Here is a 56,735-nt window from a genome sequence, read left to right as displayed (position 1 = left end):
TGTATTTTTCGCTGTATATTGACATACTTGTTTTGCATTGCTTAACCCAAATCTCGCTTTTGTTAGCGCAAGGTGTACAAGCTGAAATATACACAGCATTTGCTCACAGCGTTTCACAGCATTGCAACGTTCCCTTCCACAATCTACTGGTAAAGACAGCATGATTACCTGAAATAACAGTCTGATAAAATGAATTGTTACAAAAGAATTTTATTAGACAATCAGCTACTCTCTTTGATGTGACTCTTCTAAGGGGGAAAATTTTACTAATCGGCTGTAGGCATCAAGAATTACGATACAAAACTCGTGTCTCCCTGTACTTGACCTAGTCAATGGACCTAGGATGTCAATATACGCACATTGTCCTCCAGCCTCGACAAGTGTGCTGGACTAAAATCCGTATTTTGCTTTACCGGCTTCTTTGAAAATACTAGAAGCGACACACACCTCTGAGAATTGTTTAATATCTCTGAACATCGTCTTCCAATAATATTTCTTTCGTATTCTCAAGAGAGTATCTTTAAAATTTGAGTGCCCAGAATATATCCTATTGTGGGTTACACCACCTACCATAGCTCTCAGCTTAGTAGGAAGCGAAATGCCGTCTCTATCCAAGCCTCTAATTTTTTAGAATTTTCATCAAAATTTTATTACTTGAAGTAAATGTTGTTCTCACTAGAAGTTTAACCTTCTTTCTCTTTTCCTTGCTGCAACTTGAAACATCATTCTCTAAACATCAAGTTAATTGTGATAAGAGTTTATCCTCTTCTTCAAACTTTCTAATTGCCTCACTGTCAACTAAGATTTGTTCTGTATATTTTTCTTGCTCTTCTTCACTTTCACATTTTTGGTCCGTACTGCCATCTACAGCCAAGCTCTGACTCTGACAACATATGAGGTTTTTCCTCCAGCTTAATCTCGATGTTTTCACTAAAGCTTTGTTCTTACTCTCTTTCTATTTTTGATTTGTTGTTTGAAATTTTTCATTCTTATACTATATTCGAAATCAATAAATAAATTCTCTTCTTTTCTAAAATCATCGTAATTCACAAGAGAACCATCCTTATCTCCTATTTTAAAGTAACCTATATCATTTTCTGATTCCGTGGGTAATTTTCGTTAGCAACTTCCGAACCTTCAAATTCCATAGGCTCTGTATGTCCACTTTCGATTCTCGAGAGATAATCTACTTACTATTTAGTGCCCTTTTTATACTTCAAAATAAATGAAAATCTAGAAACTCTAGTCATCCATCTTGTAAGAGTAGCAGAAAGCTTACAAGATTTAAGCATTGTAATTAATGCCTCATGATCAGTAAAAACGACTATTTTTTGGCGAATGTGTCAAATACAATTCAAATATTGCTAGTTTGAATTGTATCTGTTTAGCTAGTGAAATCACTAGTAGTTCTCTCATTGTTGTATATAAACTTTCTGTGACGACGTTAGCTTCTTTGACCCGTACGACACTTCCCAGAGCTTTACACATAAAAGGTTTAACATAAGGTTTTATAAGGTTTCAACATAAAAAACTTCGTTTCAGGAAGTGGTCCAATATACGTTTCGTTTTCCTTGGTGTTGAGGAAATGCGGAAATTATCCTTTGGTTGCAGGTAAATTGAATGCTTTTGTAATTTACTTAATGCCATAAATAGGAAATACAGAGTCAATGAATGTCAGATTATTTAGTGCTAAACTTAGAAAATCCTATTTATGCTGGGACGGCGTTCCCGCAAATACCGAAGAAAATCATAAATTGGATAGTTTTCTTGAAACATATGCTGTCGTTGACCACAAGTATTGCAAGACTGTTGGATATGATCATTTTCAAGGCATACATAACATACTTGTTGTGCAATCAATAAATTCGGGACGTGCATGAACGTGTTATCGTCAATTTTCTTGTCCTGCATGGATTCTATATCATAAAAAATCAATAATACTTTCTTTTCAAGCATAAAAGAAGGACCACCACGTTTCAAGCATTGCCGATCAGGAATCATAAAGCATTGATGTGATGCTCGAGCAATCTTATTACATACATTACAAAAAACCTCATTACAGTCGTGAGTGCGTTGTCCAGTATGTACAAAAGAATATACTCTCAAAACATTTAGTACATTGCTTCCGTTTTACAGACGGGTGCTTCTTCATGATATGGAGCATTCGAATGATTATTGAAATATTCTTCGCCATAAAATTCACGATTGTAGTCGTTGCACAACATTAACGTTTGATTTTGTCACATCCAGGTCTTTGTAAACATTTCAAGAATGTTACAGGATAATTTTTCATATACTCGTTACGTTTACTGTATTTTTATGGCATACTTCACAGTAGAACTTGTAGATGAAACAAGCAGTTAAAGATTGAATAATATCAAAATGACCAGCCAAACAAATTAAATATATGGGATTGCGATTTTCATCGCTAGCCCCCTCGTACAGTGTATCACAGCCTGAGAAACTGGTGTACACCGTAATTTTATACACTTTAAGGTAAGACTGGAATTGCCGAATTTCATTTACATTGGCCTCATGGTCCAAATTGACTAGTGCATTTTCGTACTCAAGGTTGAGGGGGAAGGGGTGAACCCGAACAAAAATTGTAAACAAAAAATTCTTAAAATAAAAGTAGTTATACTTCCCCTTAATAGAAAACTATTAATAGAAAACTATTACTCTAGTTTAATTTCCGTTTCTTATTATCATCTCAAATCAGCGACAGGACACATACTTTACATAATATAGTGACCGCGGTGGTTCAGTTGTAGAACGTTCACTTCTGATGCATGGGTCCTTGGTTTGATCCCAGCAAGCGTCAAGTGAACTTTGTGGTGGATAAACACCGTGTGCTTGGGTTTCCTTGGTGTTCTCCGGTTTCCTCCCACTTTATTCATTCCACCATTTCATTCATTTCTCATCATCACCTTCTCCTTTGGCCTAACCGGCATAAACCTTGGACATAAAACTCAAAGATTTCACATAGCAATATACTGTATAATTGTTGACAACTAAGCAAACCGGAAGATGAAATTCCTGTGATATTAAAGTGGAATGTTGTACAAAATAATCATAATCCATTGTCCTTATTTCTATCAGTATTTTGCCACACACTCAGAGCTACAAGACTAATAGAACTAGAAATTAGAGATTTCATACTTTTTTCTCTCATACTAAAAGACCTGCATTTTGCTGAGAAGATTGCCATTTTTTAAATACAAGTTTCCATTTTCTGGCTAATTCGGACTACCGGAATTTCGAGGTAATCGGTACCCGAAAGTGTAAAGTTTGTCGACTCTCAAATCCAGACAGTTTGTTAAGAAAGATTTCATATTTCATATTCTTCGTTACAAAAACACTTTTGGTTGATTCCATTCATGGTGAATTACTTAACTTATACATTTACAATTATTAAAAAATGAATAATTATTTTTAAACATAAAAAATCATTAAAGTTCAGTAGAATGCATTAGTAGATGCACAAAAATTGGAAGGGACTGAAAATATAATTTATCTGTTGAGATGTGCAAACTGAATGTGAATAATAAGTGTTTATACACCCGTACTCTTGTGTGGCGGAATTTGAAGACATGAAGCTCATGTGATTACTGATCCTGCTTTCTAGGGATGTCCATAGCCAAGTTTCAGCGAGTTGTATTTGAAACTTGACTCGCGAAATTTTCTCCAACTGAAATCGAGTCCATTCAAAACGAAGCATACTCTGTGCATAGTTTTAAATTTTCTGGAAGGAAGATATAAGGACGTGAGGCACAAGAATATGAAGGATTAGACAGGATTTTAAGATCTACTACACTGTAATTATACCAATAATAATAATAATAATAATAATAATAATAATAATAATAATAATAATAATAATAATAATAATATAGAGGATGCTTGAAACATTCATTATGTCACTTTCAAAATGAATACCAAACTTGGCGGTCAAATAAAATACTCAACTTCCTGTAGAACTGTAGATCTCCGAGACATCTAAGATAATGTCAAAAGTTTAACACATGCTTTGTTTCCGCGTGGTTTGGTAGCAAATTCGGCAGTGTTCATTGGACGGGACTCATCTGAAATACATTCTAATAAACCCAGTAGGTATCGTAGATCATATCTTCCATTCCAGACTAGTAATGCAAACTTTAAAAAAATAAAGAAAGAAAAGAAAAAAAGAAAGAAGAAAATAAATGAGTGCTATTTTACTGCTAAATTTCTATCAGAGACAACCCTATATTAAAATCCCAAACTGTATCATAATGCAAAGTTGCAAATGTTCAAAAGGAAAATTGGGTGAATCCCTGGTTTCCCGGCGTATACATGTGACTTCACATATCTACAGACAGGGATGTACGCAGGGGGGACCTGGGGGTCCGGACCCCCCCCGAAATTTCGACTTTTTAAAAATTTAGCCTAATTTTAGGGGCAATTTTAGGAATTTTAATATAAAATACCTTCATATTTAGTTTGGACCCCCCGAAATAAATTCCTGGGTACGCTACTGTACTACAGAGAAAATAATCTAAATCACTCGATTAATCAAATCATTGGCTTCAAATCGCACGAACGAAGTGGTCAGTTAACAGACCCATTTCGTGAAATTAATCATAGTTAAATATTTCTTTCAGTAGATTAATTGTTGCGTGCGCTGTGTTGCATGTGGCGCCGTTCTCCTTGAACCACATGTCTGCAACATTAATGTCTTTCACAATGTTTGAAGTGGGAAAAAGCAGAGGAGGTATGTTTCATTACGATTTTGACTCAACATATCGGGTATCTAAATGTTGAAATCCAGTGAGAGTATGTTACCTAAAACATTGCATTTCTATTTACATAATGACTGAAAACCATTGGAGAGCTCTCTGTAATAACGGGGGGGGGGATATGCAGAAACTTTGGTCGCCCGACCAAAACTTTCTGAAAAAAATAAAAGGTATCACCTTATGCTGTATTGTAGAGAAGTATACAATAAAGTTGCTTAAAAACCGGATGAGGATATTAACAATTTCCTGTGGGAAAACTCCAGGTCCCTCTTCGACTGTGGAGTATTCCAAACCCCGGAAGGTTCGCCCCCATAGCAGACAACCCATAAATTTGCCCATGCTCAAAACACGGCATTTATATGCATTAAGACAAGAATACACATTCATAAGAAAGAAACAATTCAATATGACACATTAAAATATGAACTAAGTGAACTTCTTTGAAAACACCTCATTTTAGAAACAAAAGGTAGGAAAAAGATAACAAATGTTGGTGTTGTCATCTAAGAAATTATTTCTACATAAAAAATAAAATCTTTCTACGTGGAAAGCTATTCGTCAAAGCTGTGTATAAAAATGGATTTGTTAAAGGTATTGAGCATCTGCTTTCCAATGACGGTATGTTTTAATCATTGAAAAACCAGAGATAGTATACCTTCATCACTGAAAAACCAGAACCATACCACCGCATACCATCTCACTTCGACCACTGGTCTTTCAATTAAGACACGAGAAAGTTAGTAATCATGTCTCTGTACTGCTCACTGTTTACTGTAACGTTCTGACCAGCATCGTTTTTTAAGACATATGGACCAATGATTCCACTGGTCCATAGAGCGCACTGGTTATCTTATGGGATGCATATTATCGTTTAGAGTAAACGTATTGCGAAAACGATCCATAGTTTCTTGAATTGATCGCTCTGATGGACGATTATGAGCACCGTAAAATGCACATAATGTCCGATGAGTTTGTCGAATTGAACCATAGTTTTTAAAATAAATTTGCACAATTTACAAACATTCCTCCGGCGTGAGTCTATTCGTAATGAATTGCCAAACCATCATGACAAAGAAGAACTGCAATATCAGCTGTCAGGAAACAGTGTTGGCAGTTTAAAGTTCTCCGCCTCTAAAAAAAATACCCTTTACAATATTATTTCATTAAACCCAAACTCAAATTTAATGGCCAATAGCTCGGGAACCAAATGCCTACACACCATAACATTATACATGTTAACGAATCTTGTCCAAGTCTAAACTCATGCCAATTTTGGACAAGATCGAATGAGTTTCATCGATCGCTTATGATGTAGCTATACAGTGAAACCTGTCTATGTTGGTCACCATCGGTTCCATTGAAAAGTGGTCAACTTAGACAGGTGGCCAACTTACAGAAAATAAGTGTAATTGGTGTATTTTTAGAATAGGATTTCTAATATTACTTGATTGTAAAATTTTGATAAGCAATGGCACAACAGCTACTTTTAAATATTATATATAGAGTAATAATAACAATATACAGTACTAGAAAAAATACTACAGTATGTTTAATATATGCAAATACCTTTATTTCCTGAAAACTAGTCTGGTACACTGAATTATTCGGGTTGAAAACACAGTAACACAAACAATCATAAAATAGAAACATACGTACGCAGTTTGTTGAATTTGATATTGTAGCACACAGTTATTCAGATTGAAAACAAGAAAAGCAAAATTATAAATTGACCAATTTATATGCAGTTTATATGACTCTTTTTCAGTTGTTATTGTATTTTCTATTGCAAAATAGTTCCCCATTTTTGTTTGCTTTCTTTCCATTTTGAAATGCAATGTGCTTCAATTCTGTTCTGCAGTATCGTCTACCTCTTGTTAATTAGCTACAAGTGTTTCCCTTGGAGCAAAAAATGTTTTGAGGAAATCTTAAGAGAATTCATATCTCAAAACCTACGCTATCTTTCGATAAGCCGTCAAGTGCCAATAGTTGACAATTGAAATGGTTAGCTTTAACCTTGAGAATATTCCGGAATTACTAACGTCCCCCACTCATGAAAGGAGCCGATATAGCTAATGGATTTACGGAAACAAACATGGTAAAGAAATATGTATATACAATCATTTCCTAAATTACTGTACGTGCCTTTTCTTACATCTTCCTTCAACCCCTTTATAAGAGCAGGGTTCTGGCCATTGACCTCCAAGAACAAATCGTGGGAATCCCTGCTTTTCTGTTTCCAGTCACAAGTAAGAACACCTGCCTCTCATATGGGAATACGAATCTTGTCCAAGTCTAAACTCATGCAAATAACAAAATAGTATTTTGCCTGGCTAAGATACGCAGGTAAATTTATCATTATCATCATCACTATCATTATCATCATAGTGAAGACATTGCTTCAATGTGGCCAACTTCCAAGATAGACAGGTGGCCAACTTACAGAGTAATAAGTAACGAATGTTTTATGGGAAAATGCAGGTTCAAGACGAACTAGGCCAAGATGAGCAGGTGGCCGACTTAGAGAGGTGGCCAAGTTGACAGGTTTCACTGTACTAACCTTGTTTGATTTTTAAAAGGAAAAATCAAATAAAGGATTATTATTGATATTTTAAAAGAAAAACAAAATAAAGAACAAAAAACAAAACAAAGAAACGAAAAAGTTTTCTGATTTTTCGAAAAACCATTTTTTTTGAAAAGCAGAAAATGAAAAAAATATCAGAAAAATGAAAAATCGGAAATCAAACTTTCCGAAAAACGAAAAACTGAAAATTTTCGAAAAAGGGTTTTAAAAAAATGAAAAACGAAACACCGAAAGATAAAATTTCCGAAAATCGAAAATCAGCGTTTTATAAGACCATCCCTGCTATCGATATTTTGAAATGATAAAAGTGAAATTTCAATATTTGAAATACATATTTAGATTCTTATATACCGAAGGGGGCACGGTGGCTCAGTGGTAGTGTGTGGGGTCCCTGGTTTGATCCCAGCTCGCGCCAAATGGGCTTTGTGGTTGACACACACCGTAGGGTTGCCAACTGACTGGTTTTTTACCGGCCCGGCCGGAAATATTGCTGTTATTTTGATTAAAGCCGGTGACTGGTACAAACTTCTTACCAACCCGTCTTATGACCGTCTTTTTTTTAAATTTGCCTCTAGTTCCAAGCAATTTCATCTAGTTCGAAGTATAAATTTAAAAAGTAAGTTTCATTCTGTTAAGTCCATAACTGTCACCTTTCACCATCTATCAACGATTAATATATTTTGTTCATCTGTTTAGATAATTTTAAAGAGATGACAGGAACTGTCATGGAAAATTTGAAATTTACTTGTAAGAAACTTAAATGTATTGAGAGTAGAAAAGGACTTCTTAACCCTCGAGAACTCGCAGCGCGGTCTTTTCGACCGCACCTATAAATATTCTTTGATTTTGTTTAGTGACTTTGAGCATACTTCCCCTCACCCCCTCTAATACTTCCCCAGACTGTATTGTTGCAACACACCACCGCTTTTGGCAAGTATACAATTCATTTAAAATTATATAATTCATTCCTTAACGTCAAATTTTACAGCGCGGTCGTTTCGACCGCGTGCGAGTTCTCGCGTGACGGTCTGTGCGCGAGTGCTGAAGGGTTAAAGCAGTTTCCTGTAGTTGAAGTATAAGTTTAAAAAGTAAATTTCATTTTCTAAATCCAAAATTGTCACGTAAAGATTAGTATACTTTTGTTCATCTGTTTCAATAATTGGCAGAAGTGGCAGTTACTGGAAAATATACAATAAAGTGATACATGCCGATTTCAGTTTCTCATTTATAGCACAATGTATCTATTAAGTTTATTAGTGAATGTACTAAAGATAATATGCAGAATATTATAATATGCACTTTTGTTCACAATAGTACATTTCCATCCCATGAATGAGTCTGAACATTTAGACCTATATCACAGGGAATTTTGAATTGGTGCCGTTTTTTTATTTTGCAGAGTTGGCAACCCTTACGCACCGTGTTCGTCGTTTTTCTCGTGGTTCTCCCGTTTCCTCCTACTTTATTCATTCTACCATTATATACATTTCTCATCATCACTGTCTTCGTTAGCCTAACTGACACAATCGTGGAACATAAAACATTTCATTTCTTTTTGTTATATATCGAGTTTTTTTTACAGTTCACTAAAAACGGATACTGCTAGCCACTGGCAATACTGTTTCAAGCAAGAGGGAGGTCAAGCGCCATACTTGAGGAGGGTTGCAAGCTATGAAAGCTACCTTGCACTTTTGTTATTTTATTTAATTTTGGTGGCATCCATCGTTGGTTAAATCGTGATAATGAGCTTTGAAGTAGTGGTAGTAAGTCAGTTAAAATCGAGGAGTATCGGAGAAGATTATACTAATTTGTGCAGGTTTTGTTTGATGAAAACAAGCATGAAAATAAATATATTCGGTGAAGAAAGTATTCGTCGAGAAATTCCAACGGCGTTATTAAAATGTTTGTCACTTACAGTAAGTATTCATAGCTATATTTAGAAATATGTTTATAGTGTGATATATATAATTTTATTTGGAAATAATGGAAACGAGGTTTGTTTAGTGATAGAAGCTAGGGTTGAAATTGAAAGTTTAATAATTGGAACCGGTAGGCTACATGGTATGTCTGGATATTTCAAAGTAGCAATATGGAATTACGATCTGAATTATGCATTATCTTCATTTGTAGAAATAAGGTTTGTGCTGAATTCTAGTGGGAGATGGAACATTTATTTTAATTTTTAGGAATAATCATGTTTGCAATATGCCTTGCACTTTAAATTGGCGTAATTTGTTTACATGGTCACGGAGTAGTTTGTTTATATTGAAGTATTTGAGTTATAATGTTAACATGAGTCCATTTATCGAAAATAATTTAATTGTAGATTAGGTTAAGTCATATTTTGGGGTCAATGTTCCGTTAAGGGGGTCCAGTGTTTTTGACACCGCTTCTTTCTATTTATTTCCGTTTGATTTCATAATATAACGTTATATTAGGTTCTATTAGCTTAGGTTACGTTAGGTCAGGTTAGGTTAGCTTAGCTTAGCTTAGCTTAGCTTAGCTTAAGGGGGTCCAGTGTAGTTTTGGACCCCCTTAACGGAACATGGAGCATATTTTGGGTTGGTGAAAAAAAAAGCGCTGACTTACGAGGAAGTAGGGCCTATCGAAAGATTTTGGTTTGACACTACTTTCACAGACGATTCTACTGATTATGGCCTATACTTTTTTTTTTTTTTTTTTTTTAATATCACATTTTCAGCCAGATTGGTTAGTTACATTCATTGAGTTTAGGTAGGTTAGGTATCAGTTATTTTGGGTGCCTACTACAGTATGACTGGTTACTAGGTTAGGTTTAATTATGTATCATCTCTAAATGTTTAATCTTAGTTGGCTGGCAGATATGACTGGTACATTTACGTGTCACTTTGGTGAAGAATCTCACAAATACCCAATTCTACCTGCAAATGTTCTTTTCGCTAGAACTATCTGCGGAAGTAAAACTTTTACATATTTATTATGAGTTCTTTATTCATTTATGAAGTTCACTTTATATTTTATTTATTTATGTATTATATATTATTTTATGTGGTACAGGTTAAGTTCAAGGAGACCAAAATTTTGAAAATTTATAGGTAAAACTGAGTACTAGACATACGTTAATGTGCATTGTAAAACGATATTGTACGTTATATGGTTAGCGTACGCCCCTTTTGCGTGGGAATTCCGAGTTCAATTTCCGGCGCGAACTCACGTGGTTTGGATCTAACGCTAAGCTAAAGGTCCACGTCTCATATAGCCTCACTGCTGAAATTCTGAACTCTAATTTAACCAACCCAGATGCGGAGGAAATTGCCCGGAAGAAATAACCCTTTCAATATGTGTACAATTTCGTGTAAATACTAACATACAGAGGAGAAACGAACTGAAAAGGAGAGAATAGAGAGAACAGTTGCACAGAACTCGATACATCCACAATATTAAATAAAAACTTCTTTTAGCGATATTCAATGCCGGACTGGTCACTTTAGCTACTTGGGGGATCGCCAAGGGCCCGAGGAGTCCGGAGGGATCACGAGGCGCAGGACGTGTAGGCTTTGGTGAATTTTCGCGATCACCAATGTTTTCTTGAGTCTTCCTCCCAAAAAGATTGCTTCATCAATTGAAAAACCGCGTAAAAAACTGTCAAAATAACTGAAGTAACTTTACCATTACGCAGGGTTGGCAAAAACCATGGTTTTTATTGAAAAAAAAAACAGGTTTTTTTGGTTTAAACCCGGTTTTTTTTGTTTAAACCAGGTTTTTTTGGTTTAAATAATTTACTCTATGTATTTATATCACATATGGACAGAAATAAGCTTGTTTCGCCTTAGTGTTAGTATGCAACAACCGGGTTATGCTGGAAGGATTCACATAAGCTTAAAGCGGAATCCAAACCGCTTCACGGCTTACATCCGAAGCAAATTGTCTTCCATTAGAACTCGAAACCGAGACTAATTGGCCACAAATGTGATACGTCTGCCGACTCAGTCACGGAGGACTCCTGATAAAAATACATTGCACTCATTTTTACATACTTGTTAATATAATTGTCAGAAGGACAAAAAGATAAACAATTGCACAGATGAAACCATTATACAAAATTACATATGGACAATTTCAAAATACTGCATAGTACAGAAGAAGTAATTTAGTCCAAGTTAATTCACTATAACTTTTATTAGTCCAAGTTAAAGAAATATAACGACTTCCTTTGCATATCAGTAAGAAAAGTGAATAAAGATACGAATTATTTGAGTCCACTTTTTCTCTGACCCATTTATACGTAAATAGTTACCAAAGATTCTTGTTATTTCAATAATTGGCTCTCGTGGGGTTTGTATGACCCCCTCCCCAAATGGTACGGCATTTCGATGTATTTTATCAATAGTAAACATTATTAAAACGAAACAATGTTTATAATTTTCCTTTGGTTGCATAACAATAATAACAAACTATTAAAAAAATCACATAAGAAACATCCATAAAGTTACATAAAAAAGTTGCTTTAGTAATATAATCTCTTTGAGTAAAGAATGGGGAATTTAGGTCTGAATATAGTATGAATAATATATGGGAGTGAAACGTGATAACCCACAAATGTGTGTTCATCAAGATTTTACGAATAGTTACACTTTTACGGACATTTTTCGTTTTTTGGTTTAAACCAGCCAACCCTGCCATTATGTTTGATTGGTTCAGTATTATTGGAACTTTTTGCGATCTGTTTTTTACTACATATTTATTCAATACCTTTAACATTAGTTGTAATTATTATTTTCAGTAACTTATTCTTTAATTTTACGTCTTTCAGTTTAACGTTCCATGATTTACCCTTTAGGCTAAGGGAGACAGATGATTAAGGCAAGTGAATGATAATGGTAGAATTGGTGGAATGAGAATGTGCGAAGAAACGGGAGTACCACGGGTATTATGCTGTCCACCACTTGGGCGGGGGATCGAATCAGGGATCCCGCACGCCGGAGGTAAGTGGCTTATCATTGAGGCACTGGGCCCCCTTTTTAACTGTACAGCAAGTTCTTTCTGGTACGGAAGCCGAGGCGTAACAACGAAACTCTAAAGTTAATGATGAATTATTTTTTTTCTTTCCTTCCCTCAAAATTTTCTTACTATGTAATTTATTAATAAGAAAAGCTTAGAATTATTTGAGTTCTACGAAGTAAACCATTCAGTTAATGTTTTCCGCAAAATTTATAAAAAGTAAAGTCTTAAAATGTTCAGATGATGAAAGATTTCTAACTCTTGGACCATGTGACTAATTAGTAAGAAACGCCAAAAAAGTCTTTCACATGAATAAAGTTATGAAAGTAGCAAAATTTCGTTCTGTAAATTTATATCGAAAAACGAAACATTAAATTGTACTAATATTAAAAGTAACCTGAGAAGAGAACATGAACGTGAGACGTAGTCAGCTATGAGAGGAATAGGAGAAAAAAAAATGTCAAAGATATTGCAATCAGGGAAACTCAGAGAGCTTAAAACTAATATAACTGCAGAAACCCTAAAGCTTATATTGTCGTACTTAGCGAGTTAATCCTATGCAGTGGTGCTATATTTCAGTAATAATAAAGTCATTTTAAGATCTATTTGATGCCAACACGTAGTTGGAATAAAACGGAACATATTTATTCCATACCACAATTATACTGTTTATAACCGGATAGTGCATTATTGTGTGATCAATATATATATGAGGTACTGCTGAAAAGTCAGTAGCCCAACCCAGAAGGGAGTACACGTGGAATGATGAAATTTTACAGTTATTCCAAATACTCCCTTTAAAGTTCTATACATTTCTTTGCACGCTGCTCCAATTTTTGCAGATCAGTTTAAAAAAAAAGAAAAAAAATATGAAGATTGTCTCCTAGCACTAATCACCTCTTTATTAGATTCAAAATAACACCCTTTCAAATATTGTTTGAGTTCGAGGAATAAATAATAGTCTGACGGAGCTAGATCGGGGGAATAAAGAGAATGATCTAGTCATAGAAACCCTACATCATTCATTGTCAGTTTTTCTGCGGTGCTCGATGAATAGCGGCATTGTCCTGCTGAAGGAACAGAATTTCTTTTTTCAATTTTCCGCAGCGTTGAACTTTCAGTTTGTCTTTCTGTTTTGTAAATAATGCAGAGTAATTTACAAAACAATCTTACAAAGACTTTTCCAGCCAACTTTTATCTGTTAAACTTCTCGGTTATTTAGTTTCAGCATCGTAGGGGTACAACCATGTTTCGCCTATGGTTACGATTCGAGATAGAAAGTGGTCAGCATTGCGGCCAAAATGGGAGATAATTTCCTTTGATGTCCTCACTCTCACGCTTTTCATCTGCTGATAGATTTTTGGAAACCAATTGTGCCGAGAGCTTGCTCATGCCAAGTCATTATGAGTTATATACCGACACAATCTCGGCCGTACGTTTTGCTTAGATTCTACGATTTTGGAGAGTAATGTTAAGAATTTCATCCACAATTTTGGGGACAAAAATTTGATAATAGCCCTGATCTCGATGTTCGTGAAATTCACTCGTTGGTTACACGTGATCACTTCAGCGACCTGGAAAACACAATAAGAATTTCGTTATTAATATGAAAATTTGTATTTGCATATGCAGAAATGTTCCTTAAAACTACAATTTCACCATTTTACCTGGACTCTTTCTGAGTTGGGCTATGAATTTTTCAACAGCCCCTTGTGTTTATTTATATATATATATATATATATATATATATATATATATCACTTTAAGTAGTACTCATATTAAACTTATTTCACCTTGTTAGTTTCAGTGTGATTTAAATCGCGAATTAAGCCGCGATATTGAGAAATTATTTACCGTATATTATTTCGTAAGCTAATAAAGCACCGAGTTCAGGAATGTCGTAACCATGACCAGAATTTTTAAAACAGGGAGGTTTTGAGATATTATTTTACAGAACGACACACAAAATTATAATTAATTTTTGAGTGCATTCTCCATAAATCCGGATCATATCTGCTGTTTCTGCGTTTATAAACACCATCGTCTTCACTCCTAGCAATACGACTGCCTACTATAAAATAGCACGATATCGTGGTTCGGCAATCGCAACTTGCTTCGCGTTAGGGATATCTCTGTCAGATACCTCAGACGGCAAACATATCGAAGTAATGGCGGCCAAGTGGGTCACTTGTCTTTCTGTTTACAATCATTACCATGGCCATATCTTCGTTACTATGTGCAGTAGAAGCATAGAACAAACGCCATTGCACTTCTTCGCGTGTGCGTTTTCATGCTATTCATGCTTTTGTTTATCATTCCATTAGAAAAAGTTCACTTTGTTCCTGATGTTCTTGTCGATTTTTTCCTTCCACACCTAAAAACAGTTAGTCAAATCTTTCTCCTCGTATAATACAAGTTGGGAACTGGAGAAAAAAAAGTAGGAATTAGTATTAAATGTTAATTATGCCATTTAAGTGGAAGTATTGTGGTTGAATTTTGAATTAACCCTCAATCGTTAACCTATTTCAATCCCAAACAGTGTTTCTTAAGCATTAAGAAAAAAGTACAGCAACGTTTATCAAAACTACACTTTTTTTTTTCACAAAAGTTACTAATATTTGGCAGGGGCATATTTTTAAAAAATCGGAACTAGCTTGTGGCACGAAATATATATATAAAATACGTAAATTTCGCCTAAAGTTATAAAACCAAAAAAAATTTTACGTTACGGAGAGGGAATCGGACCCCTCTAAATACGCCTCTATTATCTAAGAACAAACAGATGTACAGACAAAACAATTTTCTTCTTAAATGTCGAATAGTGATTTCCCCGGTGGAATAGTTAAAAATTTACAAACCCTATGTTACAAAGAAAAGAAAGCAGGATTCGCCGTTACTCGTTCAAAACAGGATTTTCCCTAATCATTCTCTGCATGACACTCGTTTTTATACAGTGCTGTATATACATTTTAGTCTCATTGTATTATGATTATTATCTTCCATAATCGAAATAACAGAACAGAAACGAGATTTTACTTATTTTCACTTTAAATTAATTTATTTCGAAATTTGATTTAAATGAACGATTTTTATTAAATAAATCAAGTGATTTAAATCATTCAACCCTGATACTTCCTCTGCCATTTAAATCCAAGTGCAGCTTCATTAGTACCCTTGGGTGGGGGTGGAGGGGGTGATGGCATGAAAAAAATAGTCAAAAGCGACCGATATTAGTATTGAATCCATAGTTTTCGGAGTCCCTGAAGTGGTTGGCAACCCTCCCTATACCATTTGAGTCTACGTTACTCCCTATTAGACCCATAGGATGATAAGGAGTTGATGTCTAAATCGAAATCAACCTATGTTAATATCGAATACATAGTTCTCGGAGTCGCTGAGATAGATTAGTAATTACATTTCCCATAGTGTTTAAAGTTCAAGTTCAGCTCCCATCCACATGAGGGGTGAGAAAGGATGAAAAGTAAAATGTCTCAAATGACTGATATTAGTGTCGAATCCATAGTTTGGGTTCGTCAAGCTGTTAGGTTACAATCATGATGACTAAACCCAAGTTTAGGGGTGAACGGGCATATCAGCTGGATTGGGATTGTATAGGAGCGATTCCAGCGTAACTCTAGAACGTCTGGAGCAATTTTAACCAAACTTGATAGACATACGACTTTAAATCTGGATAAAAATTATGTGGAAGTAAAACTCACCAAGGGGTGGGAGTTGTAAGGAGTGACATGCAAAAATAATGCAAAATAAGTTATATTATTTTGCAATCTGTAGTTTTCGGGCTCGATGAAATGAACAGTGACGCACCCAATGCTGTTTAAGTCCCATTCATCTCCATTCAGCAGAGGATGTGGCGGAGATGAAAAATAAAGTGTTAAAAAAAATTAATAGAAATTGTATTGAATTTATAGTTATCGGGTCGGGAAAACGTCTAACCCATTTGAAATGACTTTTAGAAGGTAGTTATTATATACTCACTTAAAACTGGGATTTTTAATTATATAAATTTGATTAAAGATTTATTCTGCGGCGGTAGGACGTTTCAATAATTATCCCAAAAGTAGAGTATTTTGTAATTTTATCATTACACTTTCACTGAGATAAATATTCTAAGGGAAAGGGGATTCAAATATTTCCCATAAAGTTATCCTCCCCGTGTGAATAACGGGCATTTCAGCTAGTGTATGTAATACTGCCACACTGGAAATAAACCGTTCGCTTAAATCGAAAGGAATAGTAAATGCAGTCAAGTAATCCTTATTCTGAGTACCTTTTCTGGTAAGCTTTGAATTTTTTGGTACAGGTATAATATTTGTCGATTTTATATCGCGAATTTGAATACAGGTGGAGAGTAAGTAAAACAAGTGTAAACTAAGGAAAACTGAAAGAATGCTTCTTTAAGCCATCAGGCTTTTTCAACGTTCAGTAAATAAGTACGTTCATAGTTAATAAAAAATTGCATAGCTTTAATAAGGAAAGTTTCCGATAATGTAAATCTTCAAGCAATGTGAGTTATTACGGAGTTGTACTCGTGAAGACGAAATGTCGTCGTTGAAATCTACGGTCAAGATTACCATTGCCTACTAGTCGGGTACATATATAAGTACAAACTACATTTGAATCTTAAAAAATTAATTAAGTATGCACAAGTAAATTACATAATTGTATATTTTCTTTCTTTCTTCCTTTCCACAGGTGTCTGAAAATGATAACTTGCCTAAGTATATATGCCATGCATGCGTGTATAAGCTCGAAAACTTCAGTAATTTCAGAGATATTTGCAGCCAATCTGCAATTCTCTTGAATACATACCTTTCTACAGTAGGACGATTCTCTCATTGTAGAGGTACTTCTCAGGTAAGTAAATCTTTCTTATAATATTTCATAACGTCAAATTGTAGGATGAGAGTTGGAATACCTAGATATTTGCAATTAGTAACCAAACTTTTGTGTTGCTGTGTAACATATTTGTATGGTGCAATCTTTAAATTTGAAAACTGATTATAATATGCACATATTTTCCATTGTTGCTAAAGCTGAAAAGCAAAGGTTGACGTTATAGATGTGACTTTATATCTACGTAGTAGCAAATATCGCACAGCGTCTTAGCGTATTCGAAATTGTGCGCCTCCTCCTCGTCTTTGCTCATCGTATTAAATTTGTACAAGTGAGTGATATACATATGTGTATCCTCTATCCCGGTGGGGAAACTCGTCGAAAAAAGTGTAATGCGCGCCATCCTGAGTGAGATTTTTCTCATCCACACCAGGAAGATGCCGGGATAGTACCTCACGTAATGGTCCTGGGTCACTTTCTTCCTTCTCCATTCCGTTTTTCTTCTAGTCTAGACATCAACTTGACAAAAGTGCTCTCCTTTTTGAGTTTAAGGGCAAATCATGTAATAATTTGACATCCGATATTATTTGAATATATACCCATCACTGATCACAACAATGCCAGATGCCAGAAAACACCTCATGGGAGGGGAGAGGAAAGCCGAAATTTTTGCCGTTTCTATTATTCACTATATCTCCGTAACCATTAAAACTACAGCATCAGAACTTTTATTTTTATTTTGTTTGTCTACTTGTCTTCTACAATTTAGTTGTAGTGCATTTTTGTGCTACATATAATGGTTTTGTTGTTATTTTCATTTCGGTGTTAGTTGCACGTGATGTCAGTTTTTTAGCCATAGATTCTTTACAAGCTCGAATTCGGAAAAATGTTTCCTCTAAAAGTTCTTCATTTTATGCTCTTTCAAAAGATGTATACTTATATTAGTGTAGGACTAATGGTGCCTGAGTTATAAGCGACATTATTCTGTCGTGTGCGAAACTGATCACGGCGGGTCCAAGTGTTACGTATGTGCCGCTTTCTATTCATTTTACTGAAGAAAAAAAACTTTTTAACAAGGGCTGTTTTTGCTATAAGACCTTCCATTTATGTACTACAATGGTACTGAACGAAACCAGGTTTGAAAATTGCCTTCCAAAGAGGTTCATGAACAAGTTGCCATCCACTTTTATCTATCTATCTATCTATCTATCTATCTATATATATATATATATATATATATATATATATATATATATATATTACCACCTTTCTCTCTTAATACTTACTGTAACGGTAAGGAGAGGAGGCCGCGGTGGCTTAGTGGTAGAGCGTTCACCTCTGATGCATGGGGTCCCGAGTTCAATCTCTACTCCCGCCAAGTGAACTTTGTGGTGAAGAAACACTGTGTGCGTGGGTTTCCTCGAAGTTGTCCCGTGTCCTCCCACTTTCTTCATTCCACCATTTCATTCATTTCTCATAATCACCGTCTCCTTTAGCCTAACCGGCATAACCATGGGACGTAAAACTCAAAGTTTTTTTGTAACGGTAAGGGAAAAACATAAAATAAGATATGGCTAATATACTTTAAAATGATCAGTTTTAAAACTGTTACATTTTATTTACAGAAGAAGCAGTTGCCTATTATTAAGATTGTGTACAGTTGCTATAATACAATAAATCTGCAATAAGAAACGTAATAGAAGAAAACTATATGCTTAACCCTATATTGCGCAGTGTTAATCCAAATTAACAAACCGTGTTGAGTGTGATACTTTGAAAGTCATACCGTATATGGTGCCACTTCTGTTTCAGATGGTTTCCTTTATGCCGTGCCATCTGTTATGAACACTCATAATTGCATCTCTTTCGGAAGGAGAGGTTTTCCAGCAGTTTCTGTTGCGAGGGCGGATACAGCGTGGGTGAAATGCATTGCTTTGTATATTTTTGAAGCAAGAGGGGTCGAAAACAGGGAAATTTTTCTTTGAAAAAATATTTTTCTAGAATGTATGTGTCTGTTGTTTATTTTAAGTGCTTGTAACTTATCACACTAATTTCGTTTTGTATTTGATCGTCCGAAATATGTTTGTATATTCTGATTAACATTGAGCAACTACGAACCTCTTTTACTAAGAATCAAACATTTCTTCGATAGGCCTAATGGAAAGTTTGAAAGGTTGGTTTCTTACCTTCTTTCCTTTGAATTTTGTTGGAATTTTTATTGGCTCATGGAAATCATTGTTGCGTGCAGTGTATGCTTTCAGTGTTACCAACTTATGAATAAAAATAATATAAAGTTGAACACGAAAAAAAAATACTAAACGTAACAACGTCATTTCAGACATCTTTCTCTATTTTTTTTTTCGATTTTGTGTTATTTTGAAAACCTCAGTTACTCTTTCTCTCTCTTTCCTTTCTGTTACTCTTTAGTATTATTTACCGATTTATTGCCCGATAAAGATTCTTGAAGACTGTAAAAGCTTATATTACTTTAACAGATGAGCAAGAATATGTTTCGGAAAAACGACTCGTTCAGCCATACATACCTCCTGACGACAGTGAGGATGAGCAGCTCCAGGTAAGCGATAGAGTTAGGAGTTCTAGATTCAGACGATGAAGAATGGCGTCCTAAATCTGAAACTTCAAATGGATCTGAAGATATGTTCAAAACTATTGTACTCCAGTATTTTACATTGATTTCATTGAAATAGATACTTTTATAATAGTAAATTGAAAGAATCGTTTGCTTTTTTTCTCTTTCTTCAGATGAAACAGCAAATGTCAATTTCAGTCAGTCTACAACTGCTGCCAGTCGTCAGCCCCAATGGAAAAGAATAACAAGAAATTATCCACCTCTTCAGTCACCACAATAGAAATCGCGTGTGTCTTCTCCAAATGAAATCAGATCTCCAATTTAATATTTCCAAATGTTTTTAGTGCTGATATTCTGGATTTAATCGTTCGTGAAAGCATTTTATATTCTAACCAGAAGGACCCCAATAAACCTTTGGAACTAACTAAGATAGAATTAGAAATATTTAGGAACCATAATGTTCATGTCCATTTTCGCATACCAAGGACAAGATTGTATTGGAGTTCGTCCTATAGAATTCGCCAAGTTGCTAATAACATGTCTTACGGCATTGTGTTTCACTTCAAAGAAAAATTGTTTACTGTCATTCTATACATAATAGGTGTGATCCATGAAAGATATGTTAGTAATTTCAGATTAAACATACTATGTTTCAGCATACCTTAGAATACATATTGTTTACTAAAGCATGTTATGAAAATCTGCGCAATACTATGTGTAAAGAAAGTCTGTAACGTCTAAAAATTCCGTATTGGATATCAATGAAAAATTAAACAAATAAGGTTCATAGTTGCGCAATGTTAATTCAAATACACAATTCTCCTGACGTCATATGGTAAATGTGAAAGTCAAAATTTATTATTAGTTCGGTTTAGATACGCGAATGTAGTAAGAAAAAACATCTAAATATTTTTTTCTCGAAACAATTAATAAATTGCGCAATATAGGGTTAAGAAATATCTACACAAGAGAACAAATTATTTGATTTCTAGAGTAAGTTCTCAATAATATCATATCACTATTATATCTCGAAAAAGAGTAAGAAATTTGTGATGTCGAACTGAATTTCTACGCTCGATCGGACAACTACACATTGGGGTGCACAAGAAACAACCAGTCTTACATTTGCATTTCAAACTTAGATACTCAAGTTTCTGACAGCTACACATGCTAATCTGTAAACAAGTCTTGGGAATATCTTCAAATGTTTCCAAAACTGGCTTTAGAATTGGTCCTCCAAGTACCATCTGGAGTCTTCTGGGCTTGGTAGATCGATCTCACACTTATCAGCATTTCCCAAATTGCTGTTTGGTAATGGGATCTCTTTATATGTTGTTTCAGAGCATCATTAGTTGGAAGTAATCTCCCCAGGCCGTATTTTCCTAAAAGAAGGAGCCTAGCTTCATCACAGGTTTTCGCATTAACCTTGTGGGAAATATGTGGGAAACAGTTCTAGATTCAGTGGCGCTTGTTTCTGTCCTAGGGGGGAAAAAAAGGTCACAGTTTTCAGAGTAAGTAGACCAGTTCTTGATCTTTGATGTTTCAACTGGATATGACGTTATATTGCAATCCAAGTAGAGCGTGATAAGCCATTATACATCTCTTCTCATTCTCAGATAATTGGTGGCAAAAGTAGTGAACTGGAATAAACCTTCTTGTCTTTGAAGTCCACGCCATAATGTAGAATTCTTTACAAGAAATTCTGTGATAATGGTATATCAACAGCAGGAATACATAGGTGTCTCTACTCATCACAACAATTATTTCTGAATTGTGATTCAAATCGTGAAGCATCATTCTATAATCTGCTTCTTCATGCGTTTCTTCAAGATTTTGAACATCGATCTCAAGTTAGACTTAACAGTCTTCTGATCTTTAAAACTACCGGAAACAACAAGAGTTCTGAAGGTAATAATTCCAGCAATGCATTATCTACTTATGGTCTACTTACTCAGAAAACTGTGACCTTTTTTTTCCCCCCTAGGACAGAAACAAGCGCCACTGAATCTAGAACTGTTTCCCACATATTTCCCACAAGGTTAATGCGAAAAACCTGTGATGAAGCTAGGCTCCTTCTTTTAGGAAAATACGGCCTGGGAGATTACTTCCAACTAATGATGCTCTGAAACAACATATAAAGAGATCCCATTACCAAACAGCAATTTGGGAAATGCTGATAAGTGTAAGATCGATCTACCAAGCCCAGAAGACTCCAGATGGTACTTGGAGGACCAATTCTAAAGCAAGTTTTGAAAACACTCGAAGATATTCCCAAGACTTGTTTACAGATTAGCATGTGTAGCTGTCAGAAACTTGAGTATCTAAGTTTGAAATGCAAATGTAAAACTGGTTGTTTCTTGTGCACCCCAATGTGTAGTTGTCCGATCGAGCGTAGAAATTCAGTTCGACATCACAAATTTCTTACTCTTTTTCGAGATATAATAGTGATATGATATTATTGAGAACTTACTCTAGAAATCAAATAATTTGTTCTCTTGTGTAGATATTTCTTAAGCATATAGTTTTCTTCTATTACGTTTCTTATTGCAGATTTATTGTATTATAGCAACTGTACACAATCTTAATAAAGGCAACTACTTCTTCTGTAATTAAAATTTAATAGTTTTAAAACTGATCATTTTAAAGTATATTAGGCGGATCTTATTCTGTTTACAGTAAGTGGATGGCAAATTGTTCATGATTCTCTTTGGAAGGCAATTCTGAAACCTGGTTCCTGTTCTATTTCGTTCAGTACCATTGTAGTACATAAATGGAAGGACTTGTACCAAAAACAGCCCTTGTTAAAACATTTTTATTTTTTCCAGAAAAATGAATAGAAAGCATGTTCGTGCATGTTTTGGAATGTATCGAAGACACGCAGTCTCGCTCATAGTGTGTACTAGAGAAGCTCTCTTTTCATTCTTTAGAGAAATTTTTGTTTTGACAAGAGTTATTTTCCAAAAAGCTCCTCAACTTATATTAAAAATGGGTATTTAGTAGGTTATCCTGATGATAGACAGACTCAATCATCAGGATTATATACTTGCAGGCAGACAAGATTACGAGGTTTAAAAAAAAAAAAAAAAAAAAGTGACTAAGTGTGTAGCTTGAAAAAAAAAATGGAGTTGGCAACAACTGTTTTGGTAACGTCATCCAACACACCTCTATCCATGCGGCCAGTTTTGACTAACCGATCACGCCAGTTGGGAGTACTGCGTCATTGAGTGAACACGTTCAGCTACACTCTGCCGGAAAAATGTTTAATGTAAAAACTGAACAGCGAATCAACATCAATTTTCTTGTGAAACTTAAGAAATCAGCCACGGAACCGAGGCTTATAGAGATGAAACTTTGTCTCGTGCACGTGTGTTTGAATGGCATAAGCGGTTTTCAGGGGGAAGAGAAAATGTTGAATATGATTAACATGCTGGGCGCCCAAGGTCAGAGATTACAGACCACATTGATGGAATTGTAATGATTGAGTGGGTTCCCAGTGGCGAGACTGTTAATCAACACTACTACATTGAAGTACTAAAAAGACTTCGTGAAAAAAATAGGAAAAAAACGCCACAGTTGTGGGGTGATGGATGGGTGTTGCACCAGGAAAATGCACCCGCTCACACGGCCCTATCTGTCAAACAGTTTCTGAGCAGCAAAAACATTAATGTGATGGAGCATCCTCCTTATTCACCTGGTTTGGCTCCATCATGCGACCTTTTCTTATTTCCCGAAGTTAATCTTGCTTAAAGGGAACCCATTTTACATCAGTTAAAGAGGTAAGGCAAAAACGGAGAATCTCCTGAAAGGCCTTCCAAAAACCTCGTTTCAGAACTGTTACCAGCAATGGCAACACCGAATGCAGAAGTGTGTGAATGCGGAAGGGGACTACTTTGAAGGTGATAATGTTACGGAGAACTGAGTCTGTAAGTACAATGATTTATTGGACTACTCTCGTTTTTTTTTTTTTGTTTGTTTTTTTTTTTTTGCCACACCTCGTATATATATATATATATATATATATATATTAATCATCATCAGCTTCTAATATCTACCGTTTGTGGAAAGGTAACTCTTGGGTCGCGCCGTGATCAGTTTCGCACACGACAGAATAAAGTTGCTTATAACTCAGGCACCATTAGTTCTACACTAATGTAAGTATACATTTTTTGAAAGAGCAAGTGGAGAAGATATTCGTGTTGTGTGACGAAGACTCATATTATAATCTTATGTTTTCCAATTTTGAACAAATTAGTTACGAATATTTTCCAGACAGTGGTTGTATTCTGTTTATGCGTGACGAAGTTATAAAATCTGAGTATTTAATTTTAATTAGTTCGATTGTGAGTTTTGTTTGGCGTTTTGTTTTTCTATCTCCATACATCGTGAATGAAGAAAGGAATAGAAGAGTTCCTGAAAATTTTCACAAGATAAATACAATTATTTTCAGATATAATATTTTTTTTATTAACTTCATATTCGTGTTTGTGTATCCAGCAACTTTAAGATATAATAATAATAATAATAATAATAATAATAATAATAATAATAATAAACACGATTGAATGCAGAAATGCAGAAGAGTTGCTATGATGTATTTATAATATAATAACATACATTAATGCGCACTGCTGCTAACGATGTAAAAGTATCACTTATGTTTCCAGACAGAGAGATTGCCTGGAAAATGTAGCTTCAACGTGGTAAAATAGCATACACTTCAGTTTGTAGGTTTCACCATACATTAGAAGTGAACTAATGCAGTTATTGAAGGAGACATAAATGTGCGATTCTGGAGTGCCGTGAAAGGGCAAGTGTGCGCATGTTTTTTAACACCGACGTTTTTAGGGAATTTTACAGCTTCTGATCTTTTAGTTCAGAAGATCTTCTAACATGAAAAGGGAATTTGCAAATGCGACAGACAAAGAGACGTCTAAGGTAGCTTTAGCAGGTGATGACATCGACTCGGAGATGGGAAGCCATGAAAGCAGGGATTACAAAAGGTGCCGTCGAGCACATAGGAAGAGAAACAAGAACCTAATATAAACCCTAGATAGCACTAGAAATATTGGAAATGATGGAGCAAAGAAGACAGTTCAAGATAGCAAACAAAGAAGAGGAATACAGAAGGTGCAGAAATCACATCAACAGAGAAGTAAAGAAGGCCAGAGAAAACAGGCCAGGATAAACAACTTGTGCAAAGAAATTGAGGAAAATATTGTCAAAGGCAATACAGAAACGACATATAGAAAGATTAGAAAACAGTTTGGTGAGAAAAAGAAACGCACAGACATTATCATAGACAAGGACGGGACAACGCTAATAGAAGAGAAGCAAATAACTAGAAGATGGAAGGAATACATTGAAGAAATCTACAAAGGAGAAAGAGAGAACGAAGAAGAGATAGAGAAGGAAGAAGACATCGATGAAAATGAATTAGGATCATCAATTTTACAGTGCGAATTTGACAATGCTTTGGAGAAAATGCAACATGGTAAACCCCCAGGAGTAGATCAAATACCAACGGAAGTGATTAAGAATCTCGGAATAGCAACAAAGAAGAAACTATTTAATCTTATTAATGAAATGTAAGTGTCAGGAAAAATACCAAGAGACTTCGAGAAAAGCATATTGTTGTCCATCCCAAAGAGAAAAGGCGCATGAAAATGCGAAGAACACAGAACGTTAAGCTTGCTTTCCCATGCATCAAAAATACTGTGCAAAATTATCGCACAACGAATAGAAGGAAAAATCAAAGAACGGCTATCCGAGGACCTGTTTGAAAATGAAATGAAATCTTTGAGTTTTACGTCCCACGGTTATGCCGGTTAGGCTAAAGGAGACGGTAAGAGGACCAGTTCGAATTCAGGAGTTAAGGGGGAACAAGGGAAGCAATACTGAGTCTACGGTTGATCATGGAACAGCACACCAGAATAAACAATTCAATTGTGATAGCCTTTGTAGATATAGAGAAAGCTTTTGACAACGTAGATTGGAATATCATGTTCAGAGCATTGACGAATCTGAAAGTGGATTATAGAGCCAGAAAAATAATATACCAACTTTATAGGAACCAGACAGCTGTTACAGGAAGAGATCAGAAGGAAGCAAGAATAAGTAAAGGAATGAGGCAAGGATGTGGACTTTCACCTCCCAGACAGAAAATGCAGGTAGTTTACAACCGCCTGTAAAACATGCATAAACAGGCATATTTTTACAGGCGCCTGTACATGCACCTGAAAATGGAACACTTTTAAACGCATGAGACAGGTACCAATTTGTTTCAAGATCATTGCATGTTCATATCACGGAAACAGGTAGTTTTCATGTTGATAGGGTTGCAACCTGTAAACAACATGTAGAGATTGGAAGGACATGTATGTAACCGGTATATTCCATGTAGTTGACATATATGTTACCTCATGAGGATCTGACGACAGCTGCTTTTCATTTGATAAAAATGTAATTGACATGTTAAATACATGTGTAATACAGGTGTTAGCGAATTAGTGGGCGTGTGAGCGGAATATACATGTGAAGTACATCGCATTAAGTGTACATAAAATGTGTGTGTCACGGGTGTTGCACACGCATAAGACATGTACGTTCCATGTATATATACGACCCAAGAGATATGTAGGTAACATGTACATGGGAGCTACATGTAACATGCAGTTTGCCTGTTCATGAATTGGGTATGTATTGTATAGATCACATGCATGCTAAACGTTGATCACATGTACATGTAATATACATGAGACGTGCGTGTTACAGGCGAATTACTTCTACCTGTGAGATATGTAGGAAATGTATGTTACAAGTGGATTACTAGAATATAGGCTGCATACTTTAAGGATTAATACTACTATTTGATCAATCTAATTCAAGGGTCTGCGCACGCCTCTGTATATATGTGTCAGCACCTTGCATATGTGCATGTCAAAGTGAAGACTTGATGCCTGGATATTGCATGTTCCCTACGCCTGTAACGTGAATGTTTCACTCTAATCAACCTTGTCCATCGCATTTACCTGTCTAAGCTATTTACTCACTACACATATCTGTTTAATCTATTTATTGGCAGTCATGATCATTACATGTTCCCATTCATCTGTACATTCCCTGTACACTGCATATAGGTGAGGTCACACTTTGCATGCTACAGGCAATGTGTCCAATTCTATTCCAATGTACTATACATGTGTCAGCACCTTGCATATGGGCATGACAAACTGGATACTTGGTGCCTGAATATTACATGTTTCCTACACCTGTAACATTAATGATTCACTCCAATCAACGTTGTTCATTGCATGCACCTGTTTAATCCATTTATTGGCAATCATGATCATTGCATTTTCCGTTTACCTGCACATTGCCTGTACATTGCATATAGGTGGGTTCACACTTCGCATGTACACGGAGATAATACAGGCAATGTATTTAATTGTAATCCCATGTATTATACATGTGTCAGGACCGTGCATATGTGCATGACAAACAGGAGACTTGTGCCTGAATATTGCATGTCTCTTATGCCTATAACGTGAATGTTTAGCTCCAATCCACCTTGTTCGCCACACGTATCTGTTTAATCCATTTATTGGCAATCATGATCATTGCATGTTCCCGTTCAACTGTACATTGCCTGTACACTGCACGTACGGGAGTTATACACTTCGCATGTACACAAAAATGATAAATGTAAAATAAGATATTCTACATCATTCGTTTTCCATGCTATACGCTAATACATGGTATTTACATGTAATGCGAATGTCACACATGTATATTACATGTGTTGATAAACAGGCACCTTCCTTGTACTTTTCATTCTTACTGTATTGCGAATGTTGTCAACAATCCATTCAAGGTACTTTATATGCATATATTCCCTCCATTTACTTGCATGGGAGTGACTATGTGTACATTGCATGTTCTCATTTTAATGTACAGGCTCAGTACAATGCGTTGTTTCCGTGCAAAATTTCCAACAGAAGTTTAATATTTTTTCGGCATGCATATCACTTGAAGACAATGTGCCTATATAATGCCTGTCACAATCTGACAGGCTTTTACAAGCAGTTCCATGTACAAAACATTGCATGTTTCCACAAAAATTTTCATAATAGCTCTCCTGTCCAACGTCTATATGCAGTAGAAGAGGCTATGAAAGAAAACTGATAAAAACGAGAAAGGCGTAAAAGTAAATGGTCAGGTTTTCAGCACAATACGGTTTGCTGGTGACATAGCATTGATAGCGGAGAACGAAAAGGATTTACAGGGAGCACTTTCAAACTTGAAGGACCAACTGGAAAAAACATGAAAAATGAAGATAAATAAGAAGAAAAGCAAAGTGATAAAGTGCACAAGAGCAGGACAGGAAAAGGCAAATGTATGGTTAAATGAAGAGAAAATCGAAGACGTTAAGACGTTCCCCTATTTAGGAAGTCTAATATCATCGGACGGAAGGAGTGAAAAAGACGTAGGTTTCAGACTATCGCAGGCGAAACAAGCTTTCAATAGGAAAAGAAGACTACTAACATGAAGAAATATGTCGTTGGACGTTCGTAAATGATTTATTAAGACCCTGGTATGGAGCGTGGGGCTTTACGGATCAGAGACGTGGACATTGAGAAAAGCTAAAATATCCAAGCTGGAAGCATTTGAAATGTAGTGTTGGTGTAGAATGCTGCACATATCATGGACCGAAAGGAAAAGGAATAAAGACGTACTAAGGGAAGCTAACGGAGGACGACAAATCATGAAGATAATAGGAAAAAGAAGAAACAGCATGCTTGGCTATCTTATTCGACACTCCGATTGGATAAACGTGCTGATAGAAGGAAAGGCAGAAGTAAACCAGGAAGAGGAAGACCAAGGATAGAATATCTAGACGCAGTTACGAAGAAGAAGCCTGCATGAAGAAATTATAAAACAGCTCTCCCAAGCGAAAGAAAAGTTTTAAAATTTCCATGTTGCCCACCAACCTATGGTTGAGGTGAACAAGAAGATCTTTTAATTGCTTTCAAAGAGATACATTCACCGTTGAACTTAGAATAAATCATTCAGATTTCAATGGATAGTCCCAATGTAAACTTTATGTGTCTACATACCGTCAAGTAAAATATCAAGACGTCACCACATGACCCTGTAATACTTAATATAGAAAGGTGTGGGTTACTAACTTTGGATGGAGCATTTAAGGCTGCAATTGACACAACGAACTGGAGAATCGTTGAATTTCTAAGACCTCTATATAACTTATTTAAAGGTGTCTCATCACGTCGTGCCGAGTATATGAAAAGGCGCAGAAAATTTGCCAATGAAGTTTTGTTGTATGTTGGCTTAAACAATAGTAGTGTTACTCAGCGAGCCATCGACATTTATCCTACTTTCTGTTATATATTCAAGATGTTAGGAAAAATAAGAAAGTTCCTAGCTTTTCGAGCTGTCAGTTGGTGTCAGGAATGGTGCAAGAAGATAAAATGCTTAATTCTAAACTTACATTAAAAAAGAACTTGCTTCAAAAAGAGAACCTTTCCTTACTGGATTTCAGAATGACGCTCTTCTCAGTCAATTTCTTTACATACAATACTTTATTGGATATAATGAAAGATGTGATGCAAGAGTTTGTAAAACCATCAGCTTGTAGTTGTTAAGAGTTCATGTATACGAATTGATGTGAAAAATGAAGAAAATCTTCCTGTCAAAAACGTTGACATTGATTTCTGCTACACATACTGCCTTTATCAAACGTCAACTAATGACAGATTTGAACATTTTGAATTTTCGTCAAAATAGCAAAAAGTGTCTACAGAAATTTGTTTATTAACTCTTGGATAACTCTTTTAAATTGTAAATTGATTACAACTCTTTCTTGTTTGGATCTTACTGTTTCTGCAGGACCTGATGCTAGAGTGAATCGCATGAACTCTCTTTGAGCTGAAGTAGTTGAAGATAATTGGTTAGGTGGCACTAGGGTAGCGGTAGTTGTCAGATAGTTAAAAATTTTTATTCTAATCCGAACTGTCAAACAATTATGAGTTAGTATTCTGGAACTGGTCAGTGTTTGAATGACTTTCGGCTAAATAATTTGGATCTTTAAAGTGTAGTAATTTAAGAGATGTTAAAGTTGTTTTGATTTCTCTCATGAAAATTCAAATCTATAAAGAGGGTTTTCAATCAATGCCTAATGTGTAGCAAATTATATAAAGGAATAAACTTTGGTAGCACGCAGACTTGTGTGCGATACAGTAGCTTCTTCTTGTGACCTTGGAAAAATCTATCCATAAGGAAATCCATGATTCGCTATGCACAAAATGCTGGTGCTCGTTTTGCAGAAGCTACTAACCAATGACAAGAGAAAGGAGACAAGAAAGAAAAAGAAGCTGAAGACAAGAAAATAAAGATAATTCTGAACACGCTTGAATCTAAGCAAACTAAAATAATGGAAAATGTGCGCAATATTTATGAGATAAGAATGCGTTAGGAGAAGTGAAATGAACTGCATAATACTATTGATTTTTCCTAAAGATATGTCGGGAATATAAAACAGGCAGTTTTATGTACACTTATGTCCAAAATTATTGTCGCATGTTTATAAATATGTTGTTGTAGGTTGTTCAGTCTACATTTGGCCAATTTCGACTTACCTAAAAATTTAGAAGAATCCATGGCGCCAGATCCGTAAGTGCTCGATGTGTTTCCCTTGGTTCCTAACAATAGCCCGACAGCGTAATTTCAACTGTAATAGGCTTCTCTAAAGAACTGGGAAGGGAATCTTGTCCCATTCCCTTTGCACAGCTTTCCAAAGTCCTTCCACAGTTGTCACACGCCGCCCGCTTCAGTAATCCAAATCCACAATAGTCTATAAGACTTGCATCTGGAGATTTAACAGATACCTCATTGAAAGGTATCACCTTATACCACTTGCCTCCTCCATCTCCCTGTAGAATGCGAGGGACGATCGTGAGGTATCTGATGAGGCCTTGTTCATGTGAATGCGCACCAGATTGGCGTCATTTCCGTACATTGTTGGAATCTCATGCTCGTAGGTCGGCCGCATGATCTGCTCCTGAAAGTACTGCAAATTTATTTTGCAGTTCTTCGCCACTCTACGTATCTTCAGTTTACGTTGGTAACAGTAGCCAATAATGACCATGAAGCCTTTTGGGAAAGATTCTTTACAGATACCGACCCACCTTCTGAAGTTCTTGGCGCCTTTGTCTCGGTACATGATGGCTCTCGGTTTGCCGCAGTCGGAAAGGTAAATCCATACTTGATCGAGCGTTACGACGTACATCCACCTTTGTTTTGCCAGATGCCGTTCGTACAGCTTCCGGGCGTTACATTTTCGTTCCTTTTGGTGGGCATCCGTGAGAAGATGGCCGCGAGCTTTTATGATTTTTCCAGCTTGAGTTGATGGTGTAACGTCCGGCTCACAGTCCCCAAAGACACATCAAGACAATTAGCCATACACCTTTGTGTTGCATTGCTATTTTGCGAAGTTTGCTCTGCATGGTGGAGGTGGCCTTTGTGCATTCCCGCTTCCTAGGCAACTTCGTTGGTGATCCAAATGGTGGAGCTTCGTTGCCCTTGTACTTTTTGATAACATTTTTATTCCACTTAAACTGATGTTGCAACCATTCTTCTTTCACTGTTTTCTAATGACAGAAACACTAAAGTGGGCGTCATAAAGAGCCGCAACATAGCCTTCCCAAAACCGGCTTAGTTTGGGCGGCATTTTGGTCACAGAGCGGAAACCTACACACCTGGAAACAAATTTAACACAAGACTCACAACAATGGTCCTGTTTTGTGCGTTATTGTCGTCCGCGCGAAAAACAACTCCGTTCCCAAGAGGCCACTGCACAACACTGCAGGACGCCACGAGCCAAGTCGGGTGAGTCGATTCTGCCCGGGAGGGGGAAGGAACGAAATCGGCCAAACGTAGGCTGAACAACCTCTGTATAATTTGATAACGAATTCGCCCGGTATTTCTTATAATGCATAATCGGCAAAGATATGTATGTGGCAAATTTTATGTCAAAAGAGAAGTAAATAAGAACAATAAAACTTTCTTGTCCATTTAGCAACATTTTGTTTTACTCATTCTAATTTTCGTATTTATAATTCTTTTCCTATGAAATGTACGACAAATATACACTTCCCGATTATATACATAGTGTCAGTATTAAAAGTACCCTGCAAAATCTATATCAAATTATATTCTTACAAAAAGACTGTTATATGTAGATATGCGACAATCATGAGTGGACATGAGTGTACATACCCCATCCTTTTTCGGTTAAGTGTCTCACTGTGACATCTTTCCTTTCATATGTGACGAAACATCGATCATGTGACTAATGTGCAGGAATTTTTTGCTTTGTTTGTGTGCAATTTTTGCTTTGTTCAGGAATTTCTGTTAGGTAGGTGTTTTGAAATTTCATAATAAAATACGTTATGTTTGTTTTATATTATTAATTGTTCTAGTTGATTAAGGGAAAATATATTACTTCTGTATTATCGTTGCTATGTATTTTTGGTCGTGTGTTTCCATGAACATGAAAAAAGTCTGTGTAACTAATTACGTATCACGGAAAATTTCAAAATACGAGGGCTAGTCAAGAAAGACTTGGACTGATTTTTTCTAGGCAATTTATTATTACTCAGCAACAGGCACATGATCCTTTTCAAAGTAGTCCCCGCCCATTTGAATGCACTTTTTCATTCGAGTCTTCCAGTCCTCAAACACGTGTCGCAGGCCATTCTTTGAGAGGTCCTTCAAAACCGCCTCCGATGCCTTCAGAACCTAGGAATTATCGGAGAAGCGGCGTCCACGCAGTCTGGATTTTAGGGCAGGGAATAGAAAAAAGTCGCACGGTGCGGTAGGCCTCTCCACCATCCTCAAACCTTTGCAACAGCTCCCTGCAAGTCTCCACTCGAACGGCCTTCTGCTCTGGTGTCAGGAGTCGCGGAATCCATCGCGCACACACTCGGCTCATGTGGAGGTGGTCATGCAAAATTTTGAAGGCACTGCCATGAGATATGCGTAGTGCGGCTGCCAGATCGTCGATACTGATGCGGCGATCTTCTCTAACAATGACTGCTGCCGTGTTAATGTTCACCTCAGTAACAGCTGACGCTGATACACCTGGTCCACCAGCTTTCGTGATTGTCATTCGGCCCTCTTTAAACTCTTTGAACCACCAGAACACGGTACTTCGTGGCAGAGCGTCATCTTTGTAGGCTGCTCTCAACATTCCTAGAGTTTCTGTTGCACTTTTCCCCAGGCGATAGCAGAACCGTATAGCTGCAAATTGTTCATCTCGTAATGACTCCATTTCTTCTACAGGCGACTTCTAGAGGCGGCGCAGAACATCACCTGCAATAAAAAGTCGTGGTTACCAAACATGCAATGATTCCTTAACAACATTTTATATATATGCACAGCAAGACCCACCCTACTTGTATGCCAAACTATGAAGCTCCAGCGTTAACAGAACTGCCGGGGAAAAAATCAGTCCAAGTCTTTCTTGACTTGCCCTCGTATGTTCTGTAAACCGGGACAAGTCAGTGAATTCTTCCCTGTAAATTTTGTCGTCACCCTGTTTTAAATAATTCTGCATTTGTAATGTATGAAATAAATATGTATACTATGTAAAAGAAGTCAACATCACTATTACAATGAGTATTCATAGAACCAGAACTGTTTTGACATTGATGTTCAGACATCGAAATAAAGATGGTGAAAAGAGCTTTTTCGTATTTTACAATAACGTTCGTTTATTTATAGCTTCCTGATAGGTTGATGCTATTCCCTTTCTCCTTAGAGGTTTACTGTCGCTGACCTTGTTCTTGCACTGTGCCTTATCCGTACCTTAATAAACATTGAGCATATATTTGATTAAAGTTCTTCGTAACGAGGTCTTGAAGCTAGTGTCATACATCTTACGAACACCGTAACGAAGGCGTAAGTCAAAATGACAGCTCAGGCGACTGAGGAAGACATTGATAAAAATAGGTTTTCAGTAGTGTGTGTCAATAGTGCTGAGCGCCGAATTTTGATGTTATTTTAAGACAAACCAAATCCATACTTCAGAATATAACAATATTTATTCTGTATTGCATTATAAAGTTAGTTACTTGGAGGAAATCAGGCTGCTTTGCATTGGAGAAATTTTAATTTGCATGAGAAGTTGAATATCAATGTAATGAAACCATAATAACTTTTTCTTTTCGTAATTAGTAATTTACAAGAAGAAATGCATATTTGTTACCAGTAAATAAATATTCTCATGCGTTAAAACTTAAAAAAGAGAGAAATCGAGATACTCGTCACTTCTTCCTCAGCACATTTAAAGAAAACTTGTTACTAAATAAACGACATGGTTCACGAAGCTCTCTGCTCGTCCATCCTTTAAAATAAAAGTGGTGAGATAAGTTTCTAATTCGATAGTAAAATTTCTACCAAATTTATGAGCAACGAAACGTTCTTGATATATACTTGTACGTAATATCATAAATATCAGATCGTCGAAAAATATTGAGCCCTTTGCGCAGAAGATGGTGTTAGTGTCTCAGATCTCAAGGTATATGAGTCGCAGCGAATCAGACTAACGTCATTTAACAGCTGATAGTTAAATCTAATAAATGTGCAAAAAGTGTTGGAATTCTAATCAGACGTAAGGTTGCCTGCCGTGAAGATGTGTGAACTTTCTACAAAACTGGACTATATGTTACAACTTTATTTTGATAAAGTGCAAATGCTGCACAGGCCTATGATGAAATTTTTGCGGTTTATTGGCAAGATACGTTATCAAAAGCAAGAGCCAAAAGATGGTTCAGTCATTTTCGTTCTAGAAATTTCGATGTCCAAGATGCTCATCACATTGGACGACTAATTACAGGAAAATTTGATGATATTCTTGCAATGTAATAAAAAAAAAAAAAAAAAAAAAAAAATACGATTGCAACAAAAAGAAGCTTTGTTCTGTTAGCTTCAACGAGGTAAAGGAATTTTGTTTCTCACAAACGTTCACTTGTCACAAAGAAAGAGTTTTTGTATTATATGCAAAAGGATTTTTTTTTTTTTTTTTTGCTTAGAATGAAAAATTAACTAAAATGAAAATGTACTTTTGCTTAAGTTGCCTTGTGTAGTCAAGATCAAAAGGTGCTGCTGCCACCTTTTACTATACGGTGCGCTACTGCCACCACGCAGAATGGTAAACTTAGACCTTTACTGTCAACAATTAGTATGAGTGCATCTAGCAATTCAAAAGCAACAACCGAAACTGGTCAACAGAAAGGGTGTCGTATACCACGCTGACAACACCAGGCCGCATTCGTGTTTAACGACCTATCAGAAATACAGAGAATTGGGCTGGGAAGTTTTAATGCATAGCCCGGATAGCCCGGACCTAGTACCGTCAGACTCATTTGTTTCAATCACGGCAGAACTAGAATGGTGCTGTTAGTTAGTTTCAAAGAGACCTGTGAAAACCACGTCCTACAACTTTTTTCCCAGAAGTCAGAAGTTCTATAGCCATGGGGTAATGGTGTTGCCAGAAAAATGGCAGGTCATCGAACAAAATGGTGCATATGTGGTTTCATAATGTTTTTTGCCAAATTACGTGGGTTTTTTTTTTTTTTTTTTTTTTTTTTTTAAATTTTTACCTCAAAGGCTTAATACTTTTTAGACAAACTGATAACAAACGCTCAATTAACGATGTTGAACTAACATGAGAAATGCTTCCAAACTGCGCAAATTTTTACCTTTTGAAAATTTAGTAAATGAGAACTTTTATTTACTGGTAAGGTCTTATGCATACTTATTGGTAATTCTAAGTCTGTCGTTTCAATTGGTTCTCTAATTTCCAGTATCCCATAAAGTAACAACAGAGGAAAGAAGTAGACTATCCTTTCCGTTCTCTTCTAAGTTTAACTACCTCGTTTAAATACGACGTGTTTTACGAAAGTGTGGGGATAATTCATCCCGTATCCGCAGCTTCTGGGAAAACGCCCAGATAACAGACAACTAACTTTTCATCTTTTATGAGATGATAATATAATATATATATATATATATATATATATATATATATATATATATATATATATATATATATATATATTATAAAAAAAAACTAAATCTGATGATGATTATATTATTTTTGCAAATTATAGAAGGCAAGTTAAATTTAAATTTCGTATGGATAGGAAAATGTATATTGCAGACATTGAATATTCTTTAACCAAAAACCCTAAAAAATTCTGGGATTTTGTGAGCAAGTATAATAATCGCTCTGTCTTCCTCAGGTATTATAATCGATAATGAATATGTAGATGACTCTAATAAACTTGTCAATGCTTAGGCTAAGCTATTTGAATCTATATATCAAAGACGTTCGTCTTATGATGAAACTGAATTATTATGTAATTCTGGAAATAGTAAATTTTTTCCTAGTTTTACAGTTGATCAGGTTATTAATGTTATTGAAGTACTGAGAATCAAATCCTCTTGTGGAATTGATGGTGTACCAACTTTTATAATTAAAGGAATTGTGTATATTATAGCCCTTATTCTTGGGTCATTATTTAATTGGAGTATACAAACCTCTACTTATCTTGAGAGTTGGAAAATTGTTCTTGTCTCTCCTATCCCTAAGGTTAATGTGAAAGATTATACGGATTATAGACCAATTTGTATTATGGGAATGTTACCGAAAATTTTTGATAAGTTTGTATACAATTATCTCTATAATCTTGCTTCTCCAGAAATTATGGATCAACAGCATGGCTTTATAAAAAATAGATCTACTTTGTCCAATCTAATATGCTTTATGTATGATATTATTCCTCCTGTAAAAACTCAAGAACAAGTAGATGTAATATATTTTGATTTTTCTAAGGCTTTCAACAAACTTCCTCATGATATATTAATCAAGAAACTTAATTCATGTGACCTATCACCAATCTTTATTAGATGGTTTATCTCATACTTGTGAGAAGATTTGTTGTAAAATATAAAGGTCATATTTCCGATATACATAATATTTTTTCTGGTGTTTCTCAGGGATCTAATTTAGGTCCACTTTTGTTTCTTTTGTTTGTCAATGACCTTAAAGAAAATATTAATTGTTAATTTCTCATGTATGCTGATGACTTGAAAGTTTACCGTTCTATAAATGATGCTAGTGATTGTGCTAAATTACAAGATAATATGAATATCATTGTTAATTTGTCAAAGACTAACGCTTTATCTTTGAATTTCAACAAAACATGCTTGGTATCTTTTACCTTAAAAACAAATCTTGTTTATTATAACTACGTGGTCGAAAATGTCTTGGTTAAAAAGCTTGTTTCTGTAGAAGATCTGGGTGTTACTTTTGATGCCAAATTGTTATTCAACAAACATTTGGAAAATATAGTTTCCAGAGCGAGAAGGAATCTGGGAATCACAAAATGGATCTCTAGAGACTTCTCTTTAAAAACCTGTTTAATTTTATATTATGCAAATGTTAGAAGTCAACTTGAATATTGCACCAGTACTTGGAACAAAGGAACCCAGTATTTTCAAAGGGATATAGAAGTAGTACAAAACTTGTTTCTTTCATGGCTAAAATGGAATTTAAATTTCTGTCAGGAAAAACTCATTATGAAATTAGGTGTCATCATGACCTATTAAAATTATCTGAAAGAAGAACTTTATTTGACATTAAACTGCTTCATAATATTTTATTTGGTAAGTTACCACTGATTGAGACCGTTAGTCTTGGTGTTCCTAACATGGCTAGAAGAAACTTTAAAATCTTAAATATAATCCGAAGTTTAGTGATGCGCCTATACTGTATATAAATGTCTGTTAAATGCAAACAACTATTTGCATGTCATTGATTTTTTTTATACCTGATTTTCCTTCTATCCAAAGAAAGTTTACGACTTATCAAATTTCATCACTGTATGTGCATGCCTTTTGCTTTGTTTTTTTAAGTATATAATTTATTGTAATTTTAGTTGTGTTTCATGTGATATGTTTGCTCCTATTGTATGTAATCTTTATTTTTTATTTAATATTATTGTATGTATGATTGTTTTTGTGTTTATGTACTTTATTTGGAATTGTAAATGGACTATTAGTCTGTAATTTCCAATTAAGAGGGAGAAGGAGTGCGCCACAGCGGCCGGAATATTGGTGTTCAATTTAACATGGGATCTCAACCATTTTTTAGGCAAATCATGGTTTCATTTCGTTCTTTCGCAAAAATGTCTCAATAGCTCACTCAATATGATGCATCTCATTTTAAAGGTGCAATTTGAACGCTGTGCGTGATATTTTCTTCTTATAAATACAGATAATTATAATCCAAATTCCCATAAGAAAATGATCAAAATTAGAGGGAAAAGTCTTCTGTTTTTTTACAGTAAGGAAAAGAGCTAAAAGCTTCGGACTTTTTTGAGAATGGAGTACTATCTTTGTATTTGTGCGCTACTGTTCTATTTTTTCGCGGTTTCCAAAGACATTCATTACACAATCGATGAGAAATTATATCCTTCATTATTGAATCTACAGAAATCAGAAATCAGATTTTTTCGTGTTCACGTACTTGGCCGTCTAACTGCTAGATGGCACTATAGTCATTCCTCATCCCACTTTCCTTCTCAGCGGGAGCCAGTCCTTTTGAAAACCTACTTTGAACTTCTTAACAGGGGCGGGAGGAAGGAAGTCGTTGTGAAGAATGGGAACTTCAAACACGAGGAATGGCAAAATTTATGACCTCTTTAGTTGATGGTTTCTGTTTCAGCAGTACAGTGTATTTGTAGATGGTTTCTATGAGAAGAAGTAATTTGTGTTTGTAGCGATAAAGTCAACCTTTCGACAGAGATTTGTGAAGGAGAAGCCGAACCAAAGTCTTCGTTTATCTGTTCCAAGAAAGAAATGAAAACTTCCTGCAGGACTGAGAATATACATACAAGAGAAAAGATAAAATACATTATTATAATCTTATTATAATAATCGAGTAGATTAATCCCCGAAAAATTCTTTGTTTACCTGTCAAAAAATCAAGAGTAATATAAAGCTCTTTCATCAGCTTCCATCCTACAACATACTAAACACAAACATTATATATATATATATATATATATATATAGTGGCGGATCCAGGATATGATCAAGGGAGGAGCTAAACCATAGTTTGTCACTTTATCCAGAGTAAACAGGATTGAAGCCCATTTTATCCAGTGTGTACCTGAACGTCAAGGGGGGGGGGGCTATAGCCTCTATAGCCACCCTTGGATCCGCGCCTGTATGTGTATACTGTTTACAGTGCCGGATTTACGTATAAGCTAAACAAGCTATAGCTTAGGGCCCTGCTCTCTTGGGGCCCAAAAATCTAAAGAAAAACTGGATATACATTTCTAAAATATAAGAAAATTAAAAAATAAAATAAAATGTATATATACGTAGCAACAATGCTTCCTGCTGTGTAGCCTACGTTCATGTAATTAATGGGGCTCCTTCTGCTAGTCTGCTTCCTAAATTATCTCTAGTTTGTTCATTTCTGTATGTAGGGTGCCTATGTTCATCTGGACACATAAAGGACCCCATTACCTTAAACAGCTTAGGGCCCCACTAAACCTAAATCCGACTCTGACTATCTATTTATGCATGTTTGCTTCCTCTCTTTTCGAAGCAGTGTGATATTGCTTCCAATTCCGGCAGGTTTTACCAAGGGGGGAAGAGTCCTTACTCATTCCAGGCATTCAAACTAGGGACTGGACTACTTGCTTCCAACATTGTCCCCCATGTATCCCGGTCTGAATCAATTGCCTAAATCCCATAAAACATTCAAATTCAAATGTAGATGTTGTTCATCAGTGTCGACACCGAAATATTTCTCAATCAACGGTAGGGGTGTTTGGTATCCTCAATCTGTCTCCCTCTTATTAGCGGAGAAATACTCTATATTCGGTAGTAATTTTTATTTTTTAAAAAAAGTGTTGTTTAATGTATCGCATAGGAAACTAAATTTTAATATACCCTAGTAGTATAGAAACGCACCATACGGTACCTTACCAAATAAACATCCTATGCCAAGGATGCAAACATTAACAATAATAATAGAAAAACACACTGATAAACATTTTAAAGACATTCTTTCATTAATCAAGTCGCACTTAAAAGTAAAAAACAATTTTGGTTATGCATGACTTAAAAAAAAAAAAAAAAAAAAAAAAAAAAAAGGATGCGCTCTAATATAGGCTTACATACAGTTACTTTATAAATTCTTAAAATGACGCGCCCCATTCTTTTTATTTAGGCTTCCATAAATAAAATTATTTTTAACTTTTTAGTGCGAATTGATTAACAAAAGAATGTCTTTAAAAGGTGTTTTATCATTTTTTTTATTCGTTAGACACATTTTCCAAATCCTAAAGTGATATGCAACCAGGGAAATAAGGGCTGGTTAAAGGCTAGTATTTATTTTAGGATAAAACAGTTGAAAATAAAAACATATTAAAATTTGCTTTTAAAATAAATAGATATATTGCAAAGTATGAAAGTAAAAATGAAATATTGTATTGTCGCCGGACTTACGTCGCTCTGTGACAGTTCTATGACGTCAGGAAATAAGTTCAATGTATACGAACACTTATTCAATGTTTGAAACAAACACCTGTTACGTCCTTGTACACTCATCTCCAAAATGATTGTCGCATATCTATAACTGTCTTCATGTAAGAATATAATGTAATACTGATTTTGCTGGGTACTTTTAATACTGATACTATGTGTATAATCGGGAAATGTATATGTGGTAAATTTCATAGGAAAATATTTATAAATACGAAAATTAGAATGAGTAAATCATAATGTTGCTAAATGGACACGAAAGTTTTATTTTCGTTTTATTGTTCTTATTTACTCCTCTTTTGACATGAAATTTGCAATTTGCATACATGTTTCTGCCGATTGTACACATACTAACATTATAAGAAATACCGGGTGAATTCGTTATCAAATTATATTCCTACAACAACATATTTATAGACATGCGACAATAATTTTGGACATGAGTGTACCTTCTTGAAGAAGGTGAAACATCTTTTAATTCTATTGTTAATGAAGTGGTCTATTTCCCCAAATAAAAACCAATACCAAGCAGGGCATATGCTCCCTCCTGTCCTTCTAAGCCGGTACCCAAGGCTAAATGTAACATTGCGCCCCTTTCCTGTTGTAATAGGAAAAATTCAGGATGGTCAGCTACTGGTATCGATCCCAGGACCATTCGAATGTGAAGGCGAGACAGAGGGTAAATCTGGTGATCACATTTTGAAAAGAAAATAAAGAAATGGATTCCACTAAAAAAGAGTCACATTGCCAATACATTTTAGATCTTTGTCTGGGTTTTCTGCCTTTCAATTCCAAGTTTTTTTTTAAACCACGAAGGCCCAAAATAAATTAGAATATCGACTCTCCCGTTTTTTTAAAAAAATATTTGCATGGTTCTTCATTTTATATCAGACTCTTCCTGCACTATTCCCGCGTTATTTGCCATAGGTAGAATCCTTTGAGAAAGAGACAGGCGACAAGTGTTTTAGTTCTCTATATGTTTATGACCGTTGTAGATATTTGAGTGGCTCTCTAGACACGGGGCTGATGTCATGTTGGTCCCTCTTATTTATTTATTTCTTCAGTTCTGTTTCTCTTTTAGACAAAAGAAAGGAATTTCACTCTTCTGTCCCATTTAAAAGCCGTAACCATCCCCCTCCTGCGCTGTCCAACTTTGACCACATGCAGGGGAAAACGAAGGAAAAGGAGGGGTGCCATTTGCTTTCACGGCATTTCAGCAACAACCCCATCTGTTGCCAAAATAAGGAAACACTTTGCACTGCAATATCTTCGATTTGTCAAAGTCACTTGACTCCCGCCGACTCTTAAGCAATAAAAAAATATATTATTGTTACCTGAAATGCCTGTTCTTCTCATGCAAAGAATAGCTTTATGGAAAGATTTGGATCTTCCCCATCCCCCTAGGATATACGTTCCAGTGAAAGTGTAATGAAATCGTTATGATAATTTAATTTTGGCATAATTTTTTAATACTTTATCCACTTAGAATACACCCTTTAATCTAGTGACATGATAAGAGTTCAATTTGAAGTAGGTACTATGTTCTAAAATTCATTTCGAACGGGCAAATCGTTTTCCCATGATGCAATCACAAACAGCAAACAAAATCGATTTCGGATGTTACTTTTCAGCCCTTCTCATCTCCATGCCGACGGGGCTGAACTTGAACTTGGAAGGGCATCGCAAATGTTACTATTCCTCTCAGCGACTTCGAAAATTATGGATATGATATTAATATCGGACGTTTTTGATTATTTTTACGTCACCACTTCCTCTCTCATATGTGATAGCGGTATTTTACACAGCATAGGATCGTCACTGTTCATTCCAGCGATCCCGAAAGCCATCGATTCGACACTAATATCGATCGTTTTCAATTACTTTTACAAGTAACTCCTACTCTATAAACTCCTAGGGATGCTAGGGTATCCTGCCCCCAAGTATATATATATATATATTGTAAGTCATAAGTGTACCAAGGTTGTTGAAATTGCTTCAGGTGTTCCAGAGTTATGCTGGACCATCCATCTATCCATGGTATTTTTATTATATTATTAGTAGAGAGCGGATTTTAAGGTGGAGCAGCTTTCCTAAAATGCAATTGTTAAACAACCAAAGTTCAAAATATGTATTTTCGGGCATAAAGCAAACTAAAATGAACACACTTTGTTGCACCTTTTACGCGAATGTTGTACCTTTTTTGCTAAATTAATAAAATTCCCCCTTATTTACTTGTTTTAGCCTTCAGCTCCTTTATTATCGCTTTTTTTTTTTTAATTAGGACAGAACAATATGTTTCATTTTCAATCTGGTTTACACATAATATTCCATAAATTTAGACGCAATCTTGACGGATTTGCTAGGGACAAATTTGAACTGAATTTGCGAAAACAATCCGGACATAGAAACCTTTGCAACGTCAACTGAACTTCTCGCCCTTGTGCTTACAAGATATGCACCACTGGTTTGCGTTGATTTCGAACGAAGGTTCTCCACATACAAGGATCTCCTGAGTCCAAGCGACAGAAACTAATATTCGAAAACATAGAAATGTTGTTCATATTCAAGTACTCCTATCCAGTTTCTGAAAACCCAGTAGTATCTAACGGTTTCTCAAGCCACAATATTGCTAAATTAATGTTTAAAAAAAAAAAAAAAAAAAAAAAAAAAAAAAAAAAAAAAAAAAAAAAAGTTGGTCTGAACTACAAGAATGTTGAATGTTGTACAAGTTTAAGATTAAATAAAACAATTTTGCAATTTATACCAAATGTTTAAAGTCAAGTTTTTAACAACATTTGCTGGTATAATGAATAAAGAAAGTTCACATAACTGTATACTATATCAATTAATAAAGATATCCTATTAGCACCTTTTTGAATGATTTTTCAGCACCTTTTATTCCCTTTTTCTTACCACATTTTTGCACCTTAAAATCCGGTCTCGAATTATTAGTATAAGTATTGAAGATTTGAGAATTCCATGCTGCATCTGAAATTACAAAAGAAGTCAGACCAACAACATCGGAAGTCGCCTTATTAATTACAGTAGTGTCGAAACTTTTACAACCAATGTTCCGTAGTGAAGACAGCTCGTGAGACGTTGGTGGTGGTTTGAGTTGGAGATCCGAGTCACTCTCAGCACCGAGGCTTATGAAACATGGACCTACAGCTTAAAATGGGATCTGAACCAAATGAACTCCCATGAGTCTCCGGCGCCGAGAGCAAATAGCCTACCATATAGCCATGAGGGAACTCCACTTCCCCAGTAGATGACTTGCGATCCTGCGTTGGGATCTACAAAGTAGTTTTTTTTATGGAAAGCCAGCTCGATCATATAGGCAAAGTAGGGAGTCCCCTAGGGCAGAAAGGTTAGGGACAGAGGGTGATTTGTTGTACTTATCATTTTGCTTTGCGGAGTTTCTAACATTAATAGATAAACAATTATGACAAACCATGTAAAAGTATTAAAGCAAGCTATCATATATATGGTAATAAACTTCAGCGCGAAACTTGATCGAAATAGAAATTACATTAACTTACGTTGAGGTCAAAGGAGTAGTGGAGGGTATTTTTTGCTTATGTAAAAACCCTTTACCTAATCAAAAAGCATAATATCACCAAATGTGGGGATGCCGAAATATTTCTCGCCTAGTGTCAAAATACCTTGAGCTCGTCCTGCTTTTATGAATGTCACAAACGAAAGTGCTTTTAGTGTGGGAGGCCCGGATTCAATTCCAGTCGGGAGCTCATGTAGTTCGGATCTCACGTTAAGCTGTACGTTCACGTCTCATAGACTCGCTGCTGAACGGGACGCTAAACTCAAAATCAAATCAAACGAAAGTGCTGAAATTCATATCCGAGCCCATTCGTGACTAAGTGGCTTTGTTAGCCGCTTGCTTTGTGTCAGTGTAGTCAATGGATTTGAACCCGGTGGAGATATGTGCCTCAGATATAAATCTGAGATTGGTTTGGTACTCACAAAAGGTTTTATAGATCATCTCTTGTGTAACTTTAGTGCTGAAAATTGACAAATATCAATCAGAAAAATTAAAATTTTTGTTTCTTCTGCATCATTCGCATTAGTGAACTACAAATCATAGACTGAATATCAAGTAGCTTCCACATAGGAAATTTTTGTATGTTTGTATCATGCGGTTTGAACAAAATTTGTCATAATAATATTGTTATTCCCGTAAAAGAAAAATCTCCAGATAATTTTTGTATTTTTTAAAACTTATCTTTGTCCGCAAACTAGGCTCTGTTAATTATGAAGTCCACAGGCTTTTGTTACCCAAATATTCTAATTGTACTGAACTTATCCCAATATTGATGGTAACAAACATATCAAGCTGTTTATAATGCTCCATTATTTTGCCGTCTTAATAGCTTGAGTGTTAGGCTCTGAGACACAGGCCTTCCTAAGAATGCTGACCTTTTACTATATATATAAACCTTGAAACCTAGAAATACAAACATTATGTATCATACATCACTGGAAAGTTTGATGTTTCCTCTTTATTTTGGTGTAGAAAATTTACATTCCAAGAATAGGGCAATATTTTGAAATGTGCTATGTATTGCATAAAATTTACAAAAGATAAAACGTTGATGAGATATGTAATACACATAAAATAAGCACGTGCATTATATTTTACTTATTGTATTTATTTGTAATATCTTTTTCTTTAACATTGGATTACATTTGCAGCAACTTCACTCTGCTATAATGTGTCAATTTATGATGTAAGGTCTTTTCTTGAATTAAAAAAAAGAGAGAGAGAAGCAGGGTTCCTTACAAAATGCGACTTGTGTGGCTGACTTTTGTGTAAAAAGTGTTTTATTGGAGTCAGCCCAGTAATTGCAGATCTTGAAAGTTTCCTGCTTGAATCCTTTCTTTGTATACAACCATGGCTCAGAAGTATTTTTCATGAATTCAAAAGGTGTTTCTGGTAGTTTTGTTGTACAATATGCAAAAATTGACTAAGCCATTTGAAACATATGTAATATCTTTACATCATAAAGATCACTGTCACTTTTGCTAAATTCCTCTTTCAAATTCAGGCGTATGGCATCGTTTGGACAGATATTTTCTTGCCATTTTTGCTGTAAATCAACATGCACATCGCTTTCAGACAAAAGCACCAACGGAACAGTTAGCAAGGGTTTCGGGTTTTGAGAATCAATATGGTGCTCTCACAGTTCACTGACAGTTCAGATATGGGTGTGGAATATTACTTAGGCTTAGCGGGAGTCTTTTCTCGGAAAATTTTGAAAATTTACTCTCCAGAAAATGCACTTTTAGATATTTTAAAATTAAAATAAATCTTTGTTTACGTGTGCGTTTTCCTTTTTCTCAAGTGGAAAGTATGTACCCTTGAGTGAGAGTATAGCGGCGTAACCATGAAAGTTCCAAGATTTTGACTTCTGATCTAAGTTCTCGTCTGCATCCTGAGCGCTGACTATTTGATATAAGAAGTGTATAATATTAGCTGAAAATATCACGGAAAAATTCTTGTTCAATTTGTCACCTAAAAAATCCACAACACCACAATTTCGAAATTATACGTACGCTTGGCAAAGTCTGTACAAACTTTGTATTTTCCCCCTCTCTGGTCAATGGAAATGTCAGATCCTATTATGATTTAAGAAATGCGGTAAAATGTTAGAATTCTCCCCTTTTTTTTCCTCTTTTTTTATTTTTCTTTTTATGTGGGTCCTGACCACCCCCACAACAATTCAAAGACTAAAGGTTTGTTTATACTTCCTTAGGAATATTACTTGTTTTATTTCTCAGTTTCAAAATGAGTGTTTGCCAATACAAAACCTACTTTGTTTTAACCTTGTTTTTAAGTATTTTCATGTTTCTTATTGGCATAATTACGTTTCACATCATTGGAAAGCTTTTATTCAATGTAAGAGTTAAAAAGTAAAATGATCTGCCTTAATAGGCGCAGATCTTCTACTACTAATCTACTTTTAAAGGTAATGGTGAGGAAGTTTCAAAAATACTTCTTTATTATATATTGATACGATTTTTGTTAATGCTATCAGAAAAAATAACGATTAGCGTATAATTTAATCTTGTTTCATCTTTCGTCTTAATTACGTAATAAAAGTAATTGGAGATTAGAAACTAATAAAAACTTGGGTAAGATAACTAAAATTTGTGAACATCAGAAAGTCAGTAAATTCACTCTCTGAAAAGGTTGACAGGTTTGACGTTTTCTAGCGTGTAAGCATTTTTACATTTTCACGATAATCTCTTGATGTTATAAGTTGATGTCTCATGATGTACATTTTAGTGTTTTATATCAGTGTTATTCACTATAATTATTTTGATATATCAGACTTATTGGGTTATCTAGAAAAGCACACATCAAAGCGTTCAGGTATCGAGGGAAGAAAATATAAAGAAAAAAAAAAGGATCAAATCAGGTAGCATTTATATTCACTCATTATATATTCGGAGTATGAGATAAATGTATATGTCTTATTGCAAGAAATTCTGTGTAAAATATATATGTTATAATGTATTATTTGTTTATTTCAGTATGGAGAAGGTTCATTGCCATTTCAGCGAGTAAAGACGAAGAAACAGACCGCTGATGCGAGCACCGACACATTTGATGTTGATTATTGTCTTCCTTTACAAGATGTTCCTGTTCCTGTTTCAGAAGTAGCTTGTGAGGTAACAAGTTCTGATAAAATTGAAAGTGAGAAGACTTCATCAGCAGCACCCGACGAGAAACCATCTGCTGAAGATACCCAGCAATTACCGCAACAACATGCTGAATCTCAAGTAAATCTAGGTTGTCCTGATGCTGTGGTGGAGGAAGCATCCAAACTTGATAATGACGATCACTCATCACATCCTTCTATTCATGATGATCAAGAGGATCCTAATATATTTATACCGGAGGTGAAGCTGGAAACTGAAGATAGCGAACACAATATTTCTACAGTGGAACCCTTTGTACCAAGTGACACAGGGCAGTCGCATGAAGAGGTGGCAGAAAAGAGTGTCAGCAGTGATGCGTGTATTAAAGAGGACATGCCGAGTTCGCCTAAGAGTCATTGTGACTCGCAGATCAATAACTCATTTTCTTTACCAAGTGTTTCACCAGGGTAAGCAGAATCGTATCTTCATTTAGCCTTTTTTCTTTTAACAGTAGCTTTATATAATGTTTTTGTGTATTTATTGTAAACCCTTAACATTCTATCGTATTCATAGAATACTTTTCAGTTCATTACATTATAATTACTATTTATATATACACCGGATGTTCCAGATAAGACGTCGAGTTCTACAGAAACAGTTGGAGATAGGAGGATGAAACGAAACGTGAGATATGAAAATGTTATAGGGCGCATTGAGTGGAGCCCTCTGCTTGCTCCACAGGGTTACCCGAAAACTTTAAACTATATAATATTTTATGTCATTGAGATCACGGAGAACAAATAACTTTTGTTGGAAAAAGCTTTTCCTATGGAATACCGTTTACGAAATAGCCACCGTATATTTTGAGTTTTTGCACAGTCAGATAAAACGTTCCTTTTTAAGTCACAAACTATTGGAGATAAAAGGATGAAACAAAAGTTGAAATAGAAAAATATTCGATGGAGCATCGAATGGAATATTCTGTTTGCCCTACAGGACCTCTATCATAGCCCACCCGAAAGTTATAAATGGTGAGGGAAGTAATTTAATACATCATTAACAAATAATCATAAAAAACAAACAACTTTTATGGAAAAAGTTTTTCGTGTCGGGCTCCATTTATATAGGACCCTGGGAGGCTATAGAGCTCTTCAGTCGATGTGCCCTTTGACATTTTCCTATATCATTTGTTGTTCCATCGTTCCATTCTGTTTTTGATTTATAAGCACTAGGCATTTTATCTTAAACACCCGATCCTGTTTCTCTATCGTGTTATATATCTATTTAAATCTAATATATATATAAGTTCCGAGGAAAACATGGCTGCAAGAAACTTCAGTTTGCTCACAAATAGGATGAGAATGAATGCTTATGAAAGACCTAGCAAAAATAATAAATCTAGTCCCTAAAATTTGGTACTCCATAACCCGGCAGTTCGGATAACTCGGCCACACCCTAGCAGGGCGAAAAACTCTCGCGCGCACACCCATTCAGGGTCGTTGTCCGCTTGCATGTGTCTCCTCTTCCCGCATTCCTTTTTCTCGCTTCACATTTCCATTCCTCCACCACGTGCGTGGCGCTTGCGCGCGCTCAGCCGTTCATTTTATCTGTAACCTTTGTCAGGGTTAGTCGATTTCTTAAGGGTATTACGGCAGTTTATTCTCTGCTGTATTCCCAAGCAACCAATACATACAAGTACAGTACTGTATTTTCTGAGGAAACACTCTTATTCTTTTTTAACCCCACTCCCGTTAACCCGGCATTTTCACGAACTCGACCACCCTTCGGTTCACATTAGGCCGAGTTTTCGGTACTTTACTGTAAAAATAATTTCCATTTCGTCCAAAAGTTCCATATCGATATTGGCAGTTGCCAGCAAATAAAGACGTATAACTTTCTACCCTTTGAAGTCTTTCTGTTAGATTTCCAAACTATGCTGTGCATAAGTGTCGGAAGTCTTAACGACTTTGTTGTCTGTTCGTCCGTTTTTCTGTCAACATTTATTAGAGCAAAAATGGTAAGAGATATTGAGATGCGGTTTCTTGTAATCGATTTAGCGTCCCAAGGGTAGGTTTGGTCTCCTCTGTTAACTGTATTCAAATCAGTAATTTTCAGTTTCAGTGTGTATGGTCTAAAACGAAAACGGTAATATATATAGCGAGAAGCGTTCTTCTGTAAACAAATCAGTATTTTAAGACAACATATCATGACTACCCACAACACTCTACCAAAACCGAAACTGGTTCAAATTTACTATAACTTCCAGTTCCAATACCGATTTCGATGTTTATCGCCGCAGAACGAAAGTGGTAACAGAGAGCGAGAAGCGGTTTCTCGAAAACGGTTCAGCGTCTTAAAACAACAAAGCGTGACCATCCACAACAGTACCAAAACCCGAATTAGAAGTGGTTCAAATTTTCTGTTTCAATAGTGATTTTCGAAGAGCAAAAACTGTAAATGCTGTCGAGATGTAATTTTTTACAATCGATTCAGCGTTCCAAGAATAGATTCCATCTGCTTCATTAACCATTTATTCAAACCGGAAGTGGTTGAAATTAGCCATTTTCGGTTGCAACGTTTATCGTCATAGAACAAAAACCGTAACAGGTAGCAAGAAGCGGCTTTTGCAAACGATTTAGCTTCTCAAGACAAAATATCACTAGTATCCACAACACTCCACCAAAACCGGAAGTGATTCAAGTTCACTGTTACTTCCGGTTCTAATACTGATTTTCGTAGAGCAAATAGGTAAAATATATCAAGAAATGGCTTTTTGCAATGGATTCAGTGTCCCAAGAATACATTTCATTTCATCCGTTGAAGCTCTATTCAAACAGGAAGTGGTTAAAATTAGCCATATCGGTTTCAATGTTTACCGCCAAAAGAAAGAAAAAAAGTAACAACGAGAAACTTTTTTTAAACGATTTAGTGTCTCAAGACAACGATCGTAACTATCATGACTATCTACAACCCTCTTCCGAAACCGGAAATGGTTCATAGTTACTAATTTTTCCGTTTTTAATACTGATTTCTGCAAATACGGTAAATATGAACTTTATGGTAAACATGACGTAAGTTCTGTCTTCTTTCTTAGTCCTCTATTCAAACCAGAAGTTGAACTAAACGATTTCGGTTTCAACCTTTTTCTGACATAGAAGAAAAACAATAAGGGATAGCAAGTAATAGTGTTTTGGTATGGCGTCCAAGGAACAGGTTCTATTTGATCTTATTACTCTATTGAAACCATTATTTATAGATGCATTACTTCAAGTTTTAAGTATTGAATTCGCATTCGCTTAGCTTCACACTGTGAAAGATACTTACTTGTCTTGTTTATTTATTTATTTATTTATTTATTTATTTATTTACATTTTTTACAATGATATAGTTGAAATTCTGTTGAATATGAGTAGTTTCATCCAATATTTTTCTTTGCTAAACGGAAGCATTTTTTTTTTTAAGTCTTAACGCTAAATTACTACCGTGCGTAAAATCTATTTGCAGTCATATTTCTGTTCGTCCTCTTCCCACAACCGCGTCGCTTCCGCCGTCACCAATCCTTCCATTGGTTAGTTGGCCTTGTGACGGCAAAGGTAAGATTATATAATGCTAGCGTTTCGTGCGCGTAAAAGTTGCATATCGGTAGTAATAGTGACGTAAGAAAACACGGTAGTAAACTAGGGTTAAGAGTTATGGTAACTATAAGACAGCCCACACAGTGTTGCTAACTTTCATGGGAGGAACGCGCTGTATCAGGGAGGGAGTGAATACCAACATTGTTTTCTAAACTTTCTAGAAATAACAAATATTTGTATGGCATTTCAGTCACTCAGGTGCCATTGGGAAGTATCAAGTTATTATATAGGAAACTGGGTATAGTGTGAAAACCTGAAATGTGCCAGAGTAGCCAGAATAGTACTCCAGTCTGCATAATTTTTATATGTCAGATTTTCATATTTTCGTTGTTTGTACAACCTGCTGGCTCGTTTTATTGGGTTCGGGACCAAGCAAACCGTTAATATCAACTATGTCCACAGAGAATCGAAACCGAAAGAATACCGATTTAATGCGCACGAGATTAAATCTAAAAACTTATTTAGCCCCATTTGTTTTTCCATGTTCATTAGAATATATACGCGTAGTTGGTACTCTAAATTTTCCAGTTTAATAAAAGTGATCAGATGTGTAACAGAATCACCAAATTGGCAAAAATGTTGTTGTAAAATACACAAACATTTTATTGAATTAAACTATCTCAGTTTCTAAGGCAGTTTTTGGAGAGATTTGAGTGTGCAACGTCTAAAATTAATAAGGTAAGAGAAACATTTCGGCTATGGCTGTTCAGAGATAAATTCGTAAAATGTGTATTTTAGAAAAATAAAAGACTATAACTGTCTTCATTAATGTAAAATACGTATAACATTAGTTCACGTGCTCAGGACGTCCACTCTATATCAGCAGCGAAGTATTGTTTTCTATGGTGCAAAGGACACACAGCTACAGATATCCACAGTCAAATGGAGCCGGTTTGTGAGGACAAATGTTGAACAGTGCGACGTGTGAACTGGATGTGCAGAGAGTTTGAAAATGGACGAGAAAATATCCAGGACAATGAGTTATCGGGCCGACCTATTTCCTCGCTGACACCAGGCAACATTACGCCAACGAAAGAGGAATGTGAATCGACGTATAGTGGTTCATATTGTCCACGATTCATTGGGATACCACATGGTATCATGTTAGTGGGTTCGTAAACTTCTTAATGGTGTCAACAGAAGCAAGCGAATGATCATATTTCAATTACGACACGTTTAGTGATGTAAAAATATAGTTTATTATTTCATTTTTATGATATATATAAAATATTTTTAGAAAAATCATTTTTAATTTCAATGGGAATGGCGGAGAATTAACAGTTACTACAATGGGTCCGCGACATTAGAAAGATTGGGAAATGCTGATATACTTTAATATACACATTAAGTTGTCCAAGCACAAGTATTGGTCATGCAGTACATGTGGTATGAATAGTTGTTCATCTGTCTGAGGAATGGAAGTATGTTTCTATTTCAAGTTATAGGTCAGCAAGTTGCCTCCAAGGTATTGTAATGGCCAAGGTACATATTGTAGAGCATGCTACCACATTTTAATTATTATTACTTTCTTTTAAAGCATAAGTAATGTTTCTTTTCTTTCTTTCAGAGAAGAAAGGAAATTCTCGTCAATCATTAGTGGAAAAAGATCATTTGGCTGTAATAAGTGTAGAAGAAAGTTCTCGAAGAAATCTGCACTTGGCACTCACCTCAGAAGTCATGCTAGAGAGATCTCCTACGTGTGTCCAATATGTAAACGAGCATTTTCTCAGAGATACAGTCTTCAAATTCACTCAAAAATTCATGCAGATCATGACTTGTATACGTGTTCCAAATGTGAGAAATCGTTCACAGAGAGAGAGAAATATGAGAAGCATTTCCGTATTCATGCAGGCGGACAGGCGATTGTTTGTCCCCTGTGTAAGAAGTTCTTCACCCATCGAAAGTATTTAATCCCACATTTAAAAATCCACAGTGATGAGAGGCCGTTTCAGTGTCCCGTCTGTGAAAAGAAATTCCGTCAGTCCGTTCATCTGACCAATCATATGCATACCCACACAGGCGAGAGACCCTATGAATGTTCAGAATGTGGGAAGAGATTTGCCCAACGGGGGCAGCTCGCTAAACATTTCCAAACGCATACCGGTGAACGACCTTTTCGGTGCACAGAATGTTCCAAAGCCTTTCGACAGAAAGCACACCTTTCTAAACACATGGAGCAACACGCATAAGCTACATGCCTCTTTAACAATTAATTTAAAAAGCGTATTTTTGAGCGGGTGACCAGAGGTCTTGTTTTCTTTGATCTGTGTATCAAATTATCGCATGAGAAAATTTTTCAGTGCTTTTGCGGAGTGCTTCATGGTAATATCTAACCAGTACAATTAGATTTTAGATCATTAATGTGCAAAATAATGAAGTTAACGCGCTTTGTAAAAATAATAATGAAGGTAGGAATACTCGTTATTCTACGCATACTTTTGGGGTCGCGGTAGCTTAGTGGTAGAGCGTTCACCTCTGGTACGTGGGATTCCTGATTGGATTCCCGCTCACGCCAAGTGAACTTTGAGGTGGACAAACGCCGTGTGCGTGGGTTTTCTCGGGGTTTTCCCGTTTCCTCCCACTTTCTTCATTCCACCATTTCATTCATTTCTCATCATCACCATCTCCTTTAGCCTAACCGGCATATCCGTGGAACGTAAAACTCAAAGATTTCATTTAATTTTTTCTACGCATACTTTACAAATAGGAATACTCATTATTCTACTTACACTTTGCAGTTTTAAGCGTTGATCGTGGGACGATTTGAAAAAACGAATTCAGCTTACAAAGTCCTAGAAGGCCATGTAGACTTGACGAATTTTTACGCACTTTAGAAATTTAGGTTTCTCGTACTTCCCATTTATAGTTTTCAACAAGGAAATTCTTTGTGCATGAGTTATATCTAACTTAGTATAACCTAGAATTTTCTTTCGAATAATTTACTTATATTTGTTAACTGAAGTTGTGTTTGCACCTCATTATGGTTTGAAAATGTTCATCATAAAAGTCACACGTGCTCTGTTAGTTCGTGCAGAGCACGGTGGCTCAGTGGTAGATCGCTCACCTCTGCTGCGAAGGATTGCTGGTTCGATCTCCGGCCACACAAGTATGTGACGGATAACGTCTGTAGCACCCCTTGTAACAGTTACTCAAAACTGTCGGTTACCATTAACAACAATAAATAAAGTAATGAAAAATAATCCGAAGTTGAATATACGGTATTACAGGGCGCTTGTTGGAAAGATGCGTCAAGGTGCATTTTCATTTACCAATTTTCTAACAAAATATAATTCAAGCAAAACTATTCTAAAATTCAGGAAATGATCAATTTATGTATTAAAACAAAGCACTTTGGTAAATCCAAAGAGTATATAATTTATTATTCAGCTTTAATCCAAAGAGTATATAATAATTCAACTTTAACCAATTAAATTAACAATCCCAGTTTAATGCTGATAATAGTAATAATAAAATGCAACAACAATAATATTATTTTAAAGCAGTAATAATAGCAAATAGGGCAAACAGAATGAAACTTATTTTGGTCAAATACACAATTGGCAACATACAGAGTCTGACCAAAAATTCCAGTGGCGTATCCTGTGTTTGCGGTGCCATCGCCACACATCGTGCCCGCAGGTTTTCTCGGGTTCTGCTGTCTTCACCCACATTCCCATTCAATCAATTTCATAATTATTCACTTTCAATAATCATCCGTCTCCTTTAGCCTAAAAGATAATAGTGGGAGGTTAAATTATAGATATACCACGTTGACTTGACACCTAGTCTTCCGTTCCAAGCGCTGCTATCGGCTGAAGGAATTCCACTCCCTTTTGTCATCCGTAGAGCAATGTTGCCGCACTTCGGAACATAAATCTTGCGGTAAGTACAGATCATGCGAATACTGTACTATAATTTCTTAGTATGTGTTTTTAAGCTTACAAATTGAGTTTTCTAGTGCGTATAAAGGAACAATGATTACTACTCTACAAATCTACATAGAATGGTTTTGAAATGTAGCTCTTAACATTATCCAGGAAACACCACATGGAGGTCGCTACCCGTACTTTCTCCCGTGGATTTTATTTACATATATACATACTATTTACAAAACAAAAAATATAAACAGAATTACTGATTAGTAATACGGCCAATATTAGGGTAATGACTTGGTGACGGTGGGAAAGGGATAACGCCACTTATGCCTTCTTCACTGTCTGTTATATCTCTTTCTGAAGAAGACAAACTATCGTCACTCTCAGTCTCTTCGATAACTAGCCTTTCAACTTCCTACTCCATGAGACCATCTCTTCCCCAATATTCCAGTTAATTCTTTTCTACATGTTTACAAGAATTTTTCCACTCTTCTTCTGTAATAGATGAAACTGTATTCCGAGTTATGCCCTTTATTTTCTCAGCTGACTTCTCCGAGTTCCGTTCGGCAGTTCTTTTCTTTATCGTCCCTCAAATGAATTCAATGGCTGATAAATCACAATGGTATAGCGGAAGCCTCAGGACCTCATGTCCATGTTCTTTCTAAATATTGTCCACAACGTATTCTGGCCCTGAATAGTTTTTCACCAAACACAACTACTCACTTTTCGTTAATTCATTATCGAATGGCACATTATTAGCACGCAGCCATTCTTGAATTTCGTGCTTTCGAGAAGTTGCTGTTGCTGGTTTGCTCAAAATCATGCTGTGGAACAAGACGTTGTCCATGCATACGATGCTGTGTGTGGGAGGAAGGAGGAGGGATCCTGGTATGAATTGTTCCCTTAACCACTCAAGAAAATTCTCTTCGTTCATCTCATTGTGATAAACGCCACCTTTGTTTTTAGCTTTAAATATTAGAAACGCTCCTTAAACAAAGCCTGTGTCACCTCCTGCGTGCACAGTTATCCACCTTTGACCAACACTTTCATAGGTGAACATACCATCAACCCCCTCTTCTTGCAAATATTTGGTTACTGCACAATTTTGATAAACAAAAGTTTAATCTAAATAAAGTATTGGTATGTTCGGTTTCTTGTATGCTCTAATTTTTCCGAGATATTGCGCCCTTTTTGCTCGAATATCATTCATTTCGATTAAAACCTGTTTGCAGTTTTTGCATTTCACAAATCAAAACTCTGTCATGAAACCGTTTCGCACTCTTCTTTAAATTTATTTTCACGTTTCAGTGTAGCAAGTAATTTTATTACTGTAGGAAACACCCTTCTTACAGTGTAAAACTTGTGAATTAATGGTCATAAACTACACTTGTCCATATCATCGAGAGTAGTTTTCTGTGGCCTTCCTCGCGTTGTTTTACCGGCAGTGGACAATTCACTTTTATTTATTTCTGCATCACGAGATTCTTTCTTTATCCTCTTGATGGTTGTCAGAGATTTTCCAATAGCAGCAACTGCTCTCTCCGTTTTTTTAAATTTAATTTAATTTATATATATATATATATATAGGAAACATCCAATGGCCGAATCGTCTCTCCTCTTCACAAAATTTGATCACATGACTTACTATTTTTCCCCTCTCACTGCGTAAAACAGGTTTCTTCTTCCCAATCATCCTTATTGCAGTTGAGTAAAACTGACTCTTTTACAATAAATAAATAAATAAATAAATAAATAAAATAAAATAAAATAAATAAATAAATAAATAAAAAGTATTTTCGTTAAATCTGGCAGTAACGTAGATGGCTGCAAGGCTCTCTCGCTTAGCAACAGCTGAACCCTTTTTGGCTCAACGCGTTGGTGTGTCTAAGGTGTGAGCTTTAGTTCGCATTTTTTCCACGGATCAAGTAATTTTTGGCAGCACAATAGAACTTTCCTTTCCAATAATAGTTCGTTAAAGATCTGAATTTATCTACTTCTCAGATTCCTTATGTTCTATTTTCAAATTACGTATTTTTCATCTTGTTTCAGATGCCGGCAATATCATAAATTTGATATTATTTTGGTTTACTATTAGTCCCATTTTTTGTTTCTTTTTCCAGCTCTGTCAGTCTCCGTTCTGATTTTGCAACTATTA

General features: G+C 35.7%; 1 protein-coding gene across 1 annotated transcript; it reads left to right on the top strand.

Moving 5' to 3' along the window:
• The first annotated feature begins 8,836 nt into the window (after positions 1 to 8,836).
• Positions 8,837 to 56,325, top strand: LOC145680690 (uncharacterized). Its single transcript, XM_081751587.1, has 4 exons — positions 8,837 to 9,269; positions 17,047 to 17,208; positions 46,963 to 47,537; positions 52,273 to 56,325. The coding sequence occupies exons 1-4, from the start codon at positions 9,096 to 9,098 to the stop codon at positions 52,892 to 52,894; spliced, it is 1,533 nt and encodes a 510-aa protein (XP_081607713.1). The 5' UTR covers positions 8,837 to 9,095; the 3' UTR covers positions 52,895 to 56,325.
• Positions 56,326 to 56,735: the final 410 nt, after the last annotated feature.

The sequence above is a fragment of the Thermobia domestica genome, chromosome 3, assembly GCF_964235325.1.
Source record: "Thermobia domestica chromosome 3, izTheDome1.hap1.1, whole genome shotgun sequence".
Lineage (NCBI taxonomy): Eukaryota > Metazoa > Arthropoda > Insecta > Zygentoma > Lepismatidae > Thermobia > Thermobia domestica.
This window is presented reverse-complemented; position numbering and strand designations above follow the sequence as displayed.

Bases quoted from the DNA above. Each gene is read 5' to 3' on its own strand.
- LOC145680690 (XM_081751587.1), top strand. From the start codon at position 9,096: ATGAGCTTTGAAGTAGTGGTAGTAAGTCAGTTAAAATCGAGGAGTATC. The intron at 9,270-17,046 runs GTAAGTATTCAT...TCCTTTCCACAG, and splicing joins TAAAATGTTTGTCACTTACA to GTGTCTGAAAATGATAACTT. The intron at 47,538-52,272 runs GTAAGCAGAATC...TCTTTCTTTCAG, and splicing joins TTACCAAGTGTTTCACCAGG to AGAAGAAAGGAAATTCTCGT.